General features: G+C 36.8%; 3 protein-coding genes across 3 annotated transcripts in view; 1 reads left to right on the top strand and 2 right to left on the bottom strand.

The window, feature by feature from the left end:
• Positions 1-3,858, bottom strand: part of LOC121414618 (putative defense protein 2) — a 7,437-nt gene extending 3,579 nt beyond the window's left edge. Inside the window, exon 1 of the mRNA XM_041607776.1 lies at positions 3,414-3,858. Coding sequence (XP_041463710.1) covers positions 3,414-3,636 — 223 coding nt within the window. The 5' untranslated portion in view covers positions 3,637-3,858. The remainder of the gene's footprint in view (positions 1-3,413) is intronic.
• An 11,324-nt stretch (positions 3,859-15,182) lies between these two features.
• Positions 15,183-22,717, top strand: LOC121414602 (tumor necrosis factor receptor superfamily member 16-like). The gene is made up of 5 exons (XM_041607774.1): positions 15,183-15,455; positions 17,095-17,254; positions 17,917-18,042; positions 18,773-19,096; positions 19,567-22,717. The coding sequence occupies exons 1-5, from the start codon at positions 15,372-15,374 to the stop codon at positions 20,121-20,123; spliced, it is 1,251 nt and encodes a 416-aa protein (XP_041463708.1). The 5' UTR covers positions 15,183-15,371; the 3' UTR covers positions 20,124-22,717.
• A 3,148-nt stretch (positions 22,718-25,865) lies between these two features.
• Positions 25,866-60,848, bottom strand: LOC121414586 (sodium/glucose cotransporter 4-like). Its single transcript, XM_041607773.1, has 14 exons — positions 60,319-60,848; positions 44,527-44,598; positions 43,724-43,828; positions 41,300-41,359; positions 40,295-40,399; positions 39,275-39,461; positions 36,269-36,480; positions 34,602-34,737; positions 33,847-33,954; positions 33,041-33,191; positions 31,441-31,609; positions 29,994-30,209; positions 28,701-28,827; positions 25,866-27,859 (listed from the first exon to the last, which is right to left on the bottom strand). The coding sequence occupies exons 1-14, from the start codon at positions 60,409-60,411 to the stop codon at positions 27,639-27,641; spliced, it is 1,962 nt and encodes a 653-aa protein (XP_041463707.1). The 5' UTR covers positions 60,412-60,848; the 3' UTR covers positions 25,866-27,638.
• Between the last annotated feature and the right edge of the window lie 5,112 nt (positions 60,849-65,960).

Genomic DNA, 65,960 nt, shown 5'->3' with positions numbered 1-65,960 from the left:
AACAATAATAACTCGAAGTGCGAGGAAATATAATTAATTATTTGGTATATATTGACTTGAATACGGGAGGTTTTAGTACAACAGTATTATATATCTGATTAAACAGACGATGCGAGCACCAGGAACAATGAAGACATAGGCGCTGAGCAAATTATGTTTAATAAAGTTATGAAAAAATGTTTCTTATGTAATATGACACAACATAATTATGATATAATATAACATTAATTGACAATAATTTATTCTTTCCCACTCCGTTTTTCTTCCTTTCTCCCTCTTTTTCCCCTCCCCTTTTTTGGCTAGCCGATTGGGAGGGGGCATGTGCCCCCATGCTCCCCCCGTAGTTCCGCCACTTGATATAGGGACCTCGAGGAGACGTCTTCACGACCGATAATACGTCGTGGAGACATCTTCATGACTGATTGAGGCGTAGCGAGGAGTCTCATATAGACATCTACTAATGATGTGAACGTAGCAAATACGTTTTCACAACTGACATGACGCAGGGCCGTCGCTAAAGGGAGGGTGGTATGGAAAAAAAAGGAAGAAAGAATGAAAGAAAAAAAAGAAAGAAAGAAAGAAAGAAAGAAAAAAGAAAAAGAAAGAAAAAGAAAGAAAAAGGAAAGAAAGAAAGAAAAAAAGAAAAGAAAGGAAGGAAGCAAGGAAGAAAGAAAGAAAGAAAGAAAGAAAGAAAGAAAGAAAGAAAGAAAGAAAAAAGGGATGAAAGGAAGGAAGGAAGAAAAACATAATAAAGAAAAAAGGGGGCAAAGAGAAAGAGGAAACCGAATGAAAACAAAAGGAAAACAAAAATAAAAAAAACAAAGACTCTCGATACTTTTTCTATTTCCCTTTCTATATGAACACGATACTCGTTTCCCTTTTTTATTTGTTTTACTGCTTTCTTCCTATTTGTTAATTTGTGATGTCACTGTTTTTATCTTGACCTATTTTTTTCATCTCTTTTTGTTATTAAAACCCCATGATACTATTCGTTATGTTTCATCATTTTTATCCCACTCTGCTTTTAATTACCCATGGTTGAGATCACAACTTATTTCCAGAGGGGCTTATCAATACAAGCTTTGCTCTTTAATATTTTTTGTTCATTTTCATACATTAACTATGACCTGTAATTCTCCACCATCAAATTATCAACATGTGTTACAACTTAATTATTTACCGATCACTTTTGTATATTATTTGTAATTGAAATATCTATTATGACGTTTATTCTGCTTGGCATATTATGTATCTATATATTATGTTATTTGAAATTGAAAATTGATAAACTGAAACTATCTTTAGTGAGATCGATATCTCCCCACAATTTTCCTTCATGCTGGACAGTGCTTAATATTTTCCTTTCGGGTCAGAATATAAAGAAAATTTCAGCTAGAGCTTCGCGCTCGCATTATGTTTATTAAGATACACACCTTGTTCAATAATATATGCAGGATCTCAGTTTCTTCTTTTTATAAAAAAACATGTGAAAATGTTAAATTTTCAAGTCAAGTTATCAAAAGTTATCTGCTCGCGCTTCTCTACAGACAGTGATTAGAATGTCCCGGTTTAAAATCAAAGTATCGCATGATGTTTATTGAAATACACAGCTTTTTCAATTAGTTCAATGAGTCTGTCCTTGATTTTAAAAAAGCCCATGCTTCCCCACCCCCCTCACTGAAAAAGTCCTAGCGACGCCCCTGCCTACGTCGCGAAAACTACTTCGCGGCTGCATGGGAAATCTTGGAGACACTTTAATGCCTGAGAAGAATTTTGACTTTACGACTGCTGGACACGTCGGGAAGATATCTTCATTAGTAATTTGTAGATTTGCTTAACATGGTGAAGATCTCTTCAAGACTAGAAGAATCGTCTAGGGCAGGGGTTCTCAAACTTTTTCTTTTAAGGGCCAGATTAGACTCCAAGTAAACCTGAAAGGGCCAGGGTAAAGTAGATATAGAAAAATAATGTGCGCGAAGTGCAAAGACTATTGTGGTCGGGGTCCTAGATGCTCTCTTGTGCAATCTTGCCTTTATTTGGGAGCATTTAATCCAACAAATTTATAACAGTTTCAAATGATTTGACTTTCATTACTTTTATTACGGTTAGGTCTATCATGGATACACAATGTAATCATATTGAGCTTTGTTTCATATTGTGACTTAATTAATGATTAAAAAAAAAGCAGAGTCACGCGGGCCGGATCGAGAAGTTCCAAGGGCCGGATCCGGCCCGTGGGCCGTAGTTTGAGAACCCCTCGTCTAGGGGAATCATACATGATTCCATATTGAGAGAAACGCTGGGGCGAAAATCCACCACAGTATAAACAATTTTTAAAATTTTGTTTCTTAATGTCTCTTTTGAGCAGCTTCCTCACTGGTAAAATGCCACATTCCCTTCCTAAATCTTCCTCTTCTTCCAGTTCAGGCTAGACTCCATGCAATTGTGTGATTTCCATGGGTAATTTGCATATTTGGGCGGCAATATTGGATTTTGCAAATTTGCAGAAAATGCTCAAGGTTACACGAGTGGTATTATTTGGAACTAGCACCCTCGAATGGACAAGAAACCATAAAATATATTTTAAAAAAAAGGTCATGCCTCTTATCTCGCCTGGACTATCTCTTTCTTTCGTCTTGACAACCGTTCTATGTTACTTCAATGGTCAGTGCGATATTACGTAATATATACCCGAATATTATACATGATTGCGAGTGTGCATGTGTGGTTCCAGACAATGCCTGTATACTTTGCATTCATACTCAACACGAGACCTGAATGTAGAAAGGTTCGCTGATTGTATCTCCAACAGAAGGGGAAGATTCTGGAAGACATTAGCTATGTATGCCCAAATTCATGCACGATTTTAGAGTTAGATTAGTGATTCCATCAGCTAATGTTGAAATCAAAGGTTTTACATTCAAAGTCTCGTTGACAAGCTAGTACAATTATTCAGGTATAGAAAGTCTAAAGCGATTATGTTAAAAGGCAATATTAAGGTATCAATTTGCACGAGAGTGTACCCATGCATTCGCCAGTAAAAGCGCGTACTTGGGCATTACGACAAGGTTATGAAACAGTCCGGACCGAACAGTGCCAAATCGAATATATATATACATGTATATATGTATGTATATATATATATGTATATATATATATATAGGGCCGTAGCAAGGTAAATACCAATATTCATCAATTTTTCGGGCACATGCCCTTCATCAGGATCCAAACTATGAATATATAAAATATAGGCCTACTAATGATAAATCCAATACAATGCAATATAAATTCAGTGTTTGAACAAATTTAAATTGAAACCCCAGAATCTTGCTCGAATTTGGATGTCATTCTGCTTAATCTAGTCGGGAAAATTCATCATAAAATTTTTAAAGGGGATAAAAGAAAAAACTTACCGGTAATCTTCTGACCGATTTTATAAACTGTTGAATCTACAGTGAAAGTATATGGACAAGGCCCAGTTTGGGGGTTGATCATCTGCCCTTCACTACTTAGGTGCTGTGGGGCAGCTTTGGCGCAGGCATCCGCTGGTGCACCGTTCGGGTAGGCTTCGACGGGGCTCGTACTTATGAACTGCAGGATGAGTAGGCCTACGAGATCGAGAACGCGACGTACCATCTTGAACTTGAATGATAAAACTTACTAGTTTGAATTGAGGCCCAAAACAGGGTAAATTCAGTGGGTTGGGTCAACTGGATCGCATGTTTTGTAGATTAAAAAAGAACAAACGCACACCACGTTTCTGAAATGAACTTTGTACCACAGTTATTCAGGTCTTTTTTTCACTGCGCATGGTGATTGTGTAATCGAACTAGCTTGTTGTTGACATATCGTCCGTGTGTAAACAACGTGATGTTCAATGGGGGGGGGGTTCAAGAACTTCGACAAGGTCTTTCCAGACTGGAAGGTCCCGGAAGCGCGTTCCGTTTTACACCCTGGCGAAGGCATTTTCCGGAAAAGTAGCCAAAAAGCGACTAGTGAAGAGTCTACACACGTTGCTGTTGCATGCAGCGTGCGACACAGGCGAGTCCACCACACTGATCTCTATAAAAAATCACCACCGCATGCAATGATACTGATCAGAGCACAGAGTTCCTCGGCACTTCATGTACAGAGAGAGCGGCAGTCAGGAGTGAAATCCGAACATGCTTTTGCAGTCGCGTTGTTTATGATAGTTTTTTTTTCTAAAAATAAATTATTAACTAAATGAATAGAATGACAGACAAAATCAAATAAACAGATAATTATAATGGAAAGACAAATTGAAGTTTGATGGATTGATACACTTAGAAGCTGCCGAAAGATAGAAATAGAAGACTGATAAATAGATAGAGACAAGATAGACATATATAGATAGATAGAAATAGAGAGGGAGAGAGGTGGATAGAAGAGGGAGAGATGGATGGATAGATAAATAGAGAGAGGGGGAGAGACAGAGAGGGGGAGAGAGAGAAAGACAGAGAGGGGGAGAGAGAGAAAGAGAGAAGGATAGATAGATAGATAGATAGAGAGAGAGAGAGATGTAGATAGAAATATGGACGGACAAAGAGAAAGAGAGAAAAAAGACAGACAGATGCTAGAGAAGGAGAGAGATAGAGAATTTGAGAGACAGATAGATAGATGTTAGATAGATAGAAAGATAAAGAATGAGAGAGAGAGACAGAGAAGATAGACAACAGATAGATACTCTAGTTAAAAAATAGATAAATAGATAGAGAGAAAGACAGACAGATGGATAGATAGATTGATAGAGAGATAGATAGAGAATTTGAGAGATAGATAGATGTCAGATAGATCAAGAATGAGAGAGAAGAGCGACAAATTAACAGATAGATACTGTAGTTACATAGGTAGGTAGAGAGAGAGAAATAGAGAAAGACAGACAGATGGATGGATTGATAGAGAGAGATAGAGAATTTGAGATAGATAGATGTTAGATAAGAATGAGAGAGACAGAGAAGATTATTAGATAGATAGATACTGCAGTTACATAGATAGATAGAGATAGAATTTGAGAGATAGATATATAGACAGATAGAGAGAGAGACAGACATCAGCAAATCGGCAAGGCAAATGAACCTGGAAAGCTCAGCTTGCAAGTACGGTATGTTCTGCGGATAACTTCGGTGAGGACTTTGGATCGCGCGCCCAGCTGATAATGTAACAAACGTAGACGTAGACTCTTCACTAGTCGCTTTTTGGCTACTTTTCCGGAAAATGCCTTCGCCAGGTGTAAAACGGAAACGCGCGTCCCGGAAGCTCGAGAGGCCGACGGTCTTGTTGACGAGGGTCCGACGACCGAGGTCCGAGTGGTTTGTCTATTTTAACATTCCATACTCTGTGTATGTCGTTTGTATGCCATTAGGCCATGTCTCCAGAATTATTATATTTTTAGTCAGTCTTCAGAATACGTTGGGAAAATACTCTCCGTGCAAAAATAGGAGTTGAACTAATATAATTGATGCATATTCCGAGCCCGCGAACATTCAGTTTAATGACGACTGTTTTTTAAATCATGTACTTTCTGAGGCTACCAAGCAAACAATTTTGGAGACATCCCATCATTGCTGTGCTTTTCAAATTTCTGCGGACCAAAATGACCTTCGTTTTCAAGCGAAACCCTTTTTCGGTGGGGGGGGGGGGGCTTGTCAAATTTCTCGTTCAACCAAAAGCCAGATCCGCCCCTGAGTTTGTTAGATAATGAATACTTGTAATATATAAGCAAATTTTAACCAACGATGGGACCTGAAAATTAAATGTGAACGAAGGAAGAAAAACAGGCAAAATCTCAATTTATAATAGGATAATTAATCTTGTGAACCCTATACAGTCATGTATAGTGAGGTTTCCCTGAAATACAGTATGCGCATTTGCAACCACCATTAGGAACTGAAAACCGAAAATGTGTAAAAAGGAAGATGAAAAAATATGAAAAGACAAAAATGAAGGCAAAAAGGAAAAGAGGAGACCGAAAAATAGCAATGTCCACATTGATCTATATGGCGTTGGAAAAGGTTGAAAGACGGAAGGAAACGTAAGGCATTTGAAATGATGTTGTGATATTAGTCTCAAAAAGTTATTTATCGCCATCGGGCAAAAATTTAATCTGAATTTGCACTTTAGAAGGTCAGTCATGAGTTTACACAATATTTGGTAAAAGGTAAAAATGAAGGCCACAATTAATGGCTAAAATGTAAGAGGTGTAAAAATCACATTTCTTGTGTGAATTTTCACGCAACATTGCATTGATATCACTCAGATTTTTTTTTATAGAAAGTTGATATGTAGCTGAATACAGCTAAAAAGTACAAGACACAGTTAGTGCACTACTAAAAAGTAAACTTGACAAGTTCCTTCGTATCCTTTTTAATACATTTATCAATTTTATCTTCTTTTTAAAGATACACATTTGGTATCCCTTTTCTCTTTTTCAAATCAATAATGATCACGTAATTCTTCTCAATCATGTACGAATTAATTAAAACAAAAGTCCCCCTTAACTTATATTGGGAATTATGGGTGCTTTTTAGTGAAACTAGTTGAAAAAATGTTTTTGTGATAATATTTCGCCGCCGAATTGTTAAACACTGCATAATATTATGTAGTATTCTGTTTCTTTCATTTTCTTCTTACCATTTAAGTTTCATACACAAAATACGAAGGAGGGGGGGGGGGGGTCGCTGCGTTTCCATTAACAAAGATATAAGTACTATCTTCCGTATGATGCAAAAGCGGAGTGACCTCACCCCTGGTTCCGTTTTAGAGCTAGCGCCCTCAAGTTTGTGTTTCGTTTCTCGTATATTGTGAGGTTGGGCCACTGATCTATATCCTCTATCCAGATAGTATTCAGATCAGTGGGTTGAGCTTGTGTGTGTATGTTTTTTGTTTTGTTTTCGTTTTTGTTGTTTCTTTTTCTATATTTTGTCTTACCCAGTGAACTTTACCTGACTACGCAGTTCAGTTGTCTTTTCTCGTCACAAGTCTCGACAATAACAAACTGCTAATTCTGGCAGAATGCAGGGAAGTCTCGTGTTCCTGTTATTGTAGCAAGTCATGACAGGACTTTGTTATGAACTAGTTGCATTTTAAGTCAAACTATTTCTATTCGAGAGATTCAGACAATATTTCATGGATAATAATATGGGGTGGGGACAGGGATCATAGTACATCCCTGTCTATCAATGACCCACAAATCAATTTCGAATTAAAAGCGCATACATATTGAGTATGTAGGTAATATTGACGCCCTTTTTTGACATTTGCGAATGCAGATTAATTTGTTTCAAATGTGCTTCAGAGCTTTGTGTTCAAATTTTACGATACATTTTTTCATCAAATATGACGTTTTCTTAAAATTTTGGTAGGTGGGCCTCGATGAAAATCTGAGTCCTCGAGTAAAAAAAAAGGATGAGAAGCGCTGTCTTCCAATTTGTATTTTCATGTTGAATAATGTTTCAAAAGGAAAATGGTTTGCGAGAGACGGCGCTATATAAAAAATGATAAAGTTCAAAAGAAAAAATACAACAAAGAGATAATGTAAACGGCATATATGTGTATTAAAAAGAATGATTAACTTCATCGAACTTTACTACGACATATAGCCCCAAATGATTGTGTCTAACACTTCGAGTGTGTATCCCAGAAAACTGTTATCTCAGTGGATGATAAAAAAAGATGAAAATGTGTTTTATAGGAGAAATTATGAGATTTTACAAGAAAATATATTTTGGTCCGTTTCAATTCATTCCAATTTATAAAATAGTTCACTTTCAAGATTATATCTTTCTCTCTTTCTTATATGCACAATATAATATATAAAACTTTGAAATTAATTCCCCCCCAACAAAAAAACAGAGTAAGTGAAAAAAGGTAAAAAAAAATGGAGGCATGGGCTTAAAATGTCAGGATGTAATCTCTGTATAAAAATTTTGGTATCCAATTACTAAATTTGTAAGATAAGTGTTGAAAGATCAATTTTTAAGAAAAATAAAACATGCGCGAGAAAGAACTGCCGAATTTGAATCATAACGGTTGAAAATTAGTCAATGGCAACTAAATTTTTGTATGATCTGAATGTTAAATGTTATAATCCACATTTTTATAACACTACCAAAGTTTTAACCAGTCTTTAAACGCCACGAAACGCCAGGTACTTAAGGGGTGGTTCATTATTTCTTGAATCTACTTGCACTTGCATTTTTATGCCTCAATTTGCCTGGATATGAAAATAATTTGAATTTGTATTATGACTGTATAGTTTCTAATCAAGGATATATTTTGGAAATAGTAAAGCCTATAGTTTATTTGTTCAAAATATTTTCTCCTCGTTCTTCGTCTACTAACGTGTTTTTCTTTATCCGCAAATCGACTAATTTAATCATAATTACAAACGTAATATAAATAAACAATAATATGGGAAAGGTTCGATGCAACATCGCATAAACTTTTGGTATATTACATCTGTTCCAGACCTGCTTTACACTTACATATACTTTCAAAGCAATTATATACTATACCAAAAATCAAACCATAAGGATTATATCAAGGGCGTAGGCAGGGGGTGTACTGGGCGCATGTGCATCCTCCCTCTGAGGCAGAGGAGTTCAGACACTTGCAAACAAAACTAAATTTCTACTCCTTTCTGCTTTCAACAGCTGATTTTATAGTTCCACCTCCCCATTAAGATGTGCACCCCCATACCACTTTAGTTCCACCTCCCCATGATGTGAACTTCCCTATGCTCAAACCTAGTCTGCAGGCACAGACCTCATTGGAACATTGATCAACAAGTGTGCCTCCACGCAAAGACTAGCACATACAATACTTGCTGTTCCAAGAGCCTTCAGTACACAAGGCATGAGTAGCTACACAATCAGACCCTTATTTCGAGTGAAGGTTTGCCCAGCAGACTAGCTCAAACCAGCCTACGCCTATAGAATATGATTTAGTAAATTTGTGCAATAACCTATAATCATACTCTTCACTTCTGTGCCAACACCTATCTTAATATAGCGATCGTTCAATAATATTCCAGAGAATTCGGACAGATTTATCTACCTATAATTATCAGGTACATTAAAAATACAAGTCAACAGTGAGGCAGATGAAACCAATAAAAACTTGTATTAATATTAATAAAGATCCTTGAACGGATTTCTGAATTGACGTTTTGCAAATACCCCAAATAATTACATTTGTCGAGTCATTGTGCATACAATTGTGATCTACCCAACTATGCCTGGAGAGAGAGAGAGAGAGAGAGCGGTGTACTACATGTAGATTTTCACCACGTTTACACTATACCTATTTTGGACCAAACGGGCGAATTTTGCCCTAAAAATCCTCGTCGATCTGGCGCTGCACAGTGGCTGTCGAGCTCAGGATCAATATGCAAAGCACTGATTTTCGGAGTATATCATTTCATGTCTATTAACTTCGAACAATAAAATATGGATGATTTATAAGTCGAAGCAGCAATTGATAGCTAGTTATAAAAAAAAAAAACCGCACCCTTTTTCAGTTCTCATATACTGTGACAAGTCCCCAAACAGGTTTGTTAATTTCAAATATGCGATCCTGTAAACAATTTGTTTTCATTATTGTATAGACCTACATTTGCAAACGTGCTGAAAGTTACATATTTTTACGTGCAATTTGGCACGATTACCATTATTTTGGTCACACTTTTCAAGGCTTATTCGAAAGAAAAATCAAATTTAATATCGTTGATTGCGAGACAGACTTAAGATTGCAAAAAAAAATAATAATTTGAGTGGAAATACCATGAATACCGGGGGTGTGGTGTTTCGATATGAGTCAATATTTTCGTTTTAAAATACAAAAATAATGACAGTAATAATAATAAAAAGGGTCACAGAGACACAAAGTGATGACCAAAATTTCTAAATTTTCAGCAATTAAAGAAAAACCCAAATCAGTTCTTTAAAGTGACATGATGGTAAAAGCCATCAATACTTATCATCCGCATTTTCAATGTGGGAGAGGTGCAGAGGTTGGGCGCTATCCCTATGATCTTTCAAGCAGTGAAAAGTCAGAACTTTAGGTCTTGTAGCAATCTATTTGATGACACGATATTGCTCCAGCGATAATTGGTCATGTTGGTCAGGTCTTTATTTCATCCAAGATGTATAAGGAAAGGGTTGCAATGAAGTGTTATGTTAGGGTTTGGTTTAGTATAGGATATAGTGTGAAATCCAGGGTTGAAGATGTCATTCCATTAATTGTTTGGAATTTACAGCGGAGCAATAATGTTAGCATATCTCATGGAAACCTTTATTTCCTCTGTTATTCTACTGAGGAAAATGACGTCACCATCCTTAGGTCGTCTTACCATCTATATCAAAATACCCCGACTGTGCCCCTTTTGCTAATGATAAATCGGTAGGAACTCTTGTCTATCCCCCCCCCCTCCTCTCCCCCCTCCTCTTCTGTCTTTATATATATCTCTCTTTCTCTTTCCCTTTCACTTTCGTTTCCCATCTCTCGGTCTCGTGCAGTTTGTATATCTGTCTTTCACACACACACACACACACACACACCCTCACACAGACGCGAATCCGGGGGGGGGGGAACAGGGGGCACGTGCCCCCCTTTTGAGAAGCAAATTCAATTTAAAGTTTGTAATGTAAAAAAAATGCCATTAAAACAAAAATGTGCCTCCTCTTTTGAATTTGAAGACTTTTTTTCTTTTTTTTTTTTTTGCTCGTCAATTTTTTTCGGGTATGAAATATCCATAATTTGTGGTTGAAAACCTTTTTTTTTTTTTGGGGGGGGGGCTTGTCAAAATTTTCCTCCGATAAATTTGCCCCCCCTTGGAAAATCCTGGATCCGCCCCTGCCCTCACACACTTTGTTTCCCACTTCCTATCTCTCTCATGGAGATACCCGTATACCATAACTTCGCTTCGATTTCAAGTTACCATTCTACATTGTCAATGATAATCCGTTGTCATTTTTCCGCACTTTGATACATCACCGGGTATTACCAGCTCCTATATCATTATTATTTCCTTTTCTATCGGCCGTATAATTCCTCTTCCGAAACAACAATATAACTAAACGAATGATAAGGACAATATTACGATATAGCTATAGACACACGTAAAGAACACCTAAATTAAAGGTCAAGTCCACCCCAGAAAAAATGTTGATTTGGATTTGAACAAAAATAGAGAAAAACGAAACTAGCATAACGCTGAAAATTTCATCACACTCGGATGTAAAATAAGAAAGTTATGGCATTTTAACTTTATTTCTTTTCTTTTTTATTGTTTAAATTATACAATATTTCATTTTTTTTACAGATTTGACAGTAATGACCAACTTGACTGTACAATATGATATCAAACAATGTTAATTCCACATGTTCAAGGAAGAATTAATCGTTGTTGCATGGAGCTATTGTTGCACTTGACAATGGGGTAAAATTAGAATATTTCATATTTATTATAATAAAATACAAAAGAAGCAGTGAGTGGATGCACCACAAACCGTCCTCTCTGCGCACTTCGATGCGAAAGTGATCAGAAAACGCATTTAAAGTTTTAAAACCAGCAATAAGTGCACCTACAAGGAGAGCAAATTGTTTACAGGCGTCTTTGTTTAAAAGTTCAGGTTCTAAAGTTCCATCTATGGAAGCTTAAAAGGTTCCAAAGTTTCATCCCGTATCTTTAGATTTTCTTGAAGTGAATTATTTACGCCACAATGGGCATCGTAACAGAGAGGACGGTTCGTGGTGAAATCCCGAGGCGCGATAGCGCACTGTATGATCTGCGCAGAGAGGACGGTTCGTGGTGCGTGCGACGGTATGTTTAGTTTTATAAATAGAGTAGAATTCACTGAGAAAAATGCCGAAATTCCATCAAAAACGGATAACATATAACAAAGTTATTGAATTTCAAAGTTTAGCAATATTTAGTGAAAACAGTCGTCATGAATATTCATTAGGTAGGCTGATGATGTCACACCTCCACCTTTTCTTTTGTATTTTATTATATGAAATTAGGTTTATTCCATTTTTTTCCTCCAAGAACTAGAAAAATTGGATTAACAATTGATTTAGTGCATTAGATATTTATTGCTGCAACTTATTTCATTATAAGGGAGACATATTATTCACACAAGTATGAAATAATGAAAATATTATGATTTTATGTAATAACATAAGAAAACGGAAAGTGGAGATGTGACATCATCAGCCCACCTAATGAATATTCATGACGACTGTTTTCATAAAATATTGCTAAATTTTAAACTTCAATAACTTTATTATTTGTATCCGATTTTGATGAAATTTTCAGCATTTTGCTCAGTGAATTTTACTCTAAAATACATAGAGTAAAATTCACTGAGCAAAATGCTGAAAATTTCATCAAAATCGGATACCAAATAAATTGAAGTTTAAAATTTAGCAATATTTTATGAAAACAGTCGTCATGAATATTCATTAGGTGGGCTGATAAATTAAGCCCGGATCATCCCTTTAAGGAACGGATATCATGTAGACATAAGAAAATAAAACACATCGTGGTTGATCTTTCTCTCGAGATATAATAACTACTTAACAAGCTTCGGGGTGAGGAGAACGCGAATAAAACCTGTTCGATCAAAATCTATTTGTGTTGATTCTACACAGTAAAAACTCTGTTTATTATATCAACATTTACTCTGCAAAAACTCCGGTGTTGATTTAACACCAGCCCACACCTGAAAAGTATTGAAACAACACCAGTTTGGTATCAAATCGATGTTGTTTTAATACAATTAACACCTATGTGGTGTTAGACCAATACGAATCTGGTGTTTAACACTTGTCCGGTGTGGACATATAGATTCCAGGCTGGTGTTAAATCAACACCAGAGTTTTTGCAGTGTAGTTGTTTAACAATGAAATAACCATGCGTCATTTATTGAAAATCAAATATCAAAAATTAAACTTTGTTGTTTAATATTCTGACCAATTGTTTAAACTATTTAAGATTCATAACAGCGTTGAATAAAATATCAGCATTTTTACTGGGTACTATGCACAAGGGCGTATTCGGGCGTTTGACATACCAGGTAGATGTTTGAAAATGCATTTTAATGTGTGCTTATCATGCATGACCAAATTGATCAATCATCATTACGCTGAAGTATAAATCAGAACGCTCAACTAGTTTTGTTCAAAATATATTAGTCAATTATTCCGTTGTGTGTTTGTGTCATAGCAACAGTTATGATAAACAATATACAGTACAGTTTCGGGCAAGCGTGATTTATCTTATTTTGATTTCCTATGAGTTGGTGCTTTGTCAGTGAGCTCATTGTATACTGTACTGCATAATTATGCACAATTTATATTTCCTTTCATCCACTCCTGTAAAAAACACATATGGAAAATTCACTTTCACTTTCCGGCTCATTCTTCCGCAAAAGTTTCGAAATATTTCCATAATTGCAGGTCCTTTGTATTTTCATTTTAGCTCACTTGACTAGGTGAGAATTTAATGAAAGGACTTGTTTGATGTTTTTATCCGTCAAAGTCTGTTTTATCCGACACTTATATCCTCCGGTCAGGGGAGCGTTTCATGAAAGGACTTGTCGGACGTTTTATCCGACAAGTCCTGTTTTATCCGAAAGTTACCATACTAACAGTGCTTCTCAACCAATCAGAATCCAGGAAAGTTGTCAGATCTGATGAAACACCCCCAGGTCTAGATACATAATTATGTTTAAAAAAAATCACTAAACATTTTTTTTTGTTATTCAATTTTCAACAGGGGGCTGTTTTATCTTAGGTGAAAAGTTGCCCTCGAGCTAAATGTATTTGTATTTTAGTTTTCTTGTCCTCAGTGTTTTCCCAAACTTAAAGTGATTGGTTAACATTAGTTTGACTTTAAAAAAAATCTGAGCTAGAAGGTCACAATTATTGTCACCCGTGTCTGTGATATGTTACAAAAATGAAGCCCAGAAAAAATGCGTTCGAAAATAATTATTTAGTGCTTCAAAAATTGAAATATAAAGTGACCGGAAACAACATCTTAGTTTCATCCCATACACTTAGGTGTACTATTTAGGCGTCTATAAGACACCTATTTACAAAATCGGGTTTGTTTTGTAGTTTTAGCTTTTCATTCTCAATAATAGTTGTTTTCAGGGTTTTTTAGTTCTAATACATGCACTGGTACACATGTTTCATCTTGGTTTGAGAATTTTTTAAATTGGCTGCTCACAAAGTTAAATAATACCTTTAACTAAGGATTTGGATCAATATTACATGCAGCTTGATCCGCATGAATGACATGCATGGTTTGTTTTGTTTTGTTTGGTATCTGTTTGACATCATAATATAAAATTGTCATTTCGAAACCTGCATCCGAATCGATTTTCCTTGACAGCATGGAAATCCGTGGGGTTTTTTTATCTTAATTGTCCATTAATTTCGGAGAATGAGCAAAGTAAAGGATGATCTTTTGCAATAAAAGTTGAAGAACGCATCTCTTTTGATGGATGATAGGCCTATGACAATGATAGGCGTGTCATTACTACGCCTAGCTTGATTGGTTTGGTGAATTGAATGTGATTTTCGATGATGCACGGACTTATTAATCCTGTCACTTTTCTACGATAATCCATCAAATCAATGGAATATTACATGAAAATATCTCCATGAGAGAGAGAGTCGTGGAAAGTATTTCACCATCGTTTCCATACCCGTGAAAAATTCCTCGTCATAGGTTTTCTCGCAACGCCCTGAGCAGTAGGGACTTTTATGGAATTATACCCGCTGTTGCAATTAACCTCAACTCGACGTTAATTAAATGGTCTCGGTGACGCCTCCGTTGCTTTAATATTTAGTAATCAATATTATATTTGACGCCAGGTGAACGAAAAAAATCCGGGGTGGGGAAGATTGCGAAATAATTCCAAAAATAGCTGGCAAGGGTTTTATCGCACCGCTTGGATACGCACGCACAAAAGCGCTCAGCTCAGGCTCTCAGTGTGAGCTGTGTATTGTGCGCGGCGACATCGAGCGATTGACAAATTCGGGGGAAGTCCCGATGCATGAGATAGACGGTGACGTAATTGATGTTCGACGCGTGCGTGTTTACATTCAAAACATCACCAGTACAGCGAGCATGCCATTGTTGTCAGACATCTATAGGGAACAAAGGGTAGTTCTGTACGTGCTGCTTGATACCAGCAGACACCTTATTATTAGTCATTAGAATCAGCTGACAGCGATGCCTTTGTTGTAATTCCGGTTAAAAAGCGAACGCTGTATTCTACTCGTTTCATTAACATTTCGAATGGTGTAGGCACACGCGTTTCTCTTTCGTTTTGACGTGCAATATGATAGTAAAAATGAGGGTTTCAGACTGGTATATCGTTGCCCTGACGTCTCTTGCTGTTGAAACTGTTCTATCAACGAAAGTGGTAAGTAATTATACCTATTAACCTTACCATGATGAACTTCACTCTTATTTCTTTAAATTTCAGTGTTACTTTTTGTTTGTAAGTTTCTCCATAAAGTTGAAAAGATGCATTTAGGGTACATGCTTACATTGTTTTAATGATTTCAAATGGATGTACATGTATATTTTGGAATAATACCTCATGCATGGCCGGGATGCATGGTCATGTACTAGATCAGATAGTTATTGGTTCGTGTTGTTTAATCATTTATTCTCATTTGGTTTCTGTTCACGAATCCCGACGGGGGGAGGGGGGCTAGTGGACAGTATCCGTCGAAAATCGGATTTATAAATTTAAGAAAATATTAGAGAACAAACCGTTTCAGTTGCACAACTGAGTAATAATATTGTTACTTTCTTTAGGCATAATGTTACAAGTTTATTCCTATATTATCTTCTTTTTTTATTATTATCTCAAGTCACAGCAGAAATTTGGTGTAATATGATGTGATCTATATGGAAGAATTCGCTAAACGATAATGAAAATTCCTTTACCCCATAAAGCTCTAACTCGCACATGCTCTATAAATTGTGAGTCACTGATAAGTCACGAATTCCGACTTCTTTGTTATATAACCGTGTGCATGGCGGTCACCCATTGTTCAATCCCTTGCTATACACTTGCCATTCCCTTTTTTCCCAATTGTATGGACTTTTCATTGTAAATCTTCTTCTTCTCCACAACTGTTAACAATCATTTGTTTTGCCTCATCACTCTACCCTTTCCTGCTTCTTGGGAAACGGGAAATTCCACTCTTTCCGCATCCTCCTCGGTATCCTCCTCTGCTATTGCCCTTTCAATACCGGATACTGGCACGTGCTGCAGGAAAGAGTGATTTATAAATCAAATGTCTCCAGTTATTTTCATTGACTAATGTGTTCTGAACCAATCAGATGCAAGGATTTGGGTAGCTTATAACTAGAGTCGGTGTTCAGTGATCATTTAATTGTTTCATCAAATTCTCCAGATCTGAATGGGTTTTTCCCATGCCTTGCGGTAGTTCAAGCGATTTAAAAAAATACTTAGTGGGTGTACAGTGTATATGAGGGGAGGAGGTGTCTCTTCGAAGGATCAAAATCCTTCTCGTGTCCGTAATCAAATTTGTCGGTTTCGCAAATTTTACGCTCACTTTATGCAGGGGCCGCGGAACCCGGGGGGGGGGGCTGACCATGTTCACGGTTTTAGAAAAAAGTGGGGTTTTAGAAAAAAGTTTAAGCCCCCCCCCGCTTCCACGGCCCCTGTTTTGTATGCCCGTTAGGTTCCCAACAAGTCACTCCCAAGGATGGGGGGGGGGGTAAATGGGGCAGTTGTACATGTAATCATAATCAAGTTTGATTTTGATTTTTCTGCATCATAGGGAATAAAATGTTTGAGGAGGGGGGAGGGGGACACTATACGTCGTGGCCCCATCTGTTGATTTTATTGTATTATCATTTTTATCTAAGGACCTTTTTCCCAAAATTAATTATCAATTTAAAATTATTCAATTATTATTTCGTCTCTAATTGCTTTTCATTAGTTCATTATTCATTTCTAAAGGTGATGGTCATTATGCTTTATTAATGTCACGTTTATAAATGTTTCTTGTTATCATATTCAGGCCATCTCGTCGTGTCCGATCGGCCACTATGCTGTGCTAGACAGTGATGGAAGTGGTCACATCTCCCACTGTCGGGTATGCGATTCGTGCTCGCCAGGCTACGGGGTTTCGCAGGACTGCTCTCCCACCTCTAACACCGTCTGTCTGCCGTGCAGCATGGGTAAAGACCATTTCATTATGAATATTATTTGAAGAAAAAAATGTAACCAAATATTGACAACATAAGTAGTTACATTATAAATGTATCGATATGTGAACAGACAGGGGCGGCATCAGAGGACTGTTCCATGAAAGTTGTCAGAACCGAGTTTCGTTGTCAGCACCGAGTTTCGTTGTCATCCGACAATTAATAGTAAAAGAAACATGTGCTTCCCGGCTAATCAAATCGATGATACTTGTTATAGCATTAAATCTCGATGAAATACCTCTCAGTGCATACCAGGCGCGGATCTGGGGGGGGGGGGGGTAACAGGGGGCACGTGCCCCCCCCCCCCCCTTGAGAAGGAAAATTAAAATTTGTAATGTAAATGGCATTGAAAGAAACCTGTGCCCTCTCTTTCGAAATTGAAAACTTTTTTTTTTGGGGGGGGGGGCTGGTCAATTTTTTTCTGGTACGAAATATCCTTAATTTGTGGTTGAAAACCTTTTTTGTTTTGGGGCTTGTCAAAAGTTTCCCCTGAAAACCCCCCCCCATGGAAAATCCTGGATCTGCCCCTGGTGCATATTTTTTTTCTTGGTAATGAAAGTATACTCCCCCATCTATATGCCAGTGCTCTTTTCATAAGTGTAAACATAATTCTTGTTCTTTTTATCTTGAATCAGGTACATTTTCAACCACAGTGAGTGCGACAGATAGATGTGAGGCATGTGCAGACTGTCGGGGACGAGTCACGGCGAAGGAATGCAGTCCGATATCAGATACCGTGTGTGGGGCAGAGTGTTCTTTAGGTATGACGTTTTACTTTGTGATTCTTAAAAAGCCCCCCCCCCCCCCCGTCACACTGATTAACCCAGTCTATAGCGATCGAATCTGTTCCATCAGGCGCAGTATCAACTTTCCGTTGGTTTATGATTTACAGTCTGTTGGTATGGCCGAGATCATGTTTACAAAGATTTCCAATCGACCCAATCAACAATAGACACAGAAGTTTATCTTTCTTTTTCACATTACGTTTCGTCTTCGATTTTTTAAATCGACATGATAGCGTCGCATACAACGTAGAAGTAAACGGCGAGAGAGACTATATGCATGCGTGAAGTCGATCCAGGACGTGTTTGATTATTCTTGACCAAACGAATTCTCTCAGCTGGTTTTCTTTTATACAGCAAGATAGTCACGATGGTAGACTGGTTGTACATGCGCAATGGCAATGTCCGATTTTTACTTTTATTATTTTTGGCGGTAAACCCAGTTTTTTCTTTCTTAAATCTTCATCATGTTTATTGCCTGACAAAAAGCCCCATTTATCGTGAATATCAGGTTTAATCAGAATACGGCTAGTTTATAATCAAGATAGATCACCCGAAAATTTCATTTAAAAGAATCCAATCTGGCAAGCGTTACAGAAAGTGCTGCCGGAAACCATTAATTTCAGGAATATTGTAGACTTGAATGGTCTTGACCAGTCGAACATTATGCCAAATTTGCTTACACAAAGTGATGTTTTTGACCAAACAGGCGAGTACTTCGATCCTCCATCACTCTCCTGCAAACAATGCTCCTACTGCTTCCCCGGGCGTCCTTTCGCCCGGACAGCCCGTGTACTCGACTGCCAGCGTCAGGGTCTAGACATTGACTACCAGTGTTCACCGTTACCAGGAACTGATGCGGTCGACGTCGCTCATCCCCGGGTTGTAACCGCAGATCGTCACCGCAGCGCTACCGCGGCAAAGAGACCTCATGACCGCACAGTGCACACGTCTAGCAGAACGCAGCAACGTACAGATATGGGCGAGAGGAAGTCTTCAGGACAGCATAGACAGAATCGTATGAATGACAACGGTAGGTACAGAGCTAGGTAATGGATGATATTGTCTCTCAAATTAACTACTGAAAATTAAGGAGAGGTTTAACTGTAGGAGGAAAGGAATTTACTTCTCTTCATGTCCATGTTCTACTTCTGAGGAGCCGATCTGCATGCAGGATCGCTGGATTAAAAAAAAACGAACACTCTAAAACTGTATTTGTTTTCACCTTATTTCTTACTCCTTTAATTTTGGCATTCCTCTAAAGTTTGCTAGATAGAAAATAGATCGATGGATGCATTTTATTCATTATAATATAAATCAGAATAAACATTCCTCAAAAGCAACATTTAAAATTTCATGAATGTATAGGCCCAACCATTTATAAACCATCATGCAAGAGTAATACCCCACAAGGCACTTCCGAAAAATTGAATGTTACCATAATATGAGTAACGTGCAGGTGTATTTTATTAACATTCCACTCATGTGTTGTTTCTATGACAGGTGAATCCGCAGCCAAAGTAGTTCCATCTACCATTCCTCTTGTATGGAGCACCCAACGCCCTCCTCTTTTCGAAGCTACAACTACAAAATCTGTCGATTTTAGAACTGTTTTATCATCAGCAAAATCTCTGAAAGAAGCTTCTCAAAGAACAGTTCACGAAAGTAGAGACAAAGCTTCAAAGATCAGTGAATTCAGAGACACACTTACAGAGAAAGTGGAGTATGGGTTAGACGCAATAAATATTCCAAAAACTGGTAAACAGAGTTCGATTATCCCGTACTACCATTCAATGACGTCGACGGACATCATCATCTTGGTCGTCATCGTCATTATCGTCATGCTCATCTCAATTGTGATCACTGCAATGGCGTGTTACTGTTGGATGAGGAGAGGGAAGAGCCTCCATGGACACAAGGTGAAATCGGTCAGCGCGAAACCGCCCACGAATGCGTGGACGTACCAGGACATGATGCCGTCGATGACGGAGACAACGGAGATGCGGCCCCTGGTCAAAGACACACCTCCGCCGTCGAGGAAACTCATAACGTGTGTTTGAAGGTGGCAAACATTTCACTTTTAACATTTAGATCATGAAACAACTGGAGAACGATTTGTTTTCCTTACACCATTGTCTATCTATAAGTGACGAATGAAGACTGAACATACAGCCGAATTGTGAGGGACATATGTCCAGATTTGCGGTCTGTTGTGGCAATGAGAGATTTCCTTAATCCGTGGAGTTAAGTGAAGAGGACTCGACTCTGAAAAAAAATCATCATGTGGATGTTTCGCTATAAAGATTTAAGTGTGACTTTCATTCATAGTTGCGCAAGGTATAAAACACAAAAACACATCACCGCAATTTTCGAATCATGCTCAGAGGACTCGCGCTACTTGTCTTATAGATGAGACTGCACGCTTTGCGCGTCCGTTCTTAACATGACTTCAAGTCATATTTAAAACTTATCTCTGCGACCCCCCCCCCCCCCTCCGATCTGTTTGCCACGTAGATATTTTGCTCTCGTCTCGATAAGAGTGAGAGAATAATTGGGAAGAATGCAATGGTCCAGCCTCTTTTTCTTTAAATATATATCTAAATTTTATGATGATAAATGTGTTATGATTGCTATATGATTATTAACATCGATTATTAGAACCCTGTGTGTTGGCATTATGTAGATATTTGTCGGGATTTGCAAGCATAATTTGTCGACACTGATTGTAATGTCCATGATCATTTTGAGAGCGATATGACAATAACAATAATATAAATAACAATGTTAAGCGCTTATTCTGTAATGTTTTGCAAGGTAGCAGTTCCTAAATTTGCAATTTTAAGGTGATACTGAATTTAAAGATATTTATCGTGCACATTGGATGTGGTATCAATTGTCACTGTTTGTTATGAGGCAATGTTGATATCCTAGGGAGGAGTGTTTCTTGAACAGTTTCATTTAACAGTGCTTCTCAGCATTGGCGGCGGAAGCCAAAAATTTTAGGGGGGACCACCAACAGTTTTTGACAAGCAAAAAAAAGTTATCAACCAAAAATTTCAGGGGAGGGGGCACGCAGGAAACAAAATTGACAAAAAAAAGGTCATCAACCAAAATTTCAGGGGGATCATCCCCCACATCAAATTTAGGGGGACGCGTCCCCGCCCCCGCTTCCGCCGCCTATGCTTCTCAGCCAATGGAATTAGGAAAGTTGTCGGGCAATTTTGTCAGACAAACTTGTCCGACGAAAAATATCGATAAAAACGGTCCACATGGTTAATTTCTATTTTACCCGTCTCAAATGTCAGTTTATCAGGTTGTCTTACATTACATGGAAAGGTAACATTTTCCTGATGAGGTTCTATTACCATTGGTTTACTTCCATGTTCATAGAATTTTATCTTAATGTTTTTATACAGTCCAACGTTCGTAAACTGAAGTTTAAACTAACAAAATTACTAGTTTTGAAACAAAACATAGACGCTCGATCTTGGCATGACCTTTGTCCAATTATTATTTGCCGTCTCGTGTGAAACGATTGACTTTGTTTTGTAAATCGACGATTGTCTTTATCTTACTTCGTAAATATGGTGATACGTGATTGTTGTGTTGGAATTCAATACGTGGCAACGAGTCTCAATCTCACAAGACATGAACGATGCTAAGATGTGCCTATCCATTAAAGCATGTTTGCAAGACTCGGAATTTGCTCAATTCATAATTTGTTCTTTAAAACGTTGCTTGTAATTTCTTTCAGAATACTATCATTGGGTTCACTAAGATATATGTATTTCTTAATGCCTATTTAGATTTTTTTTTAAAGATTCACTTTATAATACAGTTTTTTAGCTCCCACGTTGCATATCTTGCACAGAAGGATTAAATAGATCATATGGACAACAAAAACTGAGATGACCTCTTTTTTTCGCTGCTCTTTCAATTTGAGTTTATGTATCCTATCTACTTTTAACAGAATTACTTAGCGAAACTTCTTATCAAGCCCGGGAGCTGCAAAAATTTCATTTCAAGCTGCCACATTAACCATAGCAAATGCCTGAAAGACTGTAGGATTTGGTTCGTGATTTTACCTCTGTTCTTATCGACGGTGAAACTACCTCTAACATGTTTATATAGATATATTTAGACATCGTAATATTATCAGTTTTCCAGCATGTTACAATTAGAAGGGTGACATGTTTATCGTACTAAAACTAAGAACCAAAATTAAAGAAATTAAAACTGGAAGAAATTATTGCACTTATGAAGTATTTTTGGTTTGTTTTGATTAATTTCTTTTTTTTCTTCAAATATTAGGCATGCGTAGAAAATAACCCGTCATATTTTACCTTGAAGAAAAGGCCCTATCTACTCACTTCCTCCGAACACAAGAAGGTTATATAAGGATGCAAAGAAAATGAAGTATAATCATTGAAAGTTCCTTCTTTTCTACTTAGAATTTGCATGTATTCGATATATAAGGCCCCGTTAATGGGTGAGATTGTTAAGCATGTATGTTATTTTCCATATCTCTTGAATTTTATCGAGAACGTTTTTTCACTTTTTTATCGACTGATTTTTACAGTTTCACTGCTTCAAATATGTAAATATGTTAATTTATTTTCTTCATTGGAATTATAACAATACGTCTTAAAATTTTCTTGATGGGTATATGTGAATCATTTTTAACGTGTGTTGTTCGTTGATGTTGTTACTATAATAACGGTGTATTGAATATAGTTTGGACGTGATTAATTCAAGTGACGTCATGGAGTATGTTCAGTTGGACTAGAATTATTCTAGAATTACTCGATGGCAGCATAATTCATAAGCGTCCGATATGATGATGATGATGATGGTGATTTTGATTTATATATTTTATTTGACAAATAAAAAAATCATATTCAATATTCACTATGACGACGACGACAATGATGATGATGATGGTGATGCTAGTGTGCTGTTGCGTGGTAATAATGCTGATGGTGGTGACGATGATAAAATAAGGTATAAGCTGTGATGATGGGACTACAATAGCGACAGGCATGTTTATAGAAAGTCATGCAGATTGAATGTTCCTCAATGGACATAGCTTTGTTCTGTCCCGGCAAGACAAGTTTTGCGCAATTCTGGAACGAAATGTAACGAAAGGAGGTCCTTACCCAACAAAGACACTTTTTATATTATGAAAAATCATAAGTAATGTTGGTAAAATACCTAGTGGGTTCGGGAATGAAAATGAAATAAAGTACGACTTTGTTGTCCCAAAGTTACCACTAAAACTTTTGATAAAAACAAAATTATCTGCAGCGCTGTGAAATCATAATTGCGTTATTATCTAATCCGTAAGCCCACTTAAAGCTTAAACAAACGAGCATTAGAAGCAAATGGATTGTTTGGGAGAACTTTTATTTCCCCCAATACATGATATGTGATAAGATAAAATTGCTTGACAAGTTTTATGTTATGTATTATGTAGGATCAACGACAAATGAATTCATTGGCGAACTTCCGACTTTAGGCTTGCCATAAAAAAAAAGATTATTCAAATTAATTTAGGAGGTTATGTATTTATCTTAGATAAAGAAATGTTCCAGGGACAATACATTCAGTGTATTAAAATATATTTGGGAGAATGTATCCCCCCCCCCCGATGGAGATAATAAGATAAGGCGGTTGCCAAGTTTTTGTTCTCGAATGGGCGACGAATAAATTTGTTGGCGGACCTTCGACCTTTGACCTGGTAATTTAATGGCAATGTTCTCCAGTAAGAGCAAATGATTTGTTTAAATAATTAAGTAGTAAGTCAATATTGATGAACATACGGTGTAATTTATTTTCCATATTGTTCTCGTCTTAATTGTTTGAGATAAGGTAAACGCCATTATTTTTGTCGGTTTTATTCTCTTCCATGTGTGTTTAGGAATACCCCTATACACAAGCACTCACCCTTATACACTCACCTACAAAACGTTCCAGTGTGACCCGAAAGGCGATTTGTTGCTTGTTAGGTATACGCTTATTTGTATCATTAGAAAGCAGTTCAATTTAGCGAACTTTTGTGAGAAATAAATTGTGCAGTACACTTCAAAAACTCAGCGAAAAACTGAACATGACTATGTATTTGATAGGCAAATCTTTAAAAGAAAATAATAATCAAGTGGTTCACACGGGCGGGCCAGGGATTTTTTTTATGGGAGGGGGCAAGACGTCATATTTTTCTTCAAAAATGATTATAGGGGTATAATGGAGTTATACTGTCTCTCCACACCTCCCCTCTCTTCTCTCCCTCTTACTTTTTCCTCCTCTTTTCCCACTACTTATGAAATCATAAGGGGCGTTTGTGCTACCAACCTCCCACCCATAATCGCCGCGCAACGCTGATCGTTGACCAATCAAATAAAATCATTTTAAATATATGTAATATGATTCTACTGACAAGGCGAATAGATCTATTTATACAAGTACTTCGTGAATACAAGGGTACCAACTGCAATTACGGATTCAGAATATAAATATCACCATTCTATATATAGGCCTATATTTTTTTTCTTTCTTAATGAACCACATATCAAGCAATCAATTAATTTGATTTCTTTTCCCAAGCCAACTGTGAAGCAAATAAGGAAGTATATACATCACTACTCCAACAACTTTTTTACTCAACTCTTTTTTTACAGGGAATTTCCCCTTTCTCGCTTCACCCATTGTAGTCATACTGTGGAATGTCATGCAATTTCCGAGTTAGCTATTGACTTTTCAGAATAAACATTTCAAATTTTAATCTATTGATTGAAAGGGTGCCTGTCAAACGTGGGTTTCATTTGTTTTGGGATTCAAAGAACATAAAATCAGAGATGGGGTACAAAGGAGGGGAATGGGAAATGGGGTATCCCCTCCATCTCCCAAATAATATTAGGTTCGTCATCTCTTCCTCTTCATCTGTCTCACCATCCTTTTCCATCTTGCATGCCTGATATATCTCTTTTCCTATAGCATTTTGGATGTAGCATCTGTTTTAACCCCTTTATATGATGGTTCCATTCTGACAAATAATTTTTAAAAATAGTTTTAAAAAAGTAAAACGGAACCTAACCTACTAAGCCAATCGAATATAAAAGGCGACAAAGTTCAAAATGTGAGCCAGATAAATATACATGTGATATATTTTATTATATTACATTATCATATATTTTCATATTACAGGCACATTGATACCTATTTTTTTTTATTTCAATTTTAATAGAATCCTATATCTGGGCATTGAGAGCGAAAATTTCCATATTTCGGGGTTGTATAAAATCAGATTGCGGGCTGTTGTTAGCGACAACTAGAATTCTGGATTTAATTTGGACCCTCAAGCTTTACTTTCAAATCTGAAATTATTGAATTCAAATACTGTATATCTAAGCTTTAAATTCTAATTTTCAGGTTTGATACCGCAGTCCAGGGGCCCGTCTTACAAAGAGTTGCGATCGATCCTATCAACCACAGCTATATGGAAAGCGAGTAACGTCAAAAATTACAATGTACGTTTGCTCAAAATATTTTCTACCTGTGGTGAGTGTTCATACATTCATCTTTTATCTTTAAAGCTTAATGTGCTTTTCCGTGGTTACAAAATCCTTGGTTCAAATCTCCTGTAAAAAAGATGACAGTGATGGATTTCTATTATAGTTGAGATTGATCGGATGTAACATTTTGTAAGACGAGGTTCCATATTCGGCTGGCCATTGTCTAAAGCCGATTTGGGTCCCGTAACATAAAACTTAGAGATTGATAATCTAGCTCATTTTTTCAATTAATCATACACAATAATCAATTCAATAAATCGTAGAAATTGGCCCTACGATCTATCCCCAAACTTCATAATACGAGCCCCTAGATTTAGGCCTACATGTGTGTTTATGTTTAATAAAGGAATTTTAAATGTAGTTGCTTATAATCGGGAGCAGTTTGATTTCATGTAGTCTTCATGTCTAAAGATCAGTTTTAGCGGTAAAAATACTTGCATCTAGAATATTAAATCTTGCTTGCACAACTTAATTATATACAGCTATACGATAATATTCGAATTTTCAAATCCCATATGACAAACACAATATTTACACAATGAATATTTTATCGATTTATGAGAAATTTAAAACAGTTCTATCATAAACGACCGTTATTTTGCACAAGTCATGCACATTCAAAGAAATTATATGTTAGTCTGAAGAGTTAGACCTGCCCACATTTTTTTGTGTTGTAAAGAATTAAAATTGAAAATTACTTCAATTTATATTTCTAGATATTTATGTGTTTGATTTTTTGTTTATTATGATTATTTTTAGATTCCGTACAGAGTTAAATTCTATTAGGTTGCTTTTCACTCTCGAGTATGTAGAAAGATTTGTATTACAAACATTATCATATTTACATAATATTTATCATGGTATTCTCCTATTATATCAGTTTATTTTCAGTGTCGGGAAAATATTAAATAATCTATATGTACGTCACATGAAAGCTGACTATAATATTTTGTCAAAGGGAATCTCATACGCCTATGAATTTTACCTCTTCTTTTTCAGTAATATTCTAAATTCAAAACTACGTTACATTTTATTTCTTTTAATATTTATTTTCTGTGTTCGTTTTTTTTTGTATTCAAAATACAATATTTCGGTATCATGGAACCACACCTTGCCACAAAGCGCTATATTCCTGTAAATACAGCAGGCCTACGTATCTCTTGAATGAAAACTAATATTGCGGGAAAATTAACACTCTTACGTTGTTTAAGTACCGATTACCATATGGATTATCACTATATTCATGACATTCAAAATGTGGAAGAATAAACAAGTAAGCATTGACTTTTGAAATTAGGGTATATAACGGTAAAATATATCAAACTACGAATTGATCCAACAAAAATTATAATACAAGCTTTGTACAAATTTACATCTCGACTTTATAGAGCATCAAATACATTCTGTAGACCTATATTTTGCTCTGTCGAATACGTTCTACTGCAAACACTCCCATTCGTAGCGCATCAGTTGTTACTATTTGTTTCCTTATAGAGAATATTCGTTGATGCATACCATATTTCTTTAATGCATACATAATGATATTGTTTATTTAAGTAGAAGAGAGGGCATAATTCATAGCTTTCTATTAGTAGTAAAAGATAGAGAGCCCCAGAGCCCACCTCCCCATGCCTGTGCCAACTTTGTCCACGAGTATTATCATTCACACAAGAGATTTTTTAAACGAATTTTTTTCTTTATAATGTGGGAACGTCGTGGTCTCGTGGTTATGACTCTCGTCTGTCAATGTGAGGGACGTAGGTTCGAATCCCCCATATTGCGCTGCACTTAACCCAGGAGAGGTGAATGGGTACCTGGTATGATCCCCCTTGAAACGCAGTTCGCGTAACAGCTGCTCCGCTAACTGTTAAGCGAATCGAAGCTAGTATGTTTAATCGTACAACAATCACAATGGCTATAAACTTGGTATTCTTATAGTTTTCATAATATTCATTGTGATTCAGTTCCGTCGGGAGCTGCGATCGGGATGTTACAGGATTCCGGGTTTTAGGCGTAATAGCCAAAGAGGAATGCGCAGACGCCAGCAAGTATGATCCCGTTGACTGCTGCGATGTTCTGCCACATTGGGTCCTCCTCAGCTGTGGCTTTTTGCATCTCCTCCTCCTCCTTCACTTGCACCTCCTTCTCTTCGATGTCTGTTGGTGAGCCGCTGATGCCGCAAAGGAGGTTCCATGCTTTCCACTTGAAGCCGGTTCGACTTTCGGCCTCTGAGTTAAAGGAAGAGGGAAAGACGGTTTGATTTTTCAAGTTTCGTTACGGGAAATGTGATGCAAATCGTCCTCAAATATTATGTCAGACTAAGTTCCTGACTATACTTGTTGCATCCTCGATGAAAAAAGTAGGCCCTTTAACGGGTTTTCATCCAGATTAGCGTCATTATTACCACCACCACCACCACCATCACTGTCATCGCCATCATCATCATCATCATCATCATCATGGTATCTGCACATCATCAGCAGCATCACCGTTATTAACATCATTACCATCATCATCATCATCATCATCATCATCATCATCATCATCATCATCATCATCATCACCACCACCACCACCACCATTACTGTCATCCTGATAACCATCACCATCATCGTGCATGTCGTGCCCATATCACGATCACTAACGTCATCATCAGCAGCAGCACTAAAACAGATTCATCGCCATTACTACAATATTATTGTCGTCACCACTATCATCATTATCATTACTGTCATCATCATCATCATAATGGTCATAAATCATTCCCATCACAATTGGAATTGTACCACTTGCCACCACCATATGATCATCACCACCATTACCACCACCACCAACATCATCATCATCATCATCACCACCACCATCATCATCATCATCACCATCATCATCATCATCATTATCATCCCATCATCGTCGTCGTCGTCATCATCATCATCATTATATCTTCAACACCACCAACGCCATCATCTCGTTGGTCCAAGCGAGACACCCTGTTATTTCCGCCATTAGTTCACATACACTCCACCCCTCCTCCCTCCCCACCCCTCCCCGATTCCCTGAGTAACTTACTTAGCGCCTGTTCTTTGACCCTCTCCTCTCTTAACAGATCGTTCTTCTTCTTCTTCTCCTCTAGATCGTCCGACATGGGAGCTCGAGGTAGCTTCGAATGCCTTGTCCACCAAGTCAGCCGAATTAACTAGAAAAGAAAAGTCAACATCTGGCATGTCAGAGCAAAAACCGAGCACAGGTTTGTTGTGATTTGATTTGATTTTTTTTAACACATGGGGGGGGGGGGCGTTTCATGAAATGACCTTCCGGATGATTTATCCGAAAACGTATCTTCACGGTTTTATCCGACAGTTTCTACAGCATACCATAGGAACGATGTTTTTCAGCCATTCAAAATCAAGGTCCTCTCCTGGACCTTGTCAGATTTTGCCATTATTTTGTCGGACGAAAAATGTCGACAAACCACTCTCCTGCATAACAATAAGTTATGCATATAATTATTCATAAATTTGCACGTTGTTTAGTGGAAGTAGCCAGACTAAATCGAAACTCGAAATATCATGGCTGTATTTATTCATACCTTTTTCATAAACCTATCCTCCAAAAATATCCAGGAATATATTTTAGGAAATTTCGTAAGTTGGTGCTCAAAAGGTAATTCATTATGTATCCTTTTCTCATCATTGGTAGCAAGTCGATGAACAGTGCAGGGTAGTCAAGCTCAGTTAAAATAGCAAAAATGTACTTTTTAACGGAGCTCCCTATGTGATACGAAATACGTGGTATGAAATACAAATAACAAACTTGAATTGTGAAATTTTGTAAAAAGAATAATCAATATCCAAGTCCTTTGGAAGCGCATAGGGACGTTATGTTATAATTTGATCTGCGCTATACAATACTGCGTTAATATTATTATTATTGTATTATATCAATAACTTGGAATAATTGAGTATGTTTTTTTTAACTCGAAGTAAAATGAAATCATGATGAAGAATCAATTTAATGAAAAGATGTGATAGAAAGAATCATTTAGAAAGACTGTCACATTAGATTACTGAAATGAGAAAGTTATTTACGTTTAAAAAAGTTATTTTCTATAGTGATCCTCGAATTAGCTTTGCTCCTTCAACGTGGTTGGTTTAGTATTGCTATACTCTCCTAGATGATAAGTTTTGTACCCCAAATCTCAATTTGGCTATAATCTCTATAAATGGTGCTTTGTCTTTTTTTTCTGATCTCATATTATTTCCAATTATTTTTCGTTTTTTTTAAGCTAAGAAGTCATGGAAGAAGACAAAGAGGGCACTTGAGAAAAAATGTGTTTGCGGGACGAAATATTGACTAGTTTACCTTGTTTTCTGGGATAGCTGGTTTGAAGAGACTGAATATGCAGATGAGTATGAAGGAGAAGGCGTAGAGGAAAGCAGCGAAATGAAGATAGTGGAAATTCTTGACGATGTTTGGCCTGTCGTCTGGTTGGCCGCAAGAGGGCACTCCAAACACGAAGTCGAGAATAGACCGCGTCAGGCCAACTAAAAACCCAACGAACATGCCCCAGAAAGCACCCTGTGTTGAACAAAAAAAGAAATGTTTATATCATATCAAAGAAATGAAATTCATGAGGGGACTCAAGAGACAAGATTAGAAAATAACCAACCATAAATGCATACAACAAAATACTGCATCAACAATAGTTACATACAGTGTGAATAAGACTTTTTAAATCGTTGCTTGACGAATTCGATTTTTTTTTATAAAAAAGTAATTGTATTTCTTATAGCTAAGTGCATACAAGCAGGTTTTCTTGTTATGTATTTAAAGTCAATTTAAGAAATGTATCACAAATTAGGCCTACTGGATCATAGAAAAGAAAAAGTATAGGTTATCTTGTATATTGTTTAATGGAAATAAAAAATAGACAACGCGAGTCCTTGAAATTCGTGCATGTCTTTTAGATGTACCCGACATGATTAATTCCCTGTATGATCGCGATGATCCAAGCATATCATTAAAGGTCAAGTCCACCTCACAAAAATGTTGATTTGAATCAATAGAGAAAAATCAGACAAGCACAATGCTGAAAATTTCATCATAATCGGATGTAAAATAAGAAAGTTATGACATTTCAAAGTTTCGCTTAATTTTAACAAAAGTTACATGAACGAGTCAGTTACATCCAAATGAGAGAGTCGATGATGTCACTCACTCACTATTTCTTTTGTGTTTTATTGTTTGAATTGTACAATATTCAATTTTTACGAATTTGATGATTAGGACCTCCTTGCCTGAAGCACAAAGTATTAAAATAATGGAATTCCACGTGTTCAGGGAGGAATGAAACTCCATTTCAAATGACAATGACGAGAAATCAAAATATTTCATATTTTATATAATAAAATACAAAAGTAATAGTGAGTGAGTGATGTCATCAGTTCCCTCATTTGCATACCGACCGAGATGTGCATATAACTGTTTTGTGAAATGAAGCGAAACTTTAAAATGTCATAACTTTCTTATTTTACATCCGATTTTGATGAAATTATTAGTGTTATGCTTGGCTTGTTGAATTTTCTCTTTTTATTCAAATCAAGTTTTTGTTGGGGTGGAGTTGTCCTTTAAGCAGCATAACTAAAGTTTCTGGAATACATAGTGATCCGTTGAATATGCAACTAGATGATCGGCGTCTCATAAGTGTTATATTACTATTATCAGTATCAGACTATTCCATGACTATGTTATGTCAAAACATAGTGAATTAAATTGGTTCAAGTCGTTCTACTTTAAAATGGAATCTTACAAATTCGTTGACCCTACTCCAGAGGATTGCAGCTGTAAAGCAGGCAAACACTGAGGGCGACAGGTATGAAAGGATAGACTGGACATAGACGAAGAGTTCACCCGAACCGTAGGCCTGGATGACGGGGATCCAGAGCACCCCTACAACTACCAGCACAAGCGTACATAGTCTGGGGATGAAAGATGATTTATTACCGTTTAGCAATATCACTATACCAAACAATTAAATCCTTTAACCATTCATTATCAAAACATTACCATAAAACAGTTAACTATCAAACAATGGACCATTAAACTATCAAAACATTAAACTATTAATCAATTCATCAAACTATTAAGCTCTTAAACCAATAAACTTTGAAACGATAAACTGTTTAACCATTTACATATCAAAATATAATTAAAATTGTTGAACCATTTAACTGTCAAGCTATTAAACTGTTAAACCTTTGAAATATCAAACCATTTGACCATATAACTATCACAACATTGAGTCGTTAAACCACTTGACTATCAAATTATTAAACTATTAAACAATTAAACTATCTCACTTTTAAACCATTTAATTATCAAACCGTCAAACCATTTAAATGTAAACTGTCAAGCCGTTAATCAGTTCAGCTATCAAACCATTAGACCGTTAGATCACTAATGATAAACTATTAAATCTTTACAATATATCAATGTCAACTATTGTTGAATCATTAAACCAATAAATATCACATGATGCAATGAAACCATTTAGCTGTCAAACCATTCAATCGTTTAACCATTTCACTACCATACAATCAAACGGTTAAACCGTTTAATAATTAAATTATTAAACAATTGAATCAATTAAACCATATAACTATTAATGTTAACCCTTCAAATAAAATACCGTCTAATCTGACAAAAATGGAAGAGTTAAACAAGCAGGGACCAGTGGTGTCTGAACTAAGGAAGGAAATAGGGTAACGCCATGGGATGGAGGAACGACCGCCTATTCCGGGGGGGGGGGGGTTCTCAGAAAATGAAACATAAAACAAATGGGAGATGTGATGAGAGAAAGTAATAAGGAAAATTAGGTATCGTTTAAAAATAGAGGATACTCCTTTTAATCATTTGACTGATTGGGGAAATATTTCGTCTAATTTATGAGTCAGCTTGCCGATATCAAATCAGTATGAGGCAATTGTGGGACGAAATTGGTATGGCCTAACTGGAAATTAGATATCGTGGATAATGGGCGAAATGGTAATTTTAGACCAAATGGTTAGAAGAAGGGTGGTTGTTGATGAAGTATGATTGGACCATGTATGATATGATAACGTGAAAAATAGACCTATCTGCAATTTATCATTGATCATTTTAATTGTTCAAAGATTGAATTTATATTTTATTCAGTGTAGCGGATCCAGGCGGGGGCGCAGGATGTGCGCCCACCCCCCCATCGTTCGAGAATCGCCATATGAACACACTGTACTTTTTGATATAGCTAAATCTGTGACAAAATGGTATTTGCGCCCCGTCTATTTCTAAAACTGCAATTTGTGTCTTCTCTGTTTCAAAATCCCGGATCCGCTACTGATTTATATAACTGTAATCCATTGTTGACTTACTTTCCGACGATAACGAGCTCCAGTTCGGTCGATGCTGGTCTGATCTTATACCAGATATCGATCACGAACATCGAGCTGGACGCGTTGAAAATTGAGGTCAACGAACTTATCATAGCTGCCAACATGGCCGCCAACATTAGACCTTTCAAACCTAAGAATGAGAATAAAATGTATAAATTATCCAAAGGCGAATAATTGTTATTCGTGCAGATTAAATAATCGTTTGGAAGGCTATCATATAACTGCTTGATACACTTGACGAAAGAATTAAAAATTTTATTCAAAATCATGAAGATTTATTGTTTTTTCCTTTTTTCTTTCTTTCTTTCTTTTTTTTCATTCATTCTTTCTTTCATTTTCTTTCTTTTTCTTTACTTTCTCTTTTCCATATATATTATTTCCTTTATTTTTTGTCTTCTTTTATTTTCTATTTTAGCTTCTCTTTAGGCGTTTCAATCTATTTGTTTGGTTCTTTTTGTCCCTACTTTATTTTGCCGTCTGTCTGTACATCTGTGGATGGGACAGAAATTTTATTTCGTGTCTATTTGTATTACTTGTCATATAATTCAAATTACAAGACATTATTTTATTCTCTTCCGTCACTTTTTATCTTTCCTTTCTTTTCCCTTTCTTCCTTTTCGTTTTATTTTTTTCATTTCCGTTAGTTCATTTTCTCCTTTTATTTCATTCGATATTTTATTTTTTACATATCATTTATGTGTTTAATGCAGAAAAAAATATCCTTTTATTTTCACTTTGAGCATGTGTTTTCAATTTAGCCATGTAATTCAAACCATGAGGCTCACCTGTAGGCATTAATTCTACAACTAACTTCGGGTAGGCGATGTCTGAGCACCCGGCCCTGTTATCACAAACTCGCTCGCAGACATTGGGGTCCACACAGGCAACTTCATCTATAAAACAAAAGAAATAACGATTTTAAAATCATCTTTACGATTTAAGCTGCACAAATAATTCAGAGAAATTTATGGTATTTTTTTAATAAAGCAGTAAGAACCAACACTGAACAAGAAATAGTGCAATCTGCGTCAATTAATTTGTCGATCGGCAGCGACGAAAGTTGTAATGATTGTTTTTTTAGTTATGTAGGCCTGTTTTATCCTATTCAGCATTGGAAATAATGAAGTATATTTATATCATAAGACGATTAAATGAATTAGATGAAAGGAGAGGTTATGCTCCGTTTATGAAAGTATAACTAATCGGTATTTTTGTGTATGAGATATTATTTCTCAACTTCATGAATTTTCTTTCTTCTATGGGAATCCAATTTTTCTTTTTACAAGAGCTTGTGCTATGACATGATTGAGTCTGTAAAATGGCTTATTTCGATAATTATGTTCTTGTAAATACCTTGATTGCAGATGCTTGATGAAAACAATCAATATTACATAATTCAACAAACTTCCACTTACGAATTTTACATTATATTTTTCAGTTACCCTCTGACTGCATGCAGGATAAGAAATGAACTTTCATCATGTTAAAAATGACACACTCGAAGATTTATTTGAATTTGCTTGGATTTGTTTTGATTTACCTGCGAACAATGTTCTGCTGATCATACCAGGCCAGATCATTAGAAACATGGGTAGGATCTTGAAATAGCCCGTCATGATACACGCCGCTTTACTGTGTGTTACGTTCTTGGCTGCAAGGGTTCGCTGGACAATAACCTATATTCAAATGAAAACAGAAAATATAATGATAATGTGGTTATATATTACGATGCCCGTACGATCAACGTACACATTGTACTATCTAATTGCTTACAGATTTATCATCATCCCGGTCATCGGATTGAATCAGTCATACCCACATACAATTTATGTATGTACATGTACTTCCTCCACTCCCTTAGGAGTATCCCAGCCTATAGCCGTTGAGGCGCGCAGAAGACAAGCTTTTAAAATCACACCGTGTACCAATTTAATTCAATTCAAATAAAACATTTATTTTCTTCCATGTCATTACATTTTTCGTTAACATAAATTCATACATAAATCAATTTGTTATAGAAAAATATAAATATGTACATATTGGGTTTAAGGAAGAAGGCGTATACCCTAAAAGCTGAGGCTTGTGGCGGGATACGCCTGTAGACAAAAATACAATACAATCAATAAACAATATCCATTTACGAACAGCGCGAAAAATGTGGTTCTTTTTCAACATCAACCCAAACCGTGCCGAGACCCTGCCCTATTACCTTTTCTCTACTGTCTTCTTGGCTTGTTCGTCAGATTTAAAATTCAAGGTAATTTTATTTCCCATTCTTTAAAGAATTATATTTCTTTACATCATTAAATTTGCCCTTTCTGCGCCCCCTGAAAGGGTGTGGGGCACGTGCCCCCCGTACTTGCGAAAAATGGCCAACACTGGCCCATGTGTAATCCAGTTCCCGGCTCTCACTGCGTCTTTAAAAATGAACAAAAGGGAACAGGACAACACAATAGCCCGGCAGCATGATCTTAATCAAATAGGCACACCAACGAACTCGACTCGAACCTGGCTGATGGTATGTCATTGGGAATAATAATAAAAAAACAAGTGCACACCAAGTTACCAATAATGCACATAGCATTTCCATTTATTTGAAAGCAGGATAAAAGAGCATTGTACATTAAATGCTTTGCTCACGGGCATAGGTGCCGCGGCCGGGGATCGAACCCCGAATTTTCTATGTATAGCCAGGCGCCTTAGACCACACGGCCACGGCAACTCCGTAATAACTTTGATCGCTCTCGAGTCGATTTTGTCGATGTGACCGAGCAAACTCAAGTCATGTTAATTCCTTCATGTTGACTGGTTCCTGTGCATTTTCTTTGAATACTTTCGTCACCTTCAGCCCAGCAAACCGTGACACCAGGGACCCAGTTTCATTACAACTAAGGTGACTTCGCCATTATTGAAACTGCCATGAAAAACTTAATTGTATTTGGCTGTTGAGCCCCGTGCCCCCGTCACCATGGTAGTTACGATAATTTAGATGGAGATGTCATTCTTTATGAAAGGGCCCCCGTGATCTGCCCGTGATGGCGGTTCATTAACATTTTCATCTAACGACAGGTTGTCAGATCTAACTATTTCCCCCTTGATTTTGATTGGCTGAGAAGCGCAGTTCCTATGATAATCGTCAGATAGAGCATACTTTGTCGTTGGAACATCATAAATCCATTCACGAAACTCTCAACTGGAAGTACATACCTGGTTCGTACACCAGAAGTAGAGACCGAGGATGAACACGCCGAAGACCACTCCGGGCCAGGGTAGGTCGGCCGTCTTGGCATCGCGGAAGATATGCCATGTTTCCTCGGTGGGTATCCCGCATGAGGTATTGGCGTAAAGCTGCGTCGTGTTCGGGATGGCGGTCATGTACAGGAGGCGAAGGTTCCCGATTCCACCAATTTCAGCAATTGCTACGTACGGTAAAAATGAATAAATGGATATATCAATGAATTAGTGAATAATGAATAATCAATCAAGACATAAATAATAAATGAATTGACTATCCTTTAACTAATTTAATAATTGATAAGTAATGGGTCGATAATCAAATAAATGAATTATATTGTTTAGATCTATATATCATTTAATCAATTGATAGATGAATAGATAAATGAATAAATGAAGTAATTATTTAAATTATGGATTATTTTATTCAAAAGCATGAATGATTAACTAAATGGAATAGATAAATGCATGAAAAGCAATCTCTTGATCGTTAAACTGATTGAAATGGATGAGTCGGAGCAGCAGATCGTCTTACGTCTCGGAGCTGACTAAAACGTGCAAAAATGTCGTTTGTCGAGAGTCCATCAGAAACTGTCGATTTTTCACCAATTTTCGACAAAGACCTCATTATGGTAGTTCAAAATACATTTTTTATGTTCCAGAAACGGTCGAGCGCCGCGCGTAAAACTCCCTAATTATGAGGCCTATAGGTGTTTGATCCATTTCAGGACCAACGTATTCCCATGAGAGAATACAAGGTGTACCGTGAAACCTCAGTTTACACTCTCACTAAAATTCAGAGGCGTCGATCCTGGGGGGGGGGCAGGGGGCGATCGCCCCACCAGTGAAAATATTGGGAGGGGGCAAACATATCGTTTTGCCCCCCCCCCCCCCGTAATTCCGCATGAGCAAAAAATAAAATAAGATTGTAATGTTACACAGAAATCAGCAAGTGAGACTGAGATACACAAATCGTGCTTAAAATGTCCCCTTTTTCAGATTGGAATATATAAATATTTTCAGCTCGCGCTTCGCGCTCGCATCATTTCTATAGCAAAATCCTTATTTTTTTCATGATTAGATAGATGAACAGAATGACCCGTTTTCAGGTTTAAACCCCGAAAGAACTCCCGCTTCGATTTGCAATAATCTTTTGTTGGATCTTATTTTATTTATCTTGTTCTTTATTAAAAACTCAATATTTTCAGATCGAAATATTAAAATTTTCAGCTCGCGCTTCGCGCTCGCATCCATTGTTTGGTTTTTAGATACCCATCTTAATCATTGGTACCAAAAATGCTTACAATAGGTCTTCCAGGTCTCAGCTCGGTCTTGGCAGTCGCATTATCTGTGTAGTGAGATATGTATTCACATGAGTTACTACAGTCCTAAACAGGAACCTTTTTTCTGGTATCAGGTCAGTATATCAAAAAATTTCAGCTTGCGCTTCGCGCTCGCATCAATTTGTTGCTGAGATATGTGTCTCTATCTCATGAGTCATATATATATATATATACACTGTAAAAAAAATGAAGTGCTACAGTGCTTGTATAGTGACTGCACTACGAGTGCTGATTTTCTAGTTAAAATTCAAACTAGAATATCAGCACTCGTAGTGCAGTCACTACACTATAAGAGCTGAATTAGCACTTCATTTTTACAGTATATATATATATATATATACATATATACAGTGCGTATCAAAAAAAAGTTTACACTTTGAAAAAGCCCTGGGAATTAAAAAATATACAGCATGTGGGTAATTTTTTCACATATGATCTTGGGTTTGGGTCTCATCTATCCAATGAAATAAAAAGTTTGGACAGAATGTTACACTTGAGTGAGCACTGTCCAGTTTTGTAAAGCTCGCAGAAATCTGTTTGCGCAGAAATGCTTGTTTTCAGGCAGTGTCAAGGGGAAAGGGCGAAATCAAACTTATCCTGCACAACATTTCTCACACTATTCCTTTGCTCTTTTAGTCAATTGAAATAAAACGGATACACTCAAGCATTTAGTAATAATTTTGCCACCCAAATTGAAATTTCAACACTTAGTAAGCACAAACTTTACCCTTTTTGTCCCAGCTGGATCTGAAGACATAACTGAATCTGAACAAAAGTTTATATCAGACATCTCCAGCATCTTTCACTAAAGTTTTATCATTTAAAGTAGGTTTACATTTCATTTTTCAGTTGATAGTTGTATCTCCACACTTTTCCGAAGCTTGGCAATGATTAAGAAAATGGAAATCGAGCCTAAGCCATTTCATGTAAATCACAGCTCAAATATCGTCACGATGGCCTCAGTGTGTGGGGAAGTGGGGTGGGGCGCAATCCACTCTTCGAAGTGTTTTGGGCAAGGAAACAAGTTTAAAGAAGGTAAAATATATCTTCAAATCAATGTTGCGAGCTAAATTCCACTTTTTCTTCATGATTAAGGTCTACCTTTATTCGTATAACTATTTCAAAGTTCTGCGCAAATCATTTTTCACTAACTTTTCAAAAGTGAGTGGTGCTCACTCAAGCGGAAATATTTTTCGACAGTTATATCGTCATTTGCTTAAATGGATCTGTACCAATGTTGAAATGTGGAAAAATCTTCAGAATATTACAAATATATAATTTTACAGGATTTATTCTAAGTGTAAACTTTTTTTTGATACGCACTGTATATAGATATATATATATATATATATATATATATATATATATATATATACATACCTTTAAACGTCTGCTACCGGCGGTTTCACGCTCGGACTTTAGGCGATCTTCAGGCAGACTGACGTTATTGGCTATTTGTGTGGTGCGGTGGGTCAATTTGACGCTTCATATATATACATATGAATATATTGCCTTTGCCGTTTTGCCTTTGGAAAATTGATGATTTCTGCCCCCCCCCCCCCATCTGAAAAATGGATCGACGCCCCTGCTGCACTAAATGCTCTCATTCGTCACCTGCTTATTCTCCACCTCTCACCTAGGCCCATGAGGACGAAGGCGCCGATGAGCACGACGACGGCCTGGAGGGCGTCGGTGAAGATGACCGCCTTGAGGCCGCCGGCCACGGTGTAAATGGCGGTGAGGAAGAGGAGAACGATGACGGATGTGTAAATGTTCCATCCCAGGGCTTGCTGAATGACGATGGAGCCGGCGTACATCTCGCCCTTTGAATATCACGGGACAAAAATTGAAGTTCGCATAGTGTTAGCATGGAGACAGGCGTCGTAAAGGTAAGTTGGATACATCATATATATATACATATTTCACAATCGACATCGTTTAGGGCCTATTACGTTATAGGCCTATGAACAAACTTTACATCACTATGAGAAGTGTGAGTGCTTTAAAGTGACTATTCACTATGATTTTAGATATGAAAATGACAAAAATGGGATTGATCGCATCGTGTTACCATGGATACAGGCGTCGTAACGTAAGTGGTCAGTTCATTGAATTTATTATCGTTATGCATTTTCGACTCGGAAGAAAGTAATGAGAGGAAGGATTAAGAGAAAAAAGAGACAGTGGCATAGACGGCGGCTTTATAAGAACCTTACGAATGCATTACATAATGACAATCATTTTGGCTGTAATTTTTCTTGCCTAGGTGAAAATAATAGATAAATAGAAAAAATAAAAAATGTAATCACTATGAAAAACCGAAAAAATATTGTATCGATATTTTAATCATCATTTTAGTACCAAATTCGGAAAGCATGATGAAAAACCAAAATTATATCGATATTGTAGCTATCATAATACAACCAAGCTACGGAAATCAAGATATGTGTTTATATTCTTTTTATCTTAAGTCATTAAAGAAAACATGCCTTCAGCCGCAAGCTTGCTCAGCAATTCCGCACATAAAAACTGAAAACATAATCGATTAATTACAAAAAAGATTAATTAAAAAAAACTAATTACAGAATTTTGATAAACGTAAATTTGAGAAAAAATATATATATTATCGGTATGTATCGTAATTCTACCAACTTACGGAAAGCATGATAACTATGGCAACAGTCAGGTTGACCACGGAAATGAAGGTCTGCAGACGATACCCGCCGAAGCGAAGCTGAAGATACTCTGGCACCGTTGAAATCTATACAAGAGAGAGTATTTTTTTAATGAATTTGAAAATAAATCCGACAAAATGATTTTTTTAAGAATTTGTATTGAAAAATAAACAAAAAAGTGCCAAGACATGCTGGTAGAAAATGTATGTTTTAATTGACAAGGCAAGGATGGCCTTCCAGCCAGTTGTCGGGTTTAAAAGCAAATAATAAATTATTGCCCTGTCGGACTCTTCTACGTGTTAGTGATCTTCACAGGGATCATTATATTTAAAGCTTAAATTTCATGAATTCACAGAGGTGAATTTATGTTAAATGAATCGGATTTAGAGCTACTACGATGATAATTTTGACAGTTATAGTCCTCAGTCACATTTCTCTTACGTCCACCGTACAGCGAGTCGAAAACAGGCGTTTTAGCACTTTTGTATCAGCTACATATGGGTGGTTTGAATAAAAGAAGATAAAACGGCTGTTTTCGACTCGCCGTACGGCACGCCCCGGCGGACGTAGAGAAAACATGACTGAGGTATTATACAACTTTGATCTTTAAAAGCGTATTATTTAACTACAGGTATCTAGCTTTGAACTCCATAATGGTACAGTCATACCAAACGAAACCGACTCCAAACAGATCAATGATATGACATTCAAATAACGTAATAGCTTTGATCGGTCTGAAGTAGGTCTCATTGGTGTGACAGTACATAACCGCTTCTCTACTGAGTTATATACGTATTGCTATTAGCGCTATTTTTGTCAGCATTTTGATGTTTCGGGGTAATTACTGTCACTGAAGGGGGTGGGGACAAACGAGTCCCTACAACCGGGCCCTAAATTTTAGATCCTATCTTGCAGGATACGATGCTATATCGCATAAATGTTTTTTTTTTGTTCTCACTTCGAAACCATGGTGAATAATAACTCACATCAGCTGCAAAATAGACTGGTGCGAATATGAACCCGAGAAACAACAGCGCCATCAGAGCCTGTAAAAATAGAAACACAATTGATAGATCAAGCCCAAGATTCACACTTTGTCGGAGCTGTTTTTTAATGAAATGTATTTCATATTCCATCCCATAATCATGACGAGGAGTATTATTGCTTTAAGACCCTTTGTCCTTAATGCGCATTATTTGTTTCTTTATAAACGCAGAATCATTGAGAATATTTTACTCAAGGAATATCCCGAACATGACACAGGGATGCTTTCTGGGCAGGGGCGTAGATAGCGGGGGGTATGGGGGGATGCATCCCCCAGAATTTTAGGTGGGGGATGGTGTGTACAATCATCCCCCCCAGGTTTCTGTGGGGGAAGAAGCAAAACTATACAGTAATAAAGCAATGAATGCTAGTTAAAATCAATCAATAATAATAGCAGTAATAATCATAACGTACAGCAATGACAAACATGATCAAAATTGGACTTTTATTCAGAGTCAATCATCTTATATGCATTTACAACTTGCAAGTTTTAAGTAATAACAACTGTCTTGCGTCGTCATATACATTTAAGGATCGTTATTCAGAGTTTCACCAAGTACATTTCCTTATAATAATTATGTATTTGCAAAGGAGATAACGTCGGCCAAAAGGGCCTTAACTGCTTTTGGCCATTCCGAGATAATGGCGTTTATAAAGGTTTTGGCCTCTAATAATCAAAAGTTTGTGGTCGTTTTTTTGCTTTTGAAGCCAATTTCGATAAACGTGTTAAGTTATTAAGTTTTACATGAAATGTGTTAAATTTATTATAAAATATTCAGAACCCCTAAAATCGGGTTAAGGCCCTTTTGGCATAAGGCCGACGAATTAAGTTCAAAATATTTCATTACAGATTTAAGAAAGTGTCGCTTAATCACTCACTTTCAGAGCAATTGCTTTCATAACACATTAACACTGTTCAAACGAATTAATAAGAAATTACCTATACACATACATTGAGCCTTTTCGCTGCTGGCCATGTCCTCAACCCCTACTTTGCAAAGGAAAGGTGAAAATTTTCAGTCTCTAAGGAGCGAATTAGTAAATGAATGATTTTGGAATGAAAGTGCAAATTTTGGATGGCCTCAGTGATATCCGAGGTTTTTTCACTCAATATTCACTCTTTCATATATTCACTCCTTAAAGAGTGAACTATTTCACTAATTTTTTCAGAGTACTTTGCGCTTTTCAAAGAATCATCCAATATATAGACATGCCTTAATTCACGAAGGCAGATTGAATCAATCCATGGATAAGATTAATTTATGGTCTAAGATCACAGAACAAGCCTAACTCGACCCTCAGCGTGTTCATTGTCGGACCTTTGACAAAAAACATAATCATCTCGCGCATTTACGCGATAAAAATTATCTATACAGTTTACTTCCGACAACCCGGTGAGGTTTATTTCATTTCCATACTTAATTCAATCAAGCCTTTGTAATCATGGTAATTTTGGAGTGTGCTTATCATTTTAGTGTCCGCATATCTGCACGTGGATAAGAAATATAATGTTGAGCTTTTTTTTATTTTACCCCTATTACTATAATTGTAATTGATATTTTTTTAGTTATTTGGCTGTTTATTTGTTTATTCCTTTAGTTGTTGATTCATTCGTTTGATCATTAACAATATCGCTACTTTTAAAAGAGTATACTACTATACTAGTAAAATAAGGAATACTAGTTATTCTAGATCATGTTTAGCAGGACTGTCATGACCAAGATGATAACTAGACATCCGACAAATGACATTTCTCTTATGATCATCTTTACTCATTGTCATTAATCAAACAAAAGATTACTGCCATGAAAAATGTGCAAGGAAGTTTGTTTATTACTGGATGCCCTGTTTATTGCTGAAAGCAAAGTGATTAAAAGACACACGAGATAATCCATGAGGCAGATCGTGTTATTTTGTTATCTTTAACTCGTCTGCTTTGGCCCATGATATTTTGTTTTTATCGAGTACATTATCTCCTTCATTCTTTATATTTATATATCAATTATATATATATATATATATATATATATATATATATATATATATATATATATATATATATATATATATATATATATATATATATAAAGTATGACCCAGCTAGGGATCATCCCCCCCCCAGGTCTAAGGACCTGTCTACGCCACTGTTTCTGGGACCCATTCTACTCAATCCTTATTACCACTCCGAAGTTACAATTCATTTCGGCAACAATAGACTACTCAGGCCGTATTAGAGCACGTGTCTTTGTACATCCCAAGACTTCTTGAGCACTGCTCGCCTTTTGTATTTATTATAATTAGGTACAAATGATATTAAGCCAAATAGGAACCTATTTAAACCATAGGTGAGACCTCAAAATACTTACATAGTATTCATAAGATATGACGGCATAACCTGAAACGGAAGCAGTTCCCGCGACCCCGATGAAGGTCGAACTTCCGATGTTGGTCACGTAAAGCGATAGTCCAACCTGCATTTGAATAAAATTTCATTATTTTTCAATTGAAATAAAGTTCAATCTTTTTTATCAAATTAAACATTGATATTGATTGTATCTTCGTTGTAGTCATGTGATTTAATGCTATCAGATTATGAAAATGAATGTTACGAAAAATTATTTCTTGTCCGATACGCGGGAAAATCCCAACGTCATAATTGTCTCATCTCTTCGCATGCCCGGTCCTAAGAGGGGCGGAGTCGAGTAACCGATTGCTCCCCTAGCAAAGACCTCTGACATTAATATGTTGAGTATATACGCGCTAATAATGCTGTCATTTTGGTATAATTAGGCCTACTTTGTCCCTTTCCATTTTTTTTGTCTTGAGCTTAAAGAACCTTTATCTAAAGCGTGAACATTCACACTAACTAAACCTGACTCCAGGGAAGCGTTTCAGCAATATTTTCATCCGACAAGTTTTCAAATCTGACATCTTTCCTTGACTCTGATTGGCTGAGAGGCACTGTTCCTATGGTAGCTGTCGGATAAACTGGTACTTGTCGGATAAAAATGTCCGACAAGTCCTTTCATGAAACGCCCCCCAGATCGACCAAATCGCTAACGTTATCTCCAATGACATACAATCAGTCGATATCTGGCCGGTTTCTTTGGTGCAATTGTCGCGTAATAATATGTCACGATTATTTTTGTTAATATTTTTTTTTACTTACGAGCCACCATGACATCTGTCTACCAGCCAGAAAATATCCGCTCGTTGAGTCTTTGCCGCCGCCCCATGCCGCCTGAAAAGTATTTGCAATTGGAAAAATATATAAAAAGTTAAAAGTCATCTGGAAAAGAGTATGATTAAAATCATATAAATGCGATAATAACGATAATTGCATAGTATTCATTCGTGCATGGAGGATCCAGGGGGTCCCGTGCCCCTCCCCCCTTGAGAGCCATAATACCCCCAAAATATGTAAATATGCCGTTTTTAACTAAGTGTGGCCCCTCTTATTTTGAAAATGAAGACTTTTTTTTGTTTGTTCTTTTTTGCTTATCTAATTTTGAAAATGTCCCTCCCCTGCCCTTTTAGAAAATCGTGGATCCGCCCCTGGTATTCATGTACTTTTGACGACATAATGGTTAGAATTCTAAGAATTCTAGGTCTTAAGAAAACCGACTCTCAGAGGCCCGTCGCATAAAGAGTTGCAATTGATGTAACTTTGCGATTATGGCAACTACCATGGCAACATGGCTCAGTAGCCAATCAGAATCAGTGTTATCATGGTAGTTGCCATAATGGCAAAGTTGCAACTCTTTATGAAACGGACCCCTGCAGACCTATCGATATGTCACTAATGATATACTGTACAGCGTAATAGCTTTGATAGGTCTGTAGTCAGTATCATTAGTGTGAGTGTAGCATAATACATTTTATTCAAAGTAACTGAAGTCTATACCCTCATCATCGAACACATGTATTTTGTGATTGCTGTCTTGCGGAGATTGGGAATTCATATCAACCCTTAAACTTTAATCATTATTTTTTTGCGGAAGTTTCTGCGTTCATTTTAAAGTCAAGTTCAACACTATGCTATAACATAAATGTATTATACAAATGAACATAAAACACAAATTATCAATTTGTTTAAAGAACAGTAATGATCAGTTCACGTGCTGATGATACAGTACAGGGACCAAATTATTAGGGATATTGTGAACTCCGTACTTCTTGGCATTTGATCAGTGGGTGTGGGAAACTCAGTTATCCTCTCGAATGATCATCATGTAATATTTACTGTTGCCCTTGTAATTCTGTTGATTCATTGTCGGATTAATTGATCAGAGCCTCGAAAAAAATAATTGTCATGATTGTGATAACGTTCAAAATGTACGACACATAGATAAAGTCTTTTGTCATTGCTGTATAGGGTTAGCAGAAGTACCACTTCTATCAGATCAATAGTCTTAAGTATTTTGAATCGCTGACTTTTTGAACTTGGAACAGGTATGCATCAGTTAGACTATAGACCTTTCAGTAGGCCAACAGTTAGACATACACCCAAAAGTCTCAGAAGACAGGCGATAATATTTGAAATACTAATCAAACGTGTGTCTTCAGTTCGATGCAATGGTTAGGACCTGCAAAGGCGTTTTACGTGAGATTTTTCTGATCCGTCGGAACTTCGAATATCGAACATAAACCACTTTGGAATACAAACGTATTACTTACATTTTTTATCTCGATTAGTTTAATACTATTAATCCTATAACTGGGACTTTTATTTGGTCGAGGGGTTAATTTGAGAGGTCTGTCATGTCTTACTGCTATATAATGTTTGACCCTCTACAGTTCGTATCAAAAAGCTTACACTTATAAAACAAATCTTTTAACATTATACATTTGTAATATCTTGAAGATTTATCCACGTTCTAACATTGGTACAGATCTATTTAAGCAAATGACGATATAACTGTCGGAAAATATTTCCGCTTGAGTGAGCACCACTTACTTTTGAAAATTTAGTGGAAATTGATATGCGCAGAACTTTGAAATAGTTATGTGAATAAAAGTAGACCTTAAAAATGATTTGAAGATATCTTTCACCTTTTTAACTTTTTTCCTTGCCCAAACACTTTGAAGAATGCATTGCGCCCCACCCCACTCCCCCACGGACACCGACGCCATCGTGACCATATTTGCTTTACACTGAGCTGTGATTTACATGAAATTGCTAAGTCTTGATTTTCATTTTGTTAATCATTGTCAAGCTTGGAAAAAGTGTGGAGAAACAAGTATTAAGTGAAAAATGAAATGTAAACCCACTTTAAATGATAGAAGTTTTTTGTTAAGAAATGCTGGAGATGTCTGATCATGGACCTACTACCAAAGTGTTGAAATTTTAATTTGAGTGGCAAAATTGTTACAGAATGCTTAAATGTATCCATTTTATTTCAATTGACTAAAAGCGCAATGGAAATGTATGAGAAATGTTTCGCACGATAAGTTTCATCATAGTCATGATGGTATAGGTCCTTGGTTTGATTTCGCCCTTTCCTCTTGACCCAGCGTGAAAACGAGCATTTCTGCGCAAAGAGATTTCTGCGAGCATTACAAAAATGGACAGTGCTCACTCAAGTGTAACATTCAGTCAAAACTTTTACTTTCATTGGATAGATGAGACACAAACCCATGAATTACCCACATGTTGTATATTTTTTAATTCCCAGGGCTTTTTCAAAGTGTAAACTTTTTTTGATACGCACTGTATATGCAAATCAGGCCACAATGTTAAATAATTAGCCCGGTAAACTTTGACTTTTTTTATTGCTCAACTGGTATCCTTTGAAATCTTATCACTTTTGAGTGACCGACATGACAATCTGTCGGAACAAATCATGAAGGAAAAGGAGCTATACCGAATACTTTATAGATTATATTGATTTGGACCTCAAATGTCATTTCATTCTAAAATGATCTTCAAATAAATCGCTACAATTCAATGTGTAATATTGGTTAAATAGAATACATGAATCAATTTATTATAAATCCATAACAGGGGCATCGGAACCGGTTCTCGTGCACAAAATCGTAAAAATTACCATTTACTTTTGATTCAGCCCATAAAGTGAAATTTATCATTAAAAAAGACACCTAGAGGGTGGGGGATTTTTTTTATCGCCCGTGACCGATATTAATCCAGTTATAACGATGATAATTATGAGACGGGGTATATCTATTATTGGGTAAATACTCTATTAAAGATAGGGAGAAATGATTTAGCAAACAGAATCGGGATAGTTCTAGAGCGAGGGAGCAAAGGTCTGTCGTCCTTTAAGATGAAACCACGAGTTCATCCCGTGTTAAAGGCATGTGAATCAGCAAACAGAAGTAGGCAGCATCTGAGTCCCGTCTTACAAAGATTGATCCCATCAACCACAACTATGTTAAGCCAGCAACACCTACATCTAAAATGCATATGTATGTAAAAAAAAGTTTTCTTAATACATGATTGATGTATATTCATAAGACTGTAAAAAATGATGTGCTATATAATTTAGCACTTACAGTGCTTGTATAGTGACTGCACTACGAGCGCGGATTTTCTAGTTTAAATTTGAACTAGAATATCAGCACTCATAGTGCAGTCACCATACAAGCACTGTAAGTGCTAAATTAGCTCTTCAGTTTTTACAGTTGTGCATCCTTGCCTTGGCAGTGCTGTGTGCCCCTCTTCATTAACAAGGAACGTTTGTGCCGATTTCTTAATAAGTGAAAAATTATGACACTGATGGATTTCCATTACTGGGTATATGTTGGGATCAATCACAACTCTTTGTAAGACGGGACCCTGCATGATGGCCTTATCAAATATCTATTTTTCATGGTAATCTGAAGAGGTACACACTAAAAAATGAAGTTATAATTCAGCACTTAATGTCCTTGTATAGTGACTGCTGATTTAGTCATTCAAATTTGAACTGGAAAGTCTGCACTTAAAGTAATATAATATAATAATAATATATAGAATATATGGTATTTATATTGCGCACATATCCACCTTGTTAGGTGCTCAAGGCGCTCCTATGTTACCCGGTTAAGCTAGGCGTTCATAGCGCACACAGCTTTTTGAGGAATTACTTCCTATCGATACCCATTTACCTCACCTGGGTTGAGTGCAGCACAATGTGGATCAGTTTCTTGCTGAAGGAAATTATGCCATGGCTGAGATTCGAACCCACGACCCTCTGTTTCAAAGTCCGAAGACTAATCCACTGGACCTCAACGCTCCACGTAAGTGCAGTCACTATGCAAGGACATTAAGTGCTAAATTAGCACTTCATATTTTAGAGTGTAAATACGGTTACACTTCGTAATTCCGAAGGTTCGTAATTCTGAAGGTTCATAATTCCGAAGGTTCTTTATTCCGAAGGTTCGTAATTCCGAAACACGTAAATTGCCTATACCTCGATGTTCGTTAATCCGAAAACGTAAAAGGGTTCGTTAATCCGAACATTTGTGGGGTTATTCCGAAGGTTTGATAATCCGAAAACGATATAAGGTTCGATGTTCCGAAGGTTCGTTAGTCCGAAAACGTAATGATTAACGAACCTTCTTTCATTTCGGACTAACGAACCTTCGGAACAACGAACCTTAATTCGTTTTCGGACTAACGAACCTTCGGAACATCTCAACTTACATCGAATTACGAAGCTCATTTCGTTTTCGGACTTACGAACCTTAGGAAATACGAACCTTAGGAATAACGAAGCTTTGGAATTACGAATGTATGTATGCATGTAAATACTACCGAGTCGATTAGAACCAATGTGTTGATAGATGATTCGCCAGATTGTGGCTAATAGAAAAGGTTACACTTCGTAATTCCGAAGGTTCTTTATTCCGAAGGTTCGTAATTCCGATACACGTAAATTGTCTATACCTCGATATTCGTTAATCCGAAAACGTAAAAGGGTTCGTTGATCCGAACATTTGTGGCGTTATTCCGAAGGTTCGATATTCCGAAAACGAGATAAGGTTCGATGTTCCGAAGGTTCGTTAATCCGAAAACGAAAGAGGGTTCGTTGTTCCGAAGGTTCGTTAGACCGAAAACGAAATAAGGTTCGTTAATCATTTAGTTTTCGGACTAACGGACCTTCGGAATTACGAACCTCATTTCGTTTTTGGATTACCGAACCTTCGGAAATACGAACCTCATTTCGTTTTCGGACTAACGAACCTTCGGAATTAAGAACCTTCGGAAATACGAACCTTCGGAATCTCGAACCTTTGGAATATCCGAGCCTTCGGAATAACGAAGCTTCGGAATTATATCCGAACCTTCGGAATTACGAATGTATGCGATAGAAGCTACTCTTTTCGGTTTTTTTTTAGAGTATATATTTGTAGATTGAAATTTTTTGAGTTTATGAATAGTAAGAAGTGAAACTAAGCGCGTGGGGTAGGGAGGGTTCTTAAAAAATAATGGTGTTTTGATTATCAAAGCTTGATTGGTTCAGCATCAAGGAGCCCTTGTGTTCTTAAAGATTTGTTTTCTAATACAAGAAGCAATCATTATTAAAGGGGAATGAAACCTTTGGAACACAAAGAATAAGAATAAGGAAAGTTTGAGAAAAATCGGACAAATAATGAGAAAGTTATGAGCATTTTAATATTGCAATCACTAATGCTATGGAGATCCTCCCATTGGCAATGCAACAAGGATGTGTGATGTCACTGATGAACAACTTTCCCTTTGGTGGACTATAAAATACCCTCAAAATGTCTCTTTTTGCTTTTTCTTATGATGATACAAACTCTCTATCCATGATGTATTCTTAAAAAATATGTATTACATGCCCTCATGTAGAAAGAACACATGATCTATGGATAGATGTGATAAAAGAGGCAATTCAAGTGAAATATATACTAAAGTAATGGGGAGAGTTGTTCACAAGTGACATCACACATCTTTGTTGCATTGCCAATTTGCTATCTCCATAGCATTAGTGATCGCAATATTCAAATGCTCATATCTTTCTCGTTATTTGTCCGATTTTTTTTCAAACTTTTGTTGATCTGTTTCTTTGATTTTTATGTATTCACACAAGCTATCTTGTTCCAATGGTTTCATTCTCCTTTAATATGGATAAGATTGATAAGGGAGAGAGCATTACTGATAGTATGTAATTTGTTATTGACTTTCCTTGCTTTCCGGTATTCAAGCACGATTTACAACCCCTCCCCAAGTCCACCTCGCTCTCCGCTACATGTCAATGGCTTATCCATTTTTTGAAAACCAGTGTAAATCATAGACGATATACTTTGATGAAATACGATGAAGGTTATCATTAATTCGGTCTGAGCTTAACAAATTGAAAATTATGAATCCAAAAATCAGAACTTACTGCTAATAATGATATTCCATGGCGTTTTCACGTCAACGGAAAAGCTCGCCACAGACTTATTTATCGTCTGATTCGTTTTTTTATGTAGAAACATCGTGGAGTATGATTTAAAGTCATTTCAGTTTCTGAATCAAAACCTTACATTGTATATAATAACCAAGATGTGACGTTAGCCCTGAAATTAAATAAAAACTATGGTGGATAAAACTACTTATCCTACTAAACTATTTGTTAATCATTTTAGACGTTTGTCATTATATAGATTGTCGTCACTTGCCCAAACTAATTTGGTTATCTTTTTTTGCGTATGGAGTGCAGAATATAAATTGTACCAAAGTAATGCATTTTTGAGGTATCTTTATTTTGTAGCAATAATTAAATATTACCCCCATTTATTTTATTAATTAAATTTTACGCCCCTGTGTCCACACGCACAAGTGTGTGAGAGAGAAAAGAAAGAAGATACAATGGTAAAAAATACTAATTTCTGAATATTGCGTCAAAATCTATCACAAAATTAGATTTTTATTTGTAAAAAGCTCAACAGTTTCAGTCACTCACTGTCGATTAGAACCAATGAGTTGATAGATGATTCGCCAGATTGTGGCTAATAGAAGCTACTCTTTTCGGTTTTTTTTTTAAGTATATCTGTGTAGATTGAAATTATTTGAGTTTATGAATAGTAAGAAATGAAACTAAGCGCGTGGGGGTGGGAGGGTTCTCAAAAATAATGGTGTTTTGATTATCAAAGCTCGATTGGTTTCATCATCAAGGAGCCCTTGTGTACTTAAAGATTTTTTTTTCTAATACAAGAAGCAATCATTATTATGGATAAATCACATCACAAAATTAGATTTTTATTTGTAAAAAGCTCGACAGTTTCAGTCACTCACTCTTTTTTTTTCAAACTGTTTCTCCATGTGCCGTGCTGTGCCCCTCAAAATGTTTGACTCATTTTGCCACTGGATGAAACATTCTTTCATAACATGCATGATAATGATGAACAATGGTTATTCTTTTTTTTCCAAATGAATTCCAAAGTTACTTGGAGTTGTTTAAATGTACAATTTCATTTCAGCCAGCTGGCATGGCTGGGTAAAGTCAGAGGGCGGTCAACTGCACTCTCCACTTTCTTGTATGTTAAACAAACATTTTTGAGTAGTGTTAAGCCCCCAACTCCAGTATTTGGCAATGTCTTGACGAAAGATGCTTACAAAATTAAGTGAATTAGTGTTGTAAACAGAATTGAGTATCACCCAGGAAATGAAACACTTATGTCAACCATACATGAAATAATGAGTGGTTTTGTTTAGCTAATGTCAAAAGCCTGTGTAATTAGTCATCCCAGAATCCCATTATAGCTACCGTTATTTTTGTATTTCAGATCTCCTTAGACATGTTAGAAGTTCTTCTTCTTCTTCTCTGCTTCTTCTTCTTCTTCTTATTATTATTATTATTCTCCTCCTCCTCCTCCTCCTCCTCCTTCTTCTTCTTCATGTTCTTCTTCTTCTTCTTCTACTACTACTACTACTACTACTACTACTACTACTACTACTACTACTACTACTACTTCTACTACTACTACTACTATACTACTACTACTTCTACTACTACTTCTTCTTTATCTTTTTTTGCAATCTTCTTATCCCCTCCCGTACGTTTCTCTCTTATATGTCTATCCAATTGAACTTCTCTACATTATCTAAACCAACACTCTCCGCCCGATCCCAGTCCAATAGTATTTTCTCTATGATAACATGTTATCATCTTCATAAGATAGTGTATATTACGTTGCTATAATTTTATTCTCTTGTTCTGTGCCACACCCAACATGCACAATTCATCATTTTCATTATCAAATCAACAAGTCATTATTGACCTCATACTTTTCTTTTTGTCATAAACGACACTTCAGTTCAAAAGCTTTGGAATTAATCGCAATTTAGCATCGGAGTTCATTAAGGTTGGTTTGAGAGGACTTTCAGTGTCATAACTACCAAAATATTTCGCCAGGACGTGGGTATATGCCTCAATGATCGCTCGCTAGTTGTCTCTCATAATTAATAATGTCATATTTTCGAATCTAAACATTAACGGTTAATACTTACCATGCTAATTACCCTTTTTGTACCAAAATAGTACATTATTCCAAAATACTCGCGCTATAAATGTCTTTTATTATTTAGTAAATTCATACCACGTTTCATTGATGTCAACACCTTCACGCTTTACAAGATTATTAAATTAAATTGAATTTAGTTTAATTACGACAATTTCCGCATTCCTTTTCACCGTTTCTGTATTGGTGTTTTATTTATTCATTTCAATTTGAATTCAATGGACCTGTATTTGTTGCTGATTCAGTGAATGATTCAGCGACTGACTCCCTGACACGCCTTTTAAATGATAACCTCGCGAGCACTAAGTCCATGGGATGGGAATGACGATATAATACGGTTTATTTACTTAGACTATATACGCCTCATGGATCTTCACGGACAACATGGACAAGAAAAGTATATAGCGTAATTTTCGACTCATTTCAGCTCGATTGGTGTGGCGCAATCAGTCAAGCCAATCCTGCAGTCACGTTCATTGACACAGGCTCGATTCTCACCAAGGACGATTTTACAAAGATAATCTTCTTTTTTTAAATTAAAAATTGAGGCAAGACTGAAGTCCAAGATTTGTAGTCCGATTCAAACCCTCCAAAACAGCCCTCTCGTGTCGGGCGCATAAGTACTAACGAAAACACAAAAAATGACCTCCCGGGCTCAAGTCAGAAATCTACCAATGATATTAACCTATTGCCTCCTGGAGAGATATGATACATGTACAACGTCTATGCTGGTTCAAAACACTGACAGTAAAAACAGTTGCATACATTGTTCTTATTTATGATATGTAGCACAATTTTAACTGTTTAATTAACTATTCTTAAATATAATTTAAAGATTTGGTTTGTGATTTTCTTGCTGAAAGCTAAATAGCTTAAATTATCATATATAACATATGGTATTAAAAATGAAACTCTTAAGTGTTGTTAGACCGGTAACACGACTTTTGTTACCGCGACAGTTGCTCCGGGTGTTCCTCTAAGGAGGCGCCGTGGTCTAGTGGTTACGAATCTCGTTTTTCAATCAGAGGGACCTGTGTTCGAATCCCAGCCATGGATACCCGGCAGGATTGATTCCTTGAATGCAACAAGCGCCTTTATAGCAGCTATAGAGATACAGCCGGGGTAATATATAGTGCACCATTGAATTGGCAACTTGATAATTTAATTGGGGCCTCATAATTATATCATTATTAAGATATAGGGTTGGGTTAGGGTTGCAATAGGGTTTTATATTAGATTTAGAGTTAGGTTTAGGGTAGGATGAAGTGTTAAATCCAGGGTTGAAGTTGGCAATTTCAATAGTGTGTCCACGGGTTTAGTTTATTTTAGGGGCCGCCCGCACTTTTTTCTAAAACCGTTTGCCAAAACGTAAAAATTATCACCTGATTATGATTTTTGCATGAACAGCCCCCCTGCCCCTACTTTCAAAACCTTTCCGCGGCCCCTGTAATATCAAGCTATGTGCAGTCTCGTACAACCAAATGGAGATCATTCCAGAGAGATGGAGATGGACAAGCGGAGCTGCGTTTCAACATGTTCAAGAAAGGACTTGTTGGACGTTTAATCCCGCAAGTTCTGCTTTATCCGACAGTTACCATAGTACCAATGCTTCTAAGCCAATCGAATTTAAGAAAAACTGTTAGATCTGACAAGTTTTCGGACGCCAAAATGTTGATGAAATGCCCCCAGCATGTGCAAAGCACCATTACCATACGCCTTGTTGATTTGGGAATATAAGAATACCAGAGTTGGACAAAGCTAAAAATCTGACAGGAGTGTATATGAATGTGGATTAATATTTTATTGCGGAGCAGAACCATTTAACACCTGGGGAGCGTTTCATCAATATTTTCATCCGACAAGTTGTCAGATCTGACATCTTTCATTGATCCTGATTGGCTGAAAGGCACTGTTCCTATGGTAACTGTCGGATAAACTGGTACTTGTCGGAGAAAAATGTCCAACAAGTCCTTTCATGAAACGCCCCCCTGGAGTGAGAGTGGCAAAGTGTGGATTGATTGTGGATGGATAGACCATGGTGGGAATCGAGCACACGACCCTCTGATTGCAAGGCGAGAGTCAGAACTGCTATACACCACGACGCGTCCGCTTATACGGTTACACTTTGTAATTCCGAAGGTTCCTAATTCCGAAACACGTAAATTGCAGAGACCTCGATGTTCGTTAATCCGAAAACGAAAAAGGGTTCGTTAATCCGAACATTAATTTGTTATTCGGAAGGTTCGATAATCCTAAAACGAAATAAGGTTCGTTGTTCCGAATGTTCGATAATCCGAAAACGAAATAAGGTTCGTTAATCCGAAAACAAAATAAGATTCGTTCTTCCAAAGGTTCGTTAATCCGAAAAATGAAACCATTTGCTTAGGCAGCAATTGCTCAGATAAAATCGAAATTGAGCCTATGCTTGATCCGGGCGCCTATTCATGATGCAATGCATGCTTTGGCCACAACACACGCATGCATCATCGTTCGTTATTACTATTATTGCATAATATCGTGTTATCTTGTAATGACAACACCGTTTTTGTTACCAAAATGAATTAATTTCATTTTCGGAAATACGAACCTTGTTTAATTTTCGAATTTACGAATCTTCAAAATTACGAACCTCATTTCGTTTTCGGATTGACGAACCTTCAAAATTACGAACCTCATTTCGTTTTCAGACTGACGAACCTTCGGAATTACGAACCTCATTTAGTTTTCGGATTAACGAACCTTTGGAAATACAAATCTTCGGAATAACGAAGCTTCGGAATTACGAATGTATGGGCGCTTATACACGTCGTATCAAATAATGAGTTGACGCCTGTGTTGGTACCATGAACATGCCAGACAAAAAGGAGAAAAATCTTTTGAAAATTGTTTGTATATTGGTAGCGACGTATATGTATATAGGTGTTCGTGTTCGCGCAAAGGCTGTCTAAATTCAACATGTCAAAATCCGCCACAAAATGTTTACATAAAGGAAAATAAATACAGGGAAATTGTATAATCTGCTTGAAAACACCGGGTTGGCCTGAGATTCTAAGCACATTTAACCAGTATTGCGGACTAAGATGTTTGGCTTTCCAAGAAAATAAAATAGTAACAAAATGCAACACCTAAAACTTACGCAAAATGTGTTGAATAATCTCAATACACACTGCGTAGTAAACTTTCTGGATAAAACATTGTCCAAATGCTAGAAACCACGTAGGCTTCAATATAATTGGATTAATATCAAATTTGATTAATCCATATTATAGCAACAATTCAATAAATTTCCAGTGTTCTGTACATTTTTAATATTTTGTTAGATATCATTTTGCTGTTAGCTACGATATATTTAACACGAAGTTTGTAGAGTTCACAACTTAGCACATGAATTGGAACCTTCTTTCCCTTTAATAACGATTTGCACTCCTACCTATTCATGGTCAGTAGGCTGATTTTTTTTCTTAAAAATCAGGAATATCTACGTCACGCATGATAAAACTGAAGCTTTAAAATGATAGTCATAATATTCATGAAAATGATGGGGAGGAGAATGTGGGGGTAAGGGGGGTGGAAGGGGCGAGGTTTGGGAGAGGAGGAAGAAGGGGGTAGTTGAGGATAAGGTAGAATGGGTTGGCTATTGAGAGGGACTAGAGGAGGCGTAGGAAAGGATGAAGATTGGAGAGGAGGGAGGGAGGAGGATGGGCTTGGCGGGGTGAGGAGTGGGAGGGAACGAGGAATTTAACTAGGAGGGGAGAAGAAGGGAGTGGGATGGGCCAGGGATAGGCAGGGGAGGGAGATGAGGAGGAGAACAGACAACCGGGAAATCAATTTCGGTAGTAATAATAACTGATAAAGGAATGGGGGTAAACAAATATTGTAAACCTTTGAATAGTTACGGACATTGTACCAGACTATACTCTTTATCTTGTTAATCGTCTCAACAATGACCATTATCTACTAATTAGTGTTTAGTTGATGGTTTTCCGTATCATTTCGGGTTAAGAGTTTGAGCCTATTAAAGGTCTTCGATCTACACTAAATTACACAATATATTTCATAACCCATGCGATTTATGTACATAATTTTCCATGACATAATTCTCGTATATAAGGTAAACAAACAATGCCATTGAACCGGTTTCGTATACACGCACGAAGTAAATTATCATTCTACTACCTTTATTTCAATACCTTATCTGAAAACAATCTACCTTTGGCATTTTTAATGTGTTTAACTTATTTACATTATATTTATCTTTTTCCTCCTACTCTAATTTTAATTGCCCCAAAATCACAATTGATTTACAAAGGGACTTATGAATACAGCTTTGTTTTTAAATAAGTCCCTCTTTTTCATATACATTAACTATAACCTGTAAATTCCAAGAAAAGTAAAACTGTAATAAGGCAGTGGCAGTGCTCATAACTTTTTTGAATTCACAATAGTTATTTTTTTTGTTTTGTTGTTGCTCAGATAGGCTTATGCCGTGGCGTGGTGCCGTCGTCTGTCGTCCGTCCACAATTTCAAAATGCTTCTTCTTCGTCATTTCAGGTCCGATTTCAGTTCTGTTTGCTTTATGTGATAGCTCTAGGTGGTGATTCAAAATTTCTACACAGAATTTTGAAACTCAATAGACATGCTAATTTATGCGCATTTTTCAATATTTACAAAACAATCTTCTCCTTTATTTGTTGACCGATTCTTGATTTTTTTTTTGCTTCCATCTGGTAGAGCTTCATGGCGTTCATTTAACTTTGACACAGAATTTTGAAACTTTGACTAGAAACATTTCTATGCTCATTTATGCGTATTTAAAAAAAAATCACATAGAATGCCTCTTCTTTATTTGTTGACCGATTTTGATTTTTTTCTTCCAACTGGTAGACAGAGCTTCATGAGGTTCACCAAACTTCTACACTGAAGTTTTAAATTTTGAGTAGAAAAATATTTACGCTAATTTATGCAAAATTTATTCATAAATCACAGAAAATGCCTCTCGTTCTTTATTTGTTGACCGATTTTGATTTTTTTCATCCATCTGGTAGAGCCACGTGAGATTCCATAAATTTGTACACAGAATTTCGAAATTTTGAATAGAAAATTATTTATGCTAATTTATGCGAAAGTTATTCATAAGTCACACAAAAAATGCTTTTCTCCTTCATTTGTTGATCAATTTCAATATTATAATAGCGCTAGGTTTGGGATATGAAAATTGTACACAGAATTTTGAAATTAATTAAATATGCGAAGTTATGGATATTCTTCAAAACTCACAAAATAGCGTATTTATTTGTTGATCGATTTTGATATTTTTGTTTTATCTGAGAGCTTCATGAGGTTCACCAAGGTTCTTTAAATAATTTAGAAATTTTGACTAGAATATCATTTATGCTAATTTATACGAAATTTATTCAGAAATCACAAAAATTGCTTCTTCTCTGTCATTTCTTCATCAATTTTAATTCTGTTTCCTCAATTTATGTCACCAATACAATTCGCTACAGTATCAACTGGGCTCAAATGAAAAATTGTGTTAAATTTTGTTGCGAGATGCCGGATGAGCTCCACATCATTGATGTGCTAGTTATAATTTCTGGGACGGAATTCACAGTATCATAACTTTTGTAACCATAAAAACAAAGAATAGTTAAATAAAGGGTAGGGGAAGGCGGGGTAAGTTGAGCATAGGGGCAAGTTGAGCCACCCCAGGCCAATAATGAATGAGCAAGACGTTGTGGTGGTGTCATGCATTGATGACCCATTACATAACCCTTAACCCCACCACTTTGATTTCAACTTTGAAACAAACAGTAAACCTTTAGAGGGAAAAATACAAATTTCAGCAAAGAAAGTAAAAAAGGGTGTGAAATAGATAAGTGCTTTTTACCCGCGCACGTCTTTGAATATAATATAATTATTATTCTCAGGTCAAAATAATAAACCTATACGGGTAGCTGGTGGCTAGGGTGTGGACATTATAACCTGATTGATGTTGTCAATATAAGCATACATGTATAATTAAGTCATAATTTGAAAAGAGAATAATGGAAGCCTATAAAGTGCATTAAAAAAGGTCACTTATTTATCATGTTTATTGAAAACTGTCTTGAAAATTTAGGTTTACAGTTTGGTTTTGAATAAGGTAACAGATGATGCGTTTCTCATTGAGGAAGGGAGACTATTCCAGTTTGTGTGCAGAAAAAGTATCATCCGAATTCAATTCGCTTATTGACGAAATGCAGTTTAGTGCAGATCTTGAAGTAGGGGTCTTACATGGGATAATCTTGGAGAATTTTAGATGAGTCTAACGTGGATGAGTGGAACGTGGGTCTTCTACACGCTGTAATTCATTTATCTGAGAAACATTAATCCATTAAAGTAGTCTAATTTGCTTGTTACAAATGCATGGATCAGTGTGTTAATTATTGTCATAAGTAACCTCCAGAACACTTTCACGGTCACTCGTACAACACTGCATTCGTTGCAAACATAGCATCAATCACAGAATAATGGCAAGTTTGCAAACCAAAAAAAAAGTGCGATGAATGCTCTTGCCTTGGCTTCTTGAATGAATTACCCTCTAAACTCATCAACTCGTATTAACAATAACACATATCCTCGTTACATAATTATGTTTGTTAATATTTGCGGATATGGAGTAAGTTTGTATAGATGATAGGTTATTTAGCATGTCTTGGATATGTGAGTTTACACGTCTTTCTGTGAGTAAACTAGATGCTAAGGATACTGCAACCATTGCCTGCCTGACTAAAGACTTCCAACTGTTACGCAACTAATGTTTGATTTTGACACTTGCCTTGGTGTTCCAATGATAAGAAACTCGATTTTGATATCGTTGAGATTCAACTTAAGTCTCACCATCAATCTAGAAAGATAATGTAGATAGCGTTCAAAAGCCCAAAACAGGAGTGTTTTGTTTCCGAACTGGGATGAAGGAAATATATAATTGAGTTTCATGTGCAGGGCAGTGAATAGATATGTTACGAGAGTAGAAAAGCCTACTAGAATAGAGGGAAAAGAGGAGGGGTCCGAGCCTTGAACCTTGAGGAGTGCCCCATCTAACGTAAAATTTCTTATATTTAAATATGGCAAAGGAATCGATATTGTTGTTATTTATATACCCTTTTGTATTAAGAATGAATAAAACAATATATATATATATTCCCTTCACTTTTGTCCAAATTATCCCTTAAAAGGTGATGATACAACAAAAAAAAAATAAGTAAAAAGAGCAGGATTTTGCCCTTCCTGTCACGATGTTGACAATTTTGTCAATTGCCCTTGTGGGATTGAACCGACGGATATTGCACCAAAAAAAAAGAATTTGAAGGAATGTGATTCACTAATACCTTTAAACGATTAGCCTCAAATTTCAATTTTGCTCCAAAATATCTTCGAATCTAATAAAATTTATGATTATTCACTATTACAAGTAACCAATAATATCAGTTCCAAATTTACTTACCCATATCCCTAGGGAGAATACGAGAACGAAATGGATGACGATGACGACGATATCCCATGCTTCTAGATTACCATTCGACGTCGTATTACCCATTGTCTAACGAACTTCTTTTCATAGGCGCCGAGATCAATCACGAATTCGAAGTTCGATAAAACAGATGAAGAGAAGAGAAGGCGCTTCCTTTATTCGAGGAAGCTGGCACAAATTGTAAAATAGTATCGAATGTGGAACGATTGGATTAGATAATATGGAGATTATGGACACAGTAGATAATGAAGACGTCTTGAGTTATAAATCTTTACGCCGAGAAAAAGCAGAAAGACCTGCCCAATGTTCATGCAAAGGCAATGAATGGTCTTTTGTGGGTTAGACTTGGGAATGATTTGGGTGTGTTCTCTCTGCAGGTTCCAAGTTACGCATTCAAAGATTAATGTATTCAAGATAAAACGAATTGGTAATTATCGATTGTCAACAAAATTATGCTATTGTCTTAGTGGGCCGTAAAAAAAAGAGCGTGTTCAAAATCCAAAGGTTTTGTTTAGAGTACCTCAGAGCATCTAATTGGTATCTTACACTTAAGGGGTTATCACACCTGAAAGTTTTAGCCTGCGTGTGCCGACGTACGTATAGACTAATGTGCAGCTGTGTTTCTTAAACCAGTTTCTCGATTTCAAATATTCCCTCTTATTAAAAGTACAAATGATTTTTCATATGAATGACTAAAATCATTAACAAAATGATATTAACAAAGCTATTCTAGATATCAAGAATAGGACGCCTGACATCAATAAATGTGATAAAAGGGAAAAAACGGCTGGTCTTGCATTCCGCATACGCTAATTAAAACGTCCAAGAGCGACTATGGTTTTGATGTGGAGGTTTTTAGGGTGTTCGATGTTTGGTATTGCCCCTCCCCCTTACCGGACTCTTTCGTCATCAAAGTAGGTTTGTCCGCGTAGTATTATTTCCATGGAAACGGAAGCATTTGTCACTTTTATAGGAATTGAATTGACTAATGGCGCTCCAATTCTACACATCTCGGTTAGTGCAGGGAGATGGAAGCATTTGCCACCGATAGTGGATTGCTCGAAATGTTGAAGTGTCCATTTCACATCATCGGAAGACAAGAAGATGGGAGAAAGAGAGAGAGGCAGAGAAAGACTGGGAGGAAAGGTTGGAGAGAAGGTATTTTGGATAGAGAGAAAAATAGAGGGTGAGAGCGAGAGAGGAGGCAGATGGGAATTTAAAATCAAGGTTCAGTCATGATGCTATAGGAATACGATTGATGGCAAATAATCAATTACGCAATAGATCCCAGTTATGTCCATGCTTTTAAACTACATCTTTCCATGATATTACAACAAAGTTTTGCTCCTATTGTGTACTTCTCCAACAAGTACAGGCAATTTAGAAAATTAAGATTTACGACAGTTAGAAACGTTTCAAATAATATTCCCAATGAGAAAAGAAAGTAATCAAATAATTTCGATTAATGTTAGATGTAATGATAATACGAAAAGGTTTAAGTTTGTCTGCACAATTTTAACTGCATGCATTTAAAGTTGAATAGGAATTGACAACCATAGGAGTGACTGCTCTCGAAACACTTTCAAAGCGATTTTTGATCGATTCATTTATTGCATTTCATTCACCTATTTTAGTCGGGCAGCATAGGCGACGGAAGCGGGGGGGGGGGGGGGGCGAGGGTCCTGTCCCCCCTAAATTTGAGGTGTTTTTTTGCTTGTCAATTTTGTTGCCTGCGTCCCCCCTAAATTCAGGTGGACCGCCCTAAAATTGTTTAAAACCGTTATGGTCCCCCCTAAAAATTTTTTTGGCTTGTCAATTTTTTTTCCTGTGTCCAACCATAAATTCCAGGTAGACCCCCCTAAATTTTTTGGCTTCCGCCGCCATGGGAAGCAATACGACCAATTTTGAGTCATTCATTCACTTCTAAATAAAAAATATTAGGGACTACTGTATTATTAAATACCAGCCAGGTGCGGATCCAGGAATTTCCAGGGGGCACTTTTGTCCAGAAAAATTTGACAAGTAAAAAATTAAAAAAGGTACTTTATACGGTACTTTCGACCACTTTTTGTGGCTCTCAAAGGGGGGGGGTGAGCCGGCTGTGCCCCCCTCCCAATCCGCGCCAAAGCACCCATCCCTCGAGCTTAGGTCAGTTTGGTGCCCCCTCATAACGGGTCAAGTTGATGCCCCCTATGTTTAAGTTCAATTTGCCCAGCCCCCCATCCCCCATGTTACACACTCATGCGCTCCCGGTCAAACATCAAATTAGCACCCCAATGGTCGAGCATAATTTCTGCTCCTCGCTAGGTCAAACTTTAAATTGCGGGCGATTCCATACGTCTCGTACGGGACATTTTGTCAACAATTTCTAGTCTCTTAGCCGATTGCTTTTATTTTTGGTAAATAATAAAGTTATAGTGGGTAGTCTTGTGAAAAACTGATTACCAACAATAAAATATTTGATTATGGCTGAATTAAGGGCAAAAATGTTGTGTGTCGTACGGGACTCAAACAGACGCGCCGGAACACTTTCAGTTTTGGGGGGGCAAAATCCCGAAGGAGGCACAATATTTTTGACAGCGTGAGATACCGAAGCGATCGATGGGGAGAGGGCGGGAGACGCCCCCCCCCCACGATAAGGACTTTTTGTAAAAATGGAGTTTAAAAGTTGCGTTTCTAAGAGAATTCAAAAATAAATTTCTTGAGAATTAAACATAGAATTCACTACGAAAGACTATACTCAGAGTTTATGAGAACCTATAAAATCTACGCGCAAAACGATCGCTTAATTCGGAATGTGGTTTTCGTGTCTGATCAATTAAATTACGTAATACGCTTATATTGACTCAAAATACCAGAAATTACATTTTTCATGCAATATCCTTTCAGAAATATTTATTTATGTACATTTACATACACGGACGACGCGAGAGAGCACAATTATCATAAGTTTCAAGGAGTGTATTAAGCAGAAGAAGCGTAACAACAGAAACAAAATACATTCTAATGAATGTCTTTTTAAATTCAAAATGTCATACTGTTCTGACGTGGCAGACGACGATAAGCGCTTAAATCCCCATTCTATTTAAATCATTTCTGACCTCAGCATTGGAGAGAGTCCCTGATTATCCATGCATAGGCAAAACGTTTCATATTTTGTAACTGGAGGAAAAAGAAATATGACCTGCTTAATTATTGTCTAACAATTTAAAACTTTTCTGAAAATTAAAAACATTACTCGATTTATGTGTTTCCTTTGGCATGTTTTGTATGGCTGGGAAGCACTTTTGGATGACCCCTTCAAAATCTTCTTTTTTCTTTACATATTTTCTGGGGAAAATGTGACCACAACTAGGAAATGATGAATATCAAATTCCAGGAAATATTCATTTGTAAATAATCATGAACTAACAAACTACGGCAGTTCATAATGTACATTATGTAACATTATTTAGAAGAAAACAATTACATTCCAACAGCGGATGTGGTTGACGGTACACCATGTGGAGTTTTCGAAAAAAATGGATAGAGGAAGAAGTGAAATTGATAGGAGGAAGTAGACAGTTGATAGTCGAGTAATTTTTTGTTCAAACGAGCGTAGTCCTGATAAAGACAGTAAACCAGAAAAGGTTGAAGAAGAGGCTTGATTAGTTGATAGAGGTACTCCTGCTCTGCACTCCATTCGCCGACTCAAGCTAGCATCTTCTCATTTATCCAATAAGCAACTACTCAATCCTCTATAACTCTTTAAACTATTCGGTTTTACAGCTATTTCCAGATTCCATATGTTGCTCGAGTAACTAGCGTTCACGCGCGTTGGTGATATCGGGTCCGGGAGCGTTTCATGACTTGTAGGACGTTTTATCCGACAAGTCATGTTTTATCCGACAGTTACTATGGTAACAATGCTTCTCAACCAATCAGAATACAGGAAACTTGTCAGATCTTACAACTTGTCGGACGAAAATATTGATGAAACACCACCCCGGTCTGAGCGTTTCTGGGCGACCGCGCGTTTGTTAGCCGACACAGCCAGCTTGCAAATTTATTATTATTATTATTGCAAATTTAGTCCCCCATTCCACAGAACGGAGACCATTGAAAGACCACTGAAAGACTTAAAATTGGTGAGGTCTTACAGCGGTTTTCAAGATCAATGAAATTTGTCATCTCTGTGGAATGGCTCAGAAAGACCCCTCAAAGAACTCTGAAAGACTGATGGATATTTCTTGTCGTACTGGTCTTAGACTTGTCCTCTCGAGATCTTTCAATGGTCTTTCAGAGATCTTTTATGCAATAAGTGATCTTTCTGAATTCTTTCCATGGACTTTGCCTGGTCTTTCAATGATCTTTCAATAATCTCTCATGAGTCTTACAGTGATATCCGCAAAAATCTTGAGAGACTGCCGAAAGATCAATGAAAGACTATGAAGACCTTTGAAAGTTCATCGAAAGACCGCTGAAAGACTGCTGAAAGACCACTGAAAGACAATTTTCCTGTAAGACCGTTGTAAGAGTGTTTTGAACCGTTTCAAAAAGTTTTGGAGCCCATGAAGACCACGAAGACCACTGAAAGATTGGTCAGGACTCGTGTAAGACCTCAAAGACCATTGTAGGTTCATTTAGAGACCTCTGAAAGATCAACCGAAATTCATGGTCTTTCAAAGGTCTTCCAGCGGTCTTGTTCTCTGTGGAATGGGGGTTTAAAAGGTTAAACGTTATCACCATAGGCGGCGGAAGCGGGGGGGACGTGTCCCCCCCTAAATTTTTTTTTGGTAACTTTTTTTTTGCTTGTCAATTTTTTTCTGGGGTCCCCCCCTAAATTCACGTGGCCCCCCCTAAAACGTGTGTTGCCCCCCTAAAATTTAAGTTGATGACCTTTTTTTTTTTTGCTTGTCAAAAATTTTTGGGGCGCTTGTCCTATTTCTTACATGTGTCCATCCCAAAATTTCAGGTGGACACCCCCTAAATTTATTGGCTTCCGCCGCCAATGGTTATCACACTGTAATAAGATGGAAAAGGGGTTTATCAAAGGTATGTTTCACAGAGGGACATGTTCGTCAAAAGACGCAAGACTTACTAAGATGTGTAATTGCCCCGTCAGGGGCGAAATTTTTTCATTTTTGACAAAAGAAATGACAATTCTTAGGCAGAAAAGTCCCTTCATCGTTTACATTTGTCCTTAAATAATATAATTTTTCTACTTTTAGGGGGGCACATTGGGGGGCCAAAATCTCGTTTTGCCCCAAAAAAAATTCTTTGGGGGGGGGGGGGCAAGTGCCCCCCCCCGCTTCCGGCGCCCTTGAAGACCACTGAAAGATTGGTCAGGACTCGTGTAAGACCTCAAAGACCATTGTAGGTTCATTTAGAGACCTCTGAAAGATCAACCAAAATTCATGGTCTTTCAAAGGTCTTCCAGCGGTCTTGTTCTCTGTGGAATGGGGGTTTAAAAGGTTAAACGTTATCACACTGTAATAAGATGGAAAAGGGGTTTATCAAAGGTATGTTTCACAGAGGGACATGTTCGTCAAAAGACGCAAGACTTACTAAGATGTGTAATTGCCCCGTCAGGGGCGAAATTTTTTCATTTTTGACAAAAGAAATGACAATTCTTA

The sequence above is a fragment of the Lytechinus variegatus genome, chromosome 1 (genome assembly GCF_018143015.1).
Source record: "Lytechinus variegatus isolate NC3 chromosome 1, Lvar_3.0, whole genome shotgun sequence".
Taxonomy (NCBI): Eukaryota; Metazoa; Echinodermata; class Echinoidea; order Temnopleuroida; family Toxopneustidae; genus Lytechinus; species Lytechinus variegatus.
The sequence above is the reverse complement of the archived record's forward strand: the minus strand, read 5'-3'. Positions and strand labels throughout refer to the sequence as shown.

What these genes read in the sequence shown, in the direction of transcription:
- LOC121414602 (XM_041607774.1), top strand. Translation starts at nt 15,372, where the DNA reads ATGATAGTAAAAATGAGGGTTTCAGACTGGTATATCGTTGCCCTGACG. An exon ending in CTGTTCTATCAACGAAAGTG is followed by an intron (nt 15,456 to 17,094) that starts GTAAGTAATTAT and finishes TATCATATTCAG; the next exon opens with GCCATCTCGTCGTGTCCGAT. An exon ending in GAATCGTATGAATGACAACG is followed by an intron (nt 19,097 to 19,566) that starts GTAGGTACAGAG and finishes TTTCTATGACAG; the next exon opens with GTGAATCCGCAGCCAAAGTA.
- LOC121414586 (XM_041607773.1), bottom strand. Translation starts at nt 60,411, where the DNA reads ATGGGTAATACGACGTCGAATGGTAATCTAGAAGCATGGGATATCGTC. An exon ending in TGTAGAATTAATGCCTACAG is followed by an intron (nt 33,192 to 33,846) that starts GTGAGCCTCATG and finishes TCTCATTCTTAG; the next exon opens with GTTTGAAAGGTCTAATGTTG. An exon ending in GGAGTAGGGTCAACGAATTT is followed by an intron (nt 30,210 to 31,440) that starts GTAAGATTCCAT and finishes TGTTCAACACAG; the next exon opens with GGTGCTTTCTGGGGCATGTT.